Source organism: Lissotriton helveticus, chromosome 11 (genome assembly GCF_964261635.1).
Source record: "Lissotriton helveticus chromosome 11, aLisHel1.1, whole genome shotgun sequence".
Lineage (NCBI taxonomy): Eukaryota > Metazoa > Chordata > Amphibia > Caudata > Salamandridae > Lissotriton > Lissotriton helveticus.
The window spans coordinates 524,774,539-524,846,627 of record NC_136072.1 but is presented as its reverse complement, the minus strand read 5'-3'; positions in this window follow the sequence as shown (position 1 = coordinate 524,846,627).

Below are 72,089 nucleotides of genomic sequence, written 5' to 3'. Positions count from 1 at the left end.
TGTATTTCTTCACACTGGTGGCCCTTTCTAAAAGCCAGTCAGTCAGTCAAGTAATCTTTATTTCGGTCAAAGACCTTAAAAGATGCAAAATACATGAAAAACGCAATAAAAAAAGCATCATGGCAAGTATAAATAACTCCATTAATTAGAAAAAATACACAGATTACATTTCATAAGGTCTAAAAAAAAGTTAAAAAGATAAAAAAAGATATATACAAGTTAAAATTATTCCATGATCAGGACGGAGATATTGCAGAACAGACAGGACTAGGCAAAATATTGACGACAGGACTAGCTCTTAATAAATAACCAGCGCCTTCTCCACATGGCATGTAAATAACAAGAAACAGAAAATACAACTGGTTGGGAAGTGTCACATTTTAGGATCCTGAGTGCCTGATGGTATTGCTTAAGCCCCAAATTTCTACATAATTGAATAAGCCATCGATGTCTGATATTCTTATAAGATGGACAAAAAAAGAAAACATGGGGCACAGACTCCTCCTTTGCTCCACACGCTGGACATTCTAGTGACTTTTATTATCGGACCATTTATGCGAGAAAACCCTGACGGGTAGTGTGCCATGCCTGAATTGGACGTAGAGTTTACTTGCTTGGCTGGGGACAATCTCATCCAAAAAAGGCTCAAGTTTATACTCATCTTTGTGACTCAGGAACTCTAAAGTTAGGGATCCCAGCGCAGAGTTGGTGATAACATCCTCCAGTTGTTGGTTACGATGGAGTTTCACCAAGTCTGTTCGGGACACCTTCATACATGCTACCTCAGGCTCACTCCAGAGATCCGGGATCCCCAGCCTCTTGCTCTCCTTTCTTATGTGAGCGAACCATTGGATTTTGTCTGTTCCAGGGAGTCTCATAAGTTCCCTTACTTCCTCTCTGAAGTATCTTAATTCAGGGGTTGCCCATAGTCTACGCCAGCATGCTAAAGGGCGAAGACCAATTACCTCGTCTATGGGTCTGATATCTAGGTCCATTCTTAAAGGGATGAGGGGAGGGACAGCAGAGATCTCAAAAAACAGTTTTCCGCCTTCAGAATATCTTCTGTTCGGCAGTGACCTCACAGTTCTGCCCCGTACAAAATGGCTCCTCGGGCTTGAGCTTTATAAATTTCCAGGACAGAAGCAACCGGTTTAGCTGTTGATTCCCGGTGCAATTTTAAAACACCCCCTGCCAACTGCACCAGCCTAAGTTCAGCCTTGGCTATCTGAGGGCCCCACTCCATAGTATCGCTGAGGTCAATGCCCAAATACTCGAATACAGTGACCCTATCCAGGGCAGTGCCATTTAAGGAGGGATTGGAGCGAGTGATCTTAGGTAGATTACAGATCATATACTTTTTTTTGGAGATGTTGATCTCCAGCCCCCTTTTCCGACAAAAACTGGAAAAACTATCTAGGGCACGCTGTATTCCCATCGGGGATTTGGACAAAAGGAGGGTGTCATTGGCGAACATAAGTGCCGCTACCTGCTCACCACGTATCTTAGGTGCATCAATATCTTTGACCCCTTTAAGACGGATATTAAGGCATTGACAAAGAGACAAAAAAGGGTGGGCACCAGGACGCATCCCTGCCTCACTTCTCTGTTGACCACAAACCTAGGAGTCAAGGTACCCCTCTTGCCACTTCTAACCGGCGCAAAATTGTTAAAGTGGAGTCTCCTAAGAATATTAAGGAGGTAAGTTGGAATCCCCATGTCTGCCAAGACCTCCCACAAAATATCCCGGGGTACCCGATCGAATGCCGTCTTGAGGTTGACAAAAATTAAGTAGAGGCTGCCACCCTCTACTTTAACCGTTTTCCAGTATAGTAGTTACAATCTTAAAAGTTGGTCAACGGTAGATGTTTTTTCCCTGAATCCGCCTTGGTAGGGGCTAAGTATCTCCGATTCCTCCATCCATGTCTGGAGGCGATCGAGAATAATCTGTGCAAACAGTTTTTGGCTCACGTCGATCAAGCTGACGGTGCGGTAGTTTGCAGGGATTAGTGGACAGCCCTTTTTAAATACTGGGACAATTTCCGCCCCAGCCACGTTTCAGGTATGGGGGAACCCTGCAGTATGGCATTAAACACCAGACAGAAGTAAGCAGTCCAGATCTCAGGTTGGTCTTTGTGTAGAGGTCCCTGGGGATTTTATCAATGCCAGGGGCTTTTCCTGAGGAGAGTCTTCTTATTGCACCCTCCACCTCGAGCAGTGTGATCTTTGTATCAAGGGCTGGTTTAAAGGTATTCAATGCGGAGTCATCTTCGAAACTTCGTTGAAGATCCTTGTGAGTATTCTGGGGGGTCCCCTGGCTCAAACAAGAGCCTACTTCCATCGAATATAGAGCCCCAAAATGCTCCATCCATCTCTCGGGTGCAATACTCGGCTCGTCTGCAACATATCCACACTGCTGCCCGTTCTCACAATTGCCCAAAGCTCCCGCATATTACCCAGGGCACTTTTTATACTATCCCACTTATTGTTTTCCTGTTGCTGCTTAGCCTCTGCAATAGCCTGCTTGTATTCCTGCCTCCTCAGTTTAACTAAACTCCTTTAATTGACTCAATCAAAAGAGACTTTGCCATTTTACAGTTATCGTTATACCATGACTGAGTCTTCTGGTTTGTCCTATGCCTAGTCACTACTGGGTTAAGTAAGTCAGCCAATGCTGCCACCAACCCTGGGTGTAATTTAGCAATTTTATTTGCCACCTCTTCTTGGTCAAGCTCGATACAGTCCCTAATCTCCATAGAGGTCTTACAGACAAGTGAATATAAGGCACTAATTTTATCTAAAGATTGTTTCACCACCGACCATTTAAGCCTTCTCCTATTATTTGAGAGATTCAATTCACTATTCTGGCTTGGTTTACTCCCGTCGGAGATACCAGTGTCAGGTAGTCTCAAATTTAGAACCAAAGCGTTATGGTCACTGTCATATCGAGATAAAATCTCGAAATCGGTGACCATAGGTCATGATCTTGTCTCAACCAGGATGTAATCTATCCGAGATGTTTGGCCAATACAGTTAAACGTGGCCTTTCCTTCACGGTCGGACTGGGTACTGCCATTGCAGGCTCTCAAAGAATGGGCCATAGTTATCGAATTCATTTGGACAGCCACTGGTGTCCAGGCCTTAATTGGAGTAATTTGGAGCTCAGGTATAGACCATTGCTCGTCTTCTTCTATATTAATAGAGTTACCAATAGCAGGTAAGGGCTCGTATTGACAATTAAAATCACCAGCAATAATCAATTGGCTATTTCAGGAAACGGTAAGAATAAAAGTATCAAGCAAGGCCAGTGTTACAGATTCTTTCCCTAGGCTAACAGGACGGGAATACACATTGATAAAGGTCACCCTGAGATTGGTCGGAAATTTAAGTGTGACACATTGCAGATCTATAGTTGGTGTGGGTACTTGTGTCACCGTGCAGCCCAGGTATGATGCTATCAATATAGATAGCCCCCATCAGGTCTACCCCTTTCCCGCATTGATGCCAGATGGTTAAATGAAGCAAAACCCAGTCTTACTGTCTCCTCCCTAGCCCACGTCTCCTGAAGCAGGCATATATCATATTGATCTATAAACGACCCCCAATCAGGGCAAGTTAGGCCTGCCACGTTCTAAGACAGTATTTTAATATTATCCATCTGCGAAATTTCCCCTCCCGGTGAATCCAAGGGGACAGGGGCTAAGGGGGGACAGGTAGACATGTGGGAACAACCAGATTCAAGTGTCCTCTTAGAAAGGGAGGGATCCTGTTTTTGTTGCTCCATACCCTCCCCCATATAGGCTATGGTCTGTCTCTGAGCCTGGGTTGAATCAAACAAAGACACAGACGCCCACATTCCAGAATTATAATTATTAAAAACTTCTGGGCCTCTCACTCAGTCTACGTCTTCTAAAGGGGCCAACCTATTGGCCACCGGAATATTGAATAGAGATGGGATGTTTGTGGGCATCATATAGGGATCCACACACCAGCTACTACAGTCCCGGGGGGAATAGACTTCACCAACACTTCGGAGGAAGGGGTAAAAAGAGTCCAAGGAGAGGGCTCTGATGGCAGTTTGTTGGCCCAGAGGGTAGCGGGGATGGGTTAACAATCTACGAACAGCTTCAGGGTACTTAAAATTGATAATCACACAATCCCCCGGGATTGTTTTTTTTGTGGGACCTACCCAAGCCACCCTACGCTCCATCAGGATCTCACCAGCCCTATTACATGGGAATTGTTTGTGCCTGGCCAGCCAGAACAATATCTTATTTCTAAGGTCTCATTGAGACTCATTTTGGCCGTCTATAAGTTTGGGAATGCCAGCCAAAATAACTGCATAAGGTGCTGCAGCTGGAGGTAGATTGATAATTGGGAGGGACAATTTTAGTGTTGGCCTGTGTGAGGGAGCCCCCTCTCGATTACCCTCCATGGTTATGTTACCCAGTTCCCCATTGTAAGTTGAGTTTGCCCCTATTCGCTGGATTTGTTTTGGGTCCTCCCTCCTTACTTTGGGATGGGTCTCTATCGAGGCTTGCCTAGCCAATTGGGGGGTAATCTTATCTACCTTTTCAGTGATAGAGGCTACATCTTTGAGGTGAACTGGGGCCAGGGCCGGGGTAATTTCTGGGCAGAGTTGGATTTGTTGGGTCTCAGTAGGATTCTGGTGGATCTCAGCCCTTACTCGATGTCTGGATAGTGGGTTTGTATTAACACTCTGTTGCTTGGTAGCCTGAATTTTACCCACACCAGCCACTTTGTTTAGGACATGAGCATAAAGTGGGGCAATTTCTTCCTTCACAATGGTCCTGCATTGAATAAGAAGATCCAATAATAATGCTTGGGCCCAAGATGGATATAGTTGGGATGCCAAAGACACGTCATTACTGCCCAAGGAATTCTCTGAACTAGGACCTTTTGAAGTACCTTCTGCATTGCCCTCTCCTACCTTTTTCCCCTTAGGCCCCCTGGCGTTACCCTGTTTTCTCTTCCTATCTCTCTTAGATGTTTTAAATGTTTTGACAGTGACAGATTCTGCCTTAGATGAGGACGTTAGCACAGAGTCACACAAAGGGAGACATTCAAATACAGATCACAGGGATTTACAGAATTAGTTGAAGTTGGCGTTACCAAGGGGGGGAAGTCAGGGGTAATATTTAGACGTCTTTCCGTGAGTTCAATTTCCGTAGTAACTACCCCAATCGCTTTTATTAATATTAGGTCAATTGCTGTAGGCATGGTTACCGAGGAAGTATCTGGGTATGTGCGAGGCTTTTTAGCAGTACATGCACGCTTTCTTTGGGTGCGAGCAGGAGCATTGATTGTAGGCATCGTAAAAAAATGTTTTACCTTTGTCCCAATAGCATGAGCCAAGAGGGGTGGCCCAGCCACCTCCCGCCAGTGACGGGCAAGGACTGGCCCGCCCTTGGCCGGCGCCCGTCCCGCTCTGCGGGAGGGGCGGGATGGTTATGAGGGCCTCAGTCGCCCTCCGGCAGCGTCGCTTTCCCTGGGCCTCGCAGGGGCTTCTGGGGCTTGTGGTCTCACTGGACCTGCTGCACGCCGCGCCGTTCCCCTCATGGCTGGAAATGGCATCTCCGGGCTCCTGGCATGGTGCAAGGTCCTCACGGTGAGTACGGCAGAGATTGTGTCCCGCGCTGCGGGAGGGCGGGCCGGTTATGAGGGCCTCAGTCGCCCTCCGGCAGCGTCGCTTTCCCTGCGCCTCGCAGGGGCTTCTGGGGCTTGTGGTCTCGCTGGTCCCGTTGCACGCCACGCCGTTCCCCTCACGGCTGGAAATAGTGTCTCCGGGCTCCTGGCAGGATGCAAGGTCCTCGCGGTGAGTAGGGCAGAGATTGTGTTCCTAAAAGCATTGCAGAGCAAAACGGCTTTACCTCTTACGAAATGCAGATACGCCCAGAAACGTCCCAACATGTTTTCGGACCTCCTTCTGCATACAAAGTGCAGTCCGCACTTGCCCTGAACCCTGGGGTGCTTCTATCATCTTGCTTTGAATCTGCTGTACTTTAATTATACTGCGCCCCACGAGCACTCGACCTAAAAGACACGGTGCTTGCTCGCTCTACCCTGCATTCTTCAAACCCTGGCATTCCTTACCTCGAGCTTGTCATGTCTACTGGGGTCGCGTGTGCCTATCCTTCTATGCTTCCTCGTTCTGTTGCTACTCATGCTGCTTACTCTGTAAAGTCCGTTCACGCCGCACGTCAGCCACGAGTTTTCATCACCCTAGAAACATCTAACGCAAGCTGCTTCCACATCTCCCTAGCAACCAGAGATGTGTTGACTATCTCTTGCCGTACGTCTTCCCTCTTCCCTGTTGGGGAAACATTCGGGTGCGAGAGTCACGCACCGTGGTAGCCTACAATCAGCAGGGAGAGATCAGGTGCAAGGTAAAGATTGGGTTAGAGTTTCGCACACCGGAGAGGACGCGTGAGTTGTTTCTTGGCCATTGCCTTCAGGTGCAGGAATCGCACACCAGTTTGCCTTTCTCATTCATCTCTCAGAAGTTATCGGATGCGAGTAGTGCGCACCGGAGAGGACACATGAGCTATTTCAGCTCACAACCTGCAGGAGGAGGTCAGGTGCGAAATTCGCCCACCAAAGAGCCTTCAATTTGAACTTGACTGTCCTACACAGTGTTTGGGCTTAGAAAGTTGTATTGCTCAGTGGTTTCTCATTTCCCTCCTGCCCGTGCGTTTGATAATTTTTTTTCTCTTCGTTTTTCCTCGCTGGTGGGGGTTGTGAATCATTATGCAGAATGTCACTTCTACTTCCTTTTTTCTTATGAACCCAAGGGAGCCAAGCATACGCTGGTCCAAGTGGAGGAAAGTCTTCCTTAACTACTGCTCTTAGTGAGAGTGAGTCAGAAGGCCTGATTGAATTTGATTCATGTTTAAAAAACTAGACAAATATTATCTGTCAAAGGTGAGTACTATATTAGAAAGGTATCACTTTGGGAGGCATTTTCAAAAGCCTCAGGAGACAGTCGAAGCGTTTGTGACTGATCTCCGTAAGTTAGTGTCCACGTGCAAGTTCGAAGGCTCCCAGGAAGAACAAATTCATGACCAATTCAGGTTGGCTTGCAACATAGAGAAAATAAAGGATGAGTTGTGGCCCAAGAATGACTCCAAATTAGATGAGGTTGTGCTAATTGCCAAAAGAATCGAACATTTCCTTGCTTGCCTGGAAGTCATAAAAAAGGAGAATGGTTGCGTGAATGAGAAACTGAATAATACCTCCCTGAAACGCTCGGAGCCTGTATACACCAGTCCTCCTGCCCACAACCCTAAGAAATGCTTTCAGGGCAGATATTTTTGTTGCGATATGTTTCTTCATTTTGAAGGACTGGACTTTTAACAGAACCAGCGGTGCCAGGGAACAACACCTATAACCTTCATGGGATACCTGTTCGGCGCACAAGTGACAGAGACACGGGACACTTCCTTCGGCGTCAAAGATCAGCGTTTATTACTGCAGGGAGGCAAAAGTCACAAGAAGTACAACGGATTGTAGGTTCTGAGAGTCTGCTTCAAATTGCATATGTGGATCGCTCCTTTTATACTAGTTTTCGACATTACGAACAAAAGGTTATGACTCAGTTCCCATAGTAAAACTTCAAAGGCTTTGTTCATGGCATCGGAAACCCGGAACACACTGATAATAACATTTGCCGGTTCCCAACTGTAAATGCACATCTTCCCACCATTAGGCGCATTCCACTCTAGTTGTAAAAGGATGAGGGTAGAGACAAGAACAGCTGCAAGGAAGTCAGACAACAGTAGAGGAAAAAGTGTGAGGGTAATATCGGAAAGCATAATCACGGGATCAAAGGATTCAAGCCGAGCGCATGCAAGGCTGAAACAATAGGCCACCGTGGGAAGATTACCCTCAAGCGGAGCCATCTGCCTTTGCAGTGTCATTCCTCCAGTCATAGAAGATGCATGAAAGGAATATGCATCTTCCGTAAGGCTTGGGACCTAAAAGGTCACGAGGCGGACAGTTTCCTGTTCGCTGACTACGTGAGGGCAAGAAACAAAATGGATGCCGTATCTAAAATGGAACCCAAAGGTTCAGATGAAGAAACACGTAAATAAGGCGAACCCCGCCAAGTAGTGTAGCGAAAACGCGTACACTTACTGAACTCGTTATTTACGGTTCTTAGATACCGAACTTGCCCATATTGGTTCATGCTCGAAACATCGTAATGATTCTCACGGAACCTCAGACGCTCCTTTTGCCCTCATGTAGGCAAGAACTAATCGAAGTCAGAGTCGATCTCGATATTCATCAGGTCATTCAGATGTTGTTGGAACATTATTTTATCCATCAATGCCTCTTTGGTAACAGATGGCCGTCTTATACACGTAGTAGCACAGAGGCCACATAAGGCAGGACCACACTGCACACAAAGACAACATGTGAATAGGAACGCCACAACAACCCCTATGACCATTAGAATTTTCCAACCCCACGTCGACATTAGACCCCAAAACCATCCTAGTAGCGTCCAATCTCCCTCGTCCACGTGTATGGACTCTGAGATCTTATGCAACTTCGTGATGGCTTGATAGACAGTAGGAGCATTATCTGGTATAAATATGCAACAACTCGAATGGATGACCTGCTAGTACAACGTCTAGAACCATACGGTTCTGCAACGTCATAAGCCTATCCGCTTGAAGCTCTGCTGTCAGGTTACCAAGGGCACTTGCAGTTATGTTGGCAGTCGACTCTACCACGCGAGTTAACTGTCTCAGATTCATGCTATTAACCATAGGGCCCAAAAACGGAAGGAAACCCTTAAAGAAGTCTCCTGCTTCTTGACCGGAAGTATCTTCTTTACTAATGACGCCTCTCACAATTCTCTTGTGGTAATCTGAGGCAACAGTAAAAGTCGGTGGCAAAAGGTTCGCGATATAACACGTACCCGAGAAGTCATGGGGCAACCACGTATATGCGCGATCATATCATACAAAATAGGTACCCTTGGCAGTCAGGAAGACAGGGGAAGAGAGCATTGGTAAAACGTAAGTATCTACACAAGCACTCTTCCCAAGCTGAGCTCTCGGATTTCGGCCCTGACCCTGCAGACAGAAACGGCCCAGGTGAGGCACAATCCAGATCGGAGACGAGCTTTTGATATACTGTACTCAGCTTCGCTAAGGTATTTATAGGCCTGTACTTCCTCCTCTGGGATAAGTGATACGTCAAAAATGTCTCTATCTAGATCAGCGATCGCTGTCGCCAGAGGCTTGTGGTACGGACCAGGACCAAAACTTGCTGAGCGTGGCTCTCGATGGGGGTAGGAATCTAGTGCACTACGGAACATAATTTGAAATGCTCGTGCTGACCCTTGGGAACTATATGGAAGAACCAAATACGGAATACCCCTATCCATGGTATGTGGCATTAACCCACACACCCAACAATTAGTAGTATTAACCACCAACTGATGCTGGTGCAGGAGTTGAACGAAGGAATTGTTCCTAAATTCAGCACGTCTGACTTGTTCATGTTGGGGCAGAAGATGAAAGGAATGTGGAGAGACAGTGGAAGCGAAATTCAGATTATAGGAAGGAGGAGTAGGTGAAATGGAAGGCAATAATAATTGAATCCCAAAATATACTCCACCCACCAGGAGCATTGAAATAGTTAGGAATAACATACAGATCTGAAATAGAAAACATTTTGTGCAAAACACTTTTGATCTTTGCGCCAACATTTTTTCTCTTTCCGACAGCTTCGAGAAGTCCATCCTCTAAAAACCGTCCGTGACGTTCTTGACGCACTTCGTTCTGAGTAGCGATTGCCAATTCCCAGGAGTTCCCAGAAATCGACAAAAGAAACCGACCTAGTGTCGATAGCTGCTAAACAGAAGGAAGTACCCGCACGGCCCTACGGCCAACCCAGATGATAGGTTAAAATGAATTATTTTAATTCAATAATAGTCTCTTAGCTGCATGGAGAGAAAAGATAAACACAATATAAAATGTCCACAATGTTCATAGCAACAGTAAGGGGTACTGTAAAATCAAAAAGGGGAGTAAAAATAGAACTCTTTTATTTGTCCTTATCGCGCGGTCGAAGAAAGTATCGACTTCTCCCAGGTTGAGTCTGCTCTTCAAACAATTGTTCTGATGACGAAACAGTATTCGAGTGTTCAGGTAACGGTTCAGAGCTTGAATTCTCCAATGCTGATGACGAAGTCAAAGTTTCTGACGATTTAACATGATTGTCTGATTGCACTGATTTGTTCTTTATTGACTGAGCATCACCAAATGGCACAAATTGCAGCGGAACATCAGTCTGAGACGATGAAATGCCCTTTTTCACCCATGTATCGACTGGTAAAGGAAGCGGTATCTTCTTGGTGTGGGTTGCATGAACCCAATTCTTCCTCCCCTCTAGCCGGACTGCTGTCCTCGTTGCAAGTAGCACTTGATGGGGGCCCACGAATCTCGGCTCTAGATTCCGTTTTCGGCCGAAATTCCTGGTGAGTACCCAGTCACCGGGTTGGAGCCGATGACCAGGACCCTCTGTCTGTGCCGGTAGTGCCTCAAAGACCTGTTGATGAATCAAACTCAATTTAGCAGTCAGATCATAAAGATAGTCAATCAACATTGGATATTCAATCCTATCAAACTCTTTAGGCCTCGGAACCCCCCAAACATTAGCAGGACGACCGAACACAATTTCATATGGGCTAAGCCCTACTCGAGAGTGCACGGTCGCCCTTGCCGATAACAGAGCTAGGGGCAGAGCGTCAGGCCATGATAAACCAGTAGTTGCCTGAATTTTTGCAAGTTTTAGTTTCAGGGTACAGTTGTATCCTTCTACCAAACCCGCTGATTGTGGATGATTGGCACTGTGGAATTTTTGATTGATCCCAAGGCCACGACGCACACTCTTCATCACACTTCCCACAAGCTCACTTCCGTTGTCCGACCATACAACCCGAGACATTCCATACCTAATAAAATACTCTTTGAGCAGAACTTTTGCTGTGGACAGGGCAGTATTATCCTTAAGAGGGTAAGCTTCAATCCATCTGGAGAATGCACAAACCACAACTAAGACATATTTCAAATTGTTGCATCTCTCCATGTGGATGAAATCTAACTGAATAACCTCAAAAGGATACGTAGGGGGAGCGAAATGACCAGGTGGAGTGGGAGTGCCCTTACCAGGGTTATACATCAGACACACCATACAATTCTTGACCACTCTCTCCGCACACTTACTGATCCCATCATTCTTCCATACAGGAGACAACAACTTACATATGCCTTTCGAGCTAATATGTGCTGTGCCATGAGCCATCGTAACAACGGCAAGTACATACGCATCCGGTAACATCCATCTCTGTTTTTCTGACAAATCAACCCAACATCCATTCTCGTCTAACTTCCCAGTGCTTTCTTTCCATCGAGTCTTTTCCATTTCAGTAGCCTCATTCTGTATCTCCTTCACACTCTCAACTGTGTCCTCACGAATACTAGATTCTGCCGGCCATCTCACTGGACTTGCAACATACATTCGGTTTGTCAAATCTCTAGCAGTCATCTTGGCAGTCTCATCCGCAAACGCATTACCACGGCCAACATCATCCGTCACTTTCCGATGCGCACTACATTTAACTATTGCCACTTCTGTTGGCAACGTAAGCGCTTCCAAAAGATCATTCACAAGTTGTCCATGCTGGATCTTCGTGCCATGCGACGTAAAGAATCCACGTTCTCTCCACAAACGCCCAAAACTATGCGCCACACCAAATGCATACTGGCTGTCGGTAAACACATTCACCCGTTTTTCCCTAGACAGCACACACGCTCTCGTCAATGCAATTAACTCGGCCGCTTGGGCCGAATTCTGACTCAATCTCGCAGTTTCCACAACCGTACTCAACGTCACTACAGCATACGCAGTTGTTACATCACCATTTGGCAACTTAAAACACGAACCATCCACATACAAAGTACCATCGGGATCTACCAACGGAGTGTTTTTCAGGTCGACACGACCTTTTGTCTCCTCCTCGGTTCTTAAATAACAGTCATGCGGTGCTACATCATCTGATTCCATGCCAATCGGTAACAAAGTTGCTGGATTCAACACATTACAACGTTTTATCTGTATATGACTTGCCAAGAGCGTCAGCTCGTAGCCAGACAACCTTGCACTCGTCAAGTGCTGGGTTTTTGTCCGGTTCAAGAGAGTATCGACTGCGTGTGGAACCATTACCGTAAGCATGTTATTCATGACCAAACCAGCAGACTGTCGAATGGATACCGCAGCTGCCGCTGTGGCTCTTAAACAATTCGGCAATGCTCTAGCCACTGGGTCTAAGGTCGAGGAAAAATATGCACATGGTCGTTGCTTATCGCCAAAGTGTTGTGTCAAAACACTCAACGCGCAACCATCCCTTTTGTGAACGTATAGTGTAAACGGCTTACTGTAGTCAGGAGTCCCTAACACAGGAGCCGAACACAACATATCACGTAATTCAGAAAAACCTTTCTGACACTCTTCAGTCCAAGGCAAAGGAGTCGGGACATCCTTGCACGTGAGAGCTAACAATGGTTTCGCCAATAATGAAAAATTTGGAATCCATTGTCTGCAGTATGACGTAATACCTAAAAAGGCACGTACATCTCTCTGAGTTCTTGGCACAGTCATTCGAGCAATCGCTGCAATTCTCTCTGGGGTCAACCTTCTCCCTTCTTTTGACAATAAGTGACCTAAGTAGGTTACTTCTTGACAACAATATTGTAGCTTAGAAGGTGACACCTTATGATGTAAGTCACACAAATGGTGTAACAACGAAACGGTAGCAGTTCTGCAAATAATCTCAGTATCTGCAGCTACTAATAGGTCATCCACATACTGAATCAAAGCCGCACCTGCCGGTAACACAAAGGCATCAAGCTGACTTTTAAGGGCTTGACTGTAGATTGACGGACTCTCACAGTAGCCCTGTGGAGCGCGTTTCAGCCTAAAACTGCGACCACCTAATGTGAATCCGAATAGGTCTCTGCTTTCCTCAGCGATTGGGATGCTAAAGAAAGCATTTTTTAGATCGATCACCGTGAACCAGGAGGCAGAGGCTGGAATCAGGGTCAACAAAGCCGTGATATCAGGGACCACGGGAAACTGTGGAATCACAATTTTATTCACTTCTCTTAGATCGATTATGAAGCGATACACAGGAGATTTAGATGGATCAGTTCGTTTTAAAATTGGTAGCACAGGACTGTTACACACATTTCCCCGAGTCTCTTCAATGACATCCTTTTGGATCAAGTCATGAACAATCGCCAATAGCGCTCGCTCACCATCAAGAGAGATACGATATTGAGGTATACGTGGCAGTCGTACATTCGGTTTCAATTGGATCACATAAGGAGGGATGTCCAGTAGGCCCACATCATTGGGACCCGTGGCCCATAGAGACGCAGGAAGGGAGCTCAATTCCGGTGGGAATTTATCGATCGATAAGTACATAGGAGAAATTATTCTCCGACCTAATGTAAGCTCCACTCCCTCAGGAGAGCAATACAAAGTCGCATATAACCGTTTTAACAAATCCAGACCCAAGAGATTCTCACCACAACCAGTAGATAGAATCAATGGAGCCTCCAGCTCACGAGGACCAATAGTAAGGGGCAAAGGGCTGGAGACAGGATTGCTAACCGGGGCGCCAGAGAATCCAATGGAAACATTTGTTAAGCCGGACAAAGGTGCGCCAGGGAGTTTTGAATGCATGATGGAACTTTTCGCCGCACCAGTGTCTAACAGAAAAGGCTCAACGACGCCAGATGTGGCAACTGCGACGTAAGGCCCTCTCTGATCAACCGGAACTGACACTACTCCCTCTCTTTGTCGATGGCTGTCCTAGTAACGGTCGTCTGTCACAATCTCATGTTCCGTGTAATAATCGTCCACATGGTACTGTGCCGATCTATCGGACTTCACATTGCGCTGATCAAAACAATTATTTGCGTCCGATGAAGTAAGAGGGCGCTCGTTCTGACTTTGAGCGTTACCACGACCCCCTCTAGTCGACACACCATTAAGGCGGTCACGTAGAGCAGGACAATCGTACTTGATATGGCCCTCCCGCCTACAATATGCGCACTGATTATACCCAAGTGAAGATCTATAGTCAAAGTTGTCAGAGCGTGGCTGCATCCTATTGGGCTGTGCTCGTGGTCGATACTGCTGTTGCGAATCATTTTGATTTGATCGCGGAGGATACGCTTGCTGCAACAAAACCTTCGGTTTGAGCTCCTTTGTTTTCTTATCTGCACGATGGAGAAGTGTGGCTCACTGGTTAGAGGAGGCAGACCTGGAAGCAGAGGTCAGCCCAGGACCAGGGTTCAATTCCCGGCTTCGCGGGGTCTTGAGTCCTAAAAAAAAAAAATGTCCATGGACTCGACAATTCTCGCTCCGGTGCCTACTCGATTCACGGGTTCACACTCTGCGACTCTGGGCAATAGCTTGCTTAATCTCCACAACGGCCCCTCGCGGCGGGATGCCTGGCTTTCACCTTGTGGATACCCTGCTGGGGTTATCTCACAGGGGAATACCAGGACGGGTTCCCTAAGCAAGCGCTTAGAGACCGCTTGGTGATTTGCGCTATATAAATTCCTGTACATTTACATTTACATTTACATTTACATTTACGATCACTGTCTTCCTTTTCCCTATTCTCGTAGTATTGAGCCGTCGCTAATATCTGTGCGGTGGTTGAAACAGCCCATGCACTTTCTGAATTCTTCAATTTGTTGCATAGCTCAGGCAACAAATTCGACACAAACTTGTCGACGAATAACCGCTGACCTCCCTCGGAGCCCATGTCCTGACCGCTGTGGTCGCCAAACGCTTCCTCAAACCTTGTAAAGAAATCCGAGACACTCTCGTCTTTCTTTTGCTTACAGGCTGATAATTTATCCCAGTTCACCCTCATCGCCGGCATGAGAGTTTTCATAAGTGTAATGATTTTCTGAGGTAAATCTAAAATTAACTGATCAGGCTTAGCCCCACCAACTTGTAATCCATCAGCCGCTATTAGTGCAGCCCAATCACCACCTAACTCATTTGCGTGATTTGCTTGGCGAATTTTCGCCCAAACTGGTTGCGGTACGACATTACCAAACAACATATCGAGGTCGGCAAGGTTCATAACAGAAGCTTCCACCAATTGGGATAATTCCTTATAATAACCAGCCGGATTCTTACGTGGATCAGGTAAAGATTGCTTCACTTGCAAAACTTCTGATCGTTTCCATGGGAGGTGTATCCAAACTCTTCGAAAGTGCGGTAAGACCGGAGGGTGAGCTTGTAGATCACCTGGCACCCAAAGTGGCGGAACCTCTCTCATAGGATACTGACCAGTGTTCGTTTTCGTTTTGTCGGCGTCATCATGAAATGATACGCGAAAAGGCACTGAGGATCTACAGGCCAACAATCGCTCTAGGGCACGTCGTACATCTCCACCTACAACCATACCGTTCGAGAATGTACTCTAAAGCTCAGTTATATCGGGCGGTACATTATCTAAATCATCATTATACCATTCTTCCCTCAAAAAGTTACACATTTCTTCGAACACGAATCTCTGCGTAGGCTCATTAAACTGAGAAAACGTGTCGAAAACCATGCGTGGAGTGTAGTTAGCAGGGTGTCTTATCCATCTATGTGCCATAGTCACTAACGTCTCTTTTTCCCTTCCACTAGGGATCTGACTCCGTCTCTGGGGAGTTTCAGAAAGATCAGGTGGTAATAACTGTCCAGTAAGCGGTGAATAAAGGGTAGCAACAGCGTTAGGGATTCGATTACGAACAGAAGGAGAAGAAGAAAGAAGAACAGGAGCAACAATATTAGAAGTGAAGGTAGGCATAGTAGGAGCAGGCAAGGTAGTCGGGGTGGCAGTGATAAGAGGCTGAGGAGGTAAAGGCACGGGAGCTGTAGGAGGAACGAATGCAGGACTGACAACAGGCTGGCCAATAGCCGTCGGAACAACAGGAGGAACTACAAGAGGAACTACAGGAGCCGTAGCACCCTGTGCATATGGAGCTGGCGAGTTCATGAAATACGTTAACAGGGGATCCTCCTTAGGGTCCTCCTCTTTCTTATCAGGACTAGCTGGTAAAACCGGATAACATTTGTCTATCCTCATGTGATGTAATCTAGTAGAAACTTCTTTTTCTGTTTCTTCTCTATCTCGCTGACATTGTTGTACAAGTTGCATTATCGGGGCCATACCATCTCTTCGATTCTTTTTAGACTGTTTGATTTCTTTCTGCTTGGCCTCTTTACGCCACAACCGGAAGGAATCAAACATAGCTGGCCTAGCTTTCTTTTTAAACAATTTAGCTTCAAGATTATCTAAGATCGTGGGATCAAAACTTCCATGTGGTGGCCAACTAAGGACACCATCTTTTTTCGTGTAACGGACCCAGTATTCATTATATATAATAGGGCCCACACCGTGTCGACTATAGAGCTCATATATCGGAGTTCCAACTGGAGGTATCGGACACGAGTCCTCCAACCGGGAATCCATTGCGCAACATTTGAAGAAACCAAGAAAACCACTATGGCTAGGCATCGTGCACACTAACCTAGTATCAAACTTCAAGGGTTACCGATGTGCTAAATCTTCGTGAAACACAAAACCCTCGGTTTTTGGCAATTGCAACTGTCAAATAACCACTAAGAACCACAACTAAGAACCACAAATGCAATGGAACCATGCATACAACAAAGCTTCAGTAAGCTCAACAACAACTAAGGACACTGGGAGCGACCCACCAAAATACTTAACTGAGAGCACAATGGCGTCACCAGGAAGGCCCGTCTATTGTCCCGCTTGTACGAAAGGTCTACGCCAGGCACCGAAAACAGGTCGACAGTCAGGGCATCGGTCCTTCGCAGCCGTCAGGAGGCGGGAATCTTCGCGGGAAAAATCTTCGGACCACTTATTTCGACAACAGGATCGATGAAGCGGGGTGCACCTTCCCTCGGAGATTTCACACGAAGTTCCTCACGATCGTCAGGCTTTGGACCGGTACCGCTGATGTCGCCCTACGTTGGGCGCCAACTGAAGGACTGGACTTTTAACAGAACCAGCGGTGCCAGGGAACAACACCTATAACCTTCATGGGATACCTGTTCGGCGCACAAGTGAAAGAGACACGGGACACTTCCTTCGGCGTCAAAGATCAGCGTTTATTACTGCAGGGAGGCAAAAGTCACAAGAAGTACAACGGATTGTAGGTTCTGAGAGTCTGCTTCAAATTGCATATGTGGATCGCTCCTTTTATACTAGTTTTCGACATTACGAACAAAAGGTTATGACTCAGTTCCCATAGTAAAACTTCAAAGGCTTCGTTCATGGCATCGGAAACCCGGAACACACTGATAATAACATTTGCCGGTTCCCAACTGTAAATGCACATCTTCCCACCATTAGGCGCATTCCACTCTAGTTGTAAAAGGATGAGGGTAGAGACAAGAACAGCTGCAAGGAAGTCAGACAACAGTAGAGGAAAAAGTGTGAGGGTAATATCGGAAAGCATAATCACGGGATCAAAGGATTCAAGCCGAGCGCATGCAAGGCTGAAACAATAGGCCACCGTGGGAAGATTACCCTCAAGCGGAGCCATCTGCCTTTGCAGTGTCATTCCCCCGGTCATAGAAGATGCATGAAAGGAATATGCATCTTCCGTAAGGCTTGGGACCTAAAAGGTCACGAGGCGGACAGTTTCCTGTTCGCTGACTACGTGAGGGCAAGAAACAAAATGGATGCCGTATCTAAAATGGAACCCAAAGGTTCAGATGAAGAAACACGTAAATAAGGCGAACCCCGCCAAGTAGTGTAGCGAAAACGCGTACACTTACTGAACTCGTTATTTACGGTTCTTAGATACCGAACTTGCCCATATTGGTTCATGCTCGAAACATCGTAATGATTCTCACGGAACCTCAATTTGGCCAATGATAAGACTTGCTCTGCTCTAACTTCTAAATGTCATATTTGTGGGACGATAGGTCATTTAGCCAAGGCTTGCAGAGCTCAGAAAAGTAAAAAAAGCAAACGTGTACTAGAAATTATCCTGGAAGGTGAGAGTGATTGTGAGTATGATGATTTACATTATGGGGAGGTAGTACCACAGATTGGAAAGAACAAATACAAGAGCCCTATTGACAAAGTCAAGGTAAATGGTAGTGGCATCAATATGCTTTTTAATTCGGGTACGAAGATTTAGCTGATTCCCAAACATTTCTTTGACAAGACGTTGAAGGGGAAGGTGAACGTTTTCAAACCAGACATCAAGCCTCTGGCCTATGGTGGCAAGCCCATAAAGTTGTTTGGTTACTTTGTGGGTGACATTGAGTACAAAGCAAGTCTGACAGCGGGGAAAGTTTACATTTCATCCAGAGGTGATAGTATTATCAGCTGGATACATCAAGGTGATCTAGGTGTGTACTTGGTTTGTGGTGGTGAACACTGCATGGTCCTCAGAGAAATGTCCTAACATAAGGCAGCTGTGGATTTTGTCTCTGTAGATCTCAATAAATCTGGCTGGGAGATTGACTTGTGCAGTGAATTTAAACAGGTATCAGTGAAAGGTTAGGGTGTCTTTCAGAGTATACGCATAAAATCACACTTAAAGGCGATGCCACTCCAGTAATTTTTAAGGTACACGGCGTGCCTTTAGCTTTGAGGGAGTCCATGGGTGCCAAACTCAAGAAGTTGAAGGACGAGGGCACTATTGTGGAGACTGAAGCGAACGATTGGCTAGCTCCGGTAGTCTTTGCACACAAGGCTTCTGGAGGGGTGAGACTGTGTGTGGATCTCCGAGCTCTCAACCGGGCAGTTGTCACTGACAGGTATCCCCTCCCAAACATGACTGAAATGCAAACACAGTTAGAAGGTGCAGTTGTTTTCTCCACATTAGATCTTAAGACTGCGTATCATTAGATCAAGATTGATAACACTTCCACAAACTTTGATGGCCTTCATAACATAGTTCGGGACTTACAAATTTACCAGGTTGCCCTTCGGTTTAAATTTGGCGGCCTCCGTGTTCCTGCGGCCTTTTGAACATGTGTTGAGCGGCCTGTCGGAGGTTAAGATCTATCAAGATGACGTTTTGGTCTGTGGCTCATCCTGGCAGGAACATGATGATAGGTTGAGGTCTGTCCTCAAGAGGTTTAAGGCTCAAGGCCTGACGCTGCGGGAGAGTAAATGCAGGTTTAATCTTTCTGAAATTAAGTGTTTAGGTCACAGGTTAACTGAAGAGGGAGTTAAGCCCAAGGACCAACTTGTAAAAACCATTGAAGATCTGCCGGTGCCAGAGTCAAGGGATGACTTGGTCACCTTTTTGGGGAAGGCTGAATATTACAACAAGTTTGTACCTCAGTTTGCCTGACACACCTTTGTGTTGAGGACACTGTTGAAGAAAGGGGTGAAGTTTTAGTGGACCCCTCAGTGTCAAGCTGAATTTGTAGACATTAAGAAAGCTCTTAGTTGCGCACCCTCTCTATAGAGTTTTGATACCACTGCCCACTTTGTTTTGCCTACTGATGCTAGTTCGAATGGGTTGGGAGCAGTACTTAAACAGGTGAAAGGCAACAAGAAGGTGACATCATCTTTTTTGTCTAGGGCGCTCGTAGGCCCAAGATACAATACTCTGTAATTGAAAAAGATGATTGTGCATTTTTTGTTCCATCAGGAAATTAAAGAGAATGCTCTGGGGAAATTTGTCTGTGGTTAGGTCTGATCACAAGCCTTTGGTGGATGCTGTATCGTCCAGAATTTATAGGTGGGTTGTTGCTCTGCAAGACTATAATTTTATTGTGGACTACATACCAGGTGCTGAAAAGAAAGTTGCTGACTGCCTTTCTCGTCTGGTTACCGGTCAGACTGGTTGCAATTCGACGACCCTGAGGAGATGTGGGAGATAATGACTTTAAAGTGTGTATGTGAGGTTGCAGAGGAGGGTGTCAGCAAAGAAGAATGGAGGGATGTAATGAAAACCGATGAAGTGATTTGCGAAGTATGCAAAATGGTGACCGAGGGATGGACTGGTGTATAACATTTAGGTGAAGAAGTCCGCACATTCTGAAATGTACCAGTCAGAATGAAAATAATCCAATTAGGTCATCAAGGTCACCAAGGTATATTAAAAACTAAGGAAAGGATCAGATTACACTTTTGGTGGCCGGGTATTGATGTCCAAGTAGAACACTTGGTGAGGGATTGCATGGAGTGTAATGCGTGTGACAAGGTGTGCAAGACAAGAGTCCAACCTATGGTTATACGCGATACTCCCACACAGAGCTCTGCTTTCAAAAATCCTTGAATACGTGGCTTTTCAGGACAGCAGCACTATAGACTCGAAAACATGCAGAATTCATAACATGCACTCTTGCCTTTGACGCCTCAGCCACCTAATGTTTCGAGCTCTGGGACACCCCTGTGTTGGGGGTAGCTGTCGCGCTTAATAAATCACAGTATTATTATTAGTATTATAGTTGGAAGGAGGTGGCTTTAGACATCTTGGGTCCGGTGACCAGCAGATCAGGCCAATCGTATGTTCCTGTTCTGATGGACATGTACTCATGATGGCCGGAAGTGCACGTCACACAAAGTATGGAGACGAAAGTTGTTTTAAGCTCTTTAGATGGCATCTTCAGCATAGAGGGGCTACCTGAATGTCTTCTAACAGACAATGGCTTTCAATTAGTCTTAAAGGAAATGGAAGGATTTTAGTTTAAGCGTGGTATTAGACACAAACGTTGTGCCCTCTACCATCCTGTGTGCATTGGTGGTAGTTGTGAGAGTGCGTTATGCGCAGAAGTCTGGTTCCTCTACATACTCACCACCATTTAAGGTGGTAGAGTTGTTTCAGAATGCTGTCAAGCCTAATGATGGTCACATATGGAATCTTGGCAGAATTGCGGTGCTTTGTCCTGGTGTTCAAACCAGACGAGACGCTCCTGAGGTGCACCCAGAGGTTCGGCCATCATTGTGTAGGAACTCGCGAGTGTGTAAAGTCCCTGAAGCCTAGCATGACTTTGTTATGGTCTAAATTCCCTTTGTTTTTTTTCTTTCAATTTGTGCAGGAGTGTGTTCGGGGGAAGGTGTGTGGTATCTAATCTTTAACCTGCAGTGCAGGACTTTAGAGTTAATTATATTCTACTTTAGAGCCAAGTGTGTTCTAATAATGTTTGTGTGGTTGTAGTGCCTTAGCATAAGAACTCCACTGTTACTTCTTGGATGTCTGGTGGATGGGACGTTTCTGTATACTGGAAGCTGTTTCTGTAAAGAACCCTTTACCCACCTAGAGCTCATTGCACCTTTGCACTCTGTAGCTAACACACCTTCAGCTGCTATATTTTAATATTTTTTGCATTTTACTGTATTTCTTTACTGTGTTTTGAAAAAAACTTGTGCTTTTTAACAACATTGAATTTAGTTGTTTTGTTTTTGGCGGCTGTACGCTCCGCTTGACTCCATTTCTTCCCTGGGGCTCCCACTTCCTGGTTGTGCCAGACTAGAGACTCCATTTTGTTCAGTGCGTGCTCTAGTGTTTTTTAGAGGATGGGGGTTTAAAAATGCGCTCTGCACGAGCACTCAGCGGACGCGCGCAGCGGGCGTGCCTAAGGCAAGCCCGTCTGCGCCCATCAGTGTCAGGCACCAGTCGCTATGCTAGTGTACTGGTACATACCAGTGTTGAAACTCTGATGTGTGATGGTTCTGAGCTGCTGTCCCTCAACCTTAATAATTGTGGGGAATATAGGAAATGGGATGCTGCAGTGGACAATAATTACACCTGTGATAAGTGTAAGCTTGAATTTCCCCTGCTCTCCCTCGCCTCTATTGGTAAGTTGGAGGGTAGGAATGTGTTACGTGATATTAAGGCTGTGCTTATCAATGACCGCTCCATTCCTACGCATTATCAGGATATTTTTGACCTGCTTATTGATGAGTCTTTGGACCTGCTTTTTGTAACTGAAACCTGGTTTATCCGGTCCTCTAATCCAGTTTTGGAAATGGCTATCCCTAATGGGTTTAAGATATTTAGAGCCGCCCGCAAAGTGGGGCGGGTGGGGGTGTTGCATTGATTGTGAGGGAAGAATGGGAATGTTAATGCAGTGAACTGACTGATTCCTCTGACATTGAAACCCTCAGTTTTTGCATCAAAATTTCCCCTCACCACTGCTAGGGGGGGATACTGCTTTATCGTCCCCCTGGACCTGCTGGTCCATTTCCCAAGTTGCCTGCCAACTGGATCATGCGTAGGGCTTTGCGATATTCGCTGTAGGAGGATGGATATCTGACTATGGTTACCCCAGATTTTGTGCCTTGTGTTTAGTTGGCCTGGGACCCTGCTAATCAGGGCCCCAGGTTATCTGGCCTCTCTGTAAAATGGACTCCATGTACCCTAGGTACTTAACTAATTGGATTTTGGGTCACTCTTGTGAGCCCCTGTACAGTGTGCCATAGGCACCCAGGGCATAGAGACACCCCAGGCCTACCAGGGGCTGCAGCATATCTTTTGCCACCCCTAGCTGGCCTTCCAATTTGACACAACTGGCTGATCACTCAGCTGGGGCAAGGTGGTGTAATCACCCCTTGCTTAGATATAGTATTCCAATATCTACCTTGACATATAGACACATATGCCCCTATAAGTCACTCCTATGGCAGGCCTTAACAATCCTGGAGGCAGAGTGCTTGGTTTTATGTGATATGGTGCTCTAGCATGAGCTGAGCCTGTCTGCAGCTTTCGGAACCATGTCCTTATAGCTGTTCTATGATTTTGCCATACAATATACTCTTAAGTGCATTATGAACCTCGCGGTTAAATGCTATCTTGGGTTTGGCTTTATCGAAACATGTCGTGTAAGGTGTCATACGCTTTGGAATACTACCCCCTCGCCAGTCCTGGCGACGGGGGTAGCATTCCACACTTCTAGAGGGAGAAGACATGTTACTTTCCTTAAACGCGGTTAAAAATAACCAGAGCCTCAGCATCAAAAAATGGATGCTGCTGCCACAGACACAAGTCTGGCCTCCTGCTGCTGACCGAAACTCCGGCAGGGGAGGCCTGGACAAAAGGTTTCCTGTCACAGGGAGGTGCTAGAACCACCCCAGACAGGAGATAGTGGATTGGGGCAGGGAGGGCTGAATGAAACTAGACACTGCCTGGGGCACACAAGGTGTCCCATGCATAGCCCAGTTCAAACCAGTGCTGGGGCACTCCAGCCCCAGCTCTGGCGTGAAACTGGACAAAGGGAAAGGGGTGTAACCACCCCCTTCCTGGGTCCCACCCATAGGAGTGACCTAGCAGGTAGTCCAGCCCCTTGATTTGGAATAAAGGTAGGAGCTGCGTCTAAAGACATCAGATAATCCTGAATGAAACTTTGATACATAACTCTGGACCCTTTGACATCCTACTCGATGTAGAAGACTGAAGAATCTCCCTTGTGGTCAAGGAGTGACCGCCCCGTGCAAGCAGGCACTATCAAGCGCTCAAAGATTTGCTTTGTCGTTGCTCCCGCCGGAGCTCAATCAACAGAAATCAACAAGAACCAGACTTCCAGACATCCGACAGCCCGATCCACAGTCCCAGCAAAGCTGAGACCCGTGGAGGCGACGTTAAACGTGGGACCGGCCATCTTGGAAAGCCAGCAAAGTGCTTCCCGTTCAGCTCCCGAGGCACCCTCTAAGCTGTGCATTGGGAATTGAGAAGCTTTAACCCCGAGCAGCTTTTGCACCAAAGATCACCTCTCCACACTCACCGAGTGCTGCGTGGGGCCCTTTTGCATTTTCCTGCTTGACGCGTCTGTCCAGTCACTTGCCCGTTGGCTAGTGGCCTCTGTGACGACAAACCTTCAAATTTACAATGCTGGTCTGGTTGCTCCAGACTAGCCTTTGCTCCCCTGAAAAGGAGCAGCCCATCAGACCTTGCTGGTCTGATACAGAAGCCATCTTTGATTCCTGCGAGGGTTGCATTTGCCAAGGCCTGTTGACTCTGATCCGGAAGCCGACACCGCCGAAAGCGAGAGCCTTTGTAGGACAGTCCGTGTCCGACTCCTGGTTATCGTCGATGCCCCCGGGTTCACGTGGCAGCGGAGACAAGCTTCATGACAACTACCTGATTGCGCCCGACTTCGCCTGGTTCCTTCCTGGTTCCTTCCTGGTCACTGGCTAGTGACCCAGACTCTGTCCCCTCTGCTTTCAGGTACTCTATATCTTCGATCCACCCTTGGATCCAACCGGACTCTTCTCTCCTGGTCGCCTGCAGCATCTTTTCTCCAAGGCTCCATAGAACTCCACGACAAAACCCGACACACTTTGACACCTATGCACCCGCTTCCTGTGGGTGAGGTAACGCCAGCACTACGGTGCTCCTGTAGACATTTACATCCCTAGTGTCTAAGTTTTAAGTGGTTAAGTTCTAGTCCAGTCGGAAGACTTTCAAAACAGTAACTTTGTAACTTTTACGCACCATTGACTTCTATTGGTGCACGCTTGAGCAATTAGACACTGCACCCGCATCGTGTGGGCCTCCCACGTCCTAGCTGCTGTTAGTCCAGTGTAGCCCCAGCGATTTCCAAGGCCCTAGGCCTTACCAGTGTTCGTGACGTGGTTCTTATACCACTATTTTAGTATATGGTTTTAAGGGCCACCAGGGCCTATCCATATTTGTGCAACTTTTGTATGTTATATGTAGTTCTTTGTTTAACGCTTGTGCTTCTGTCCTCATAAAGAGTACAGGGGATTATTCTAGTAACAAATACATATATTTTATAATATATAACTTGAGTGGTGTCCTTTCATTTGGTATTAAAAGGACTGCATATGGTAAAACAGCTGGCTTCACATGCCCTCTTGAGTTTAGCCTAAGACTGCTTTTTTCCATGCTACCCCTAGGATAGCTGGTCCATAAGGTTGACTTACAACCAATCACCATAAGGGTCGTTTGGACTGGTGCACGGTGCTCACTAGAATAGTGAACATCACATACCAGGCCAACTTCTCACATTGGTGTGCAGCGGTTGGGATTTGAGCTTGCTGTTGTTTTACTAATTGTAATCTTTGACAATATCATTTGAAAGATCACATCAAGTACCATAGGTACATATAAACAAAGCTTTAAATACTTACGTTTTACTGAACTTAGTAGTTGTAGATCAAACGGCTTAGCACACCCTGACTACAACTCACTAGAAAGGTTCTAATAGGTAAACGCTTAGTGTAGGTAGGTGCACACACCCACACCTCACTAGTCATGTCTGGCAAAGGTGAACAGTCCAGTTCTCTACCTGTGGAAAGTGACCCTCCCAGGGCGCCCTCCAGCTATGAAAAACTCAGCTTCAGAGAATTGAGTGCCTTGTGTACCTCAAGGAGGCTGAAAAAGGGTCATAACCCTACCATCCCAATCCTGATACAAGTCCTAGAGACAGCAGATCTTGAGAAGGCTAGAGCAGGCCCCCCGGGTAATACAGGACAAGGAATAACCCCCCTAGATGATGATACCATCACCCCAGAAGTTGTAGAGGTAGATGAGGATGAGTCAGATGATGGAGGGGAGGGCCAGGTTCAGGTCAGAAGGCTTAGCCAGGCTAACCTAAGCTTGCATGGGAATGGAGAGGAGTTTCACCTCTCCAGACCTAATAGTAGGCTTATCCCAGGCAATAGAAGGGGAAGATCTCCTTCCAGGGAGTCTCTCCTCTCTAATGCCTCAAGGGGTTCTCAAAGGGGAATGACTTCCCCTCAGAGAAAAGAGCATGAGGCTAGGATGAGAGCTGTCCAACTTCAGATAGAGAAAGAGGAAACAGCTCTGGCCCAGGCTAAACTTGCTTTAGCAAGGGAACAAAAATTAAGTGGATTAGATTCCACTGGTGGCAGCTATATCCCTAAGGATACAGACAGGTCCTATGATCATAGAAACCTGAGTACGATTGTGCCCCCTACAAAGATGGGGATGACATCCACAAGTGGATAACTGCTTTGGAGAGGGCCTGCATGGTACAGCAGGCTCCCCAGAGTCAGTGGGCAGCAATCTTGTGGCTCTCCTTTTCAGAAAAAGGAAGAGACAAACTCCTCACTGTTAGACATGAGGATGCTAAAAACTACACTGTCCTGAAGAGTGCTCTTATTGATGGGTTTGGCTTAACCACTGAGCAATACAGGTTGTTGTTCAGAGATACCCAAAAAGCTCAGACTCAGAACTGGACTGATTTTGTAGATTGTGCTATTAAGGCTCTGGAAGGTTGGTTACTGGGCAGCAAAGTACATGACTATACAGGATTGTATAATTTGATTATGAGGGAGCAGATCCTTAGTAATGGTCAAAACCAGCTTTTACACCAGCACCTGATGGACTCAGATCTGACCTTTCCACAAGAATTGGGTAAGAGGGCAGACAAATGGGTCAGAACCAGGATTAGGCCTAAGAATCAGGGTGGTGACCAAAAGAAAGATACTTCCAAGACTCAAGAGAAGGGTGGGGATAAATCAAAAAACAAGTCATCCACAGGGCCCCGAAACTCCAATGGTGGGGTGGGTCCCAAAACACCTCCTCTGTCAAGAAACCTTATTGCCATGCCTGTAAACAGCCTGGCCACTGGAAGACTGATAGCAGTTACCCAAAGAATAACAATAAGGAAAATATTCCTCCAAGTAAGACTCCAACACCTCCTGTTATTATTAGTAGTAATCCCCCAGGTGGTGGGAGTGCCCCCAAGAATTTGGCTGGGTTTACTTTTGGAACTCATGTGGACTCTGGCCTAACCAGGTCCCCTACTACAGCTACTCTTTTCTGTGAAAATGGCATGGGGTTTGCCAACTTCACTGCTTGTCCAAACACTTTGAGCAAGTACAGACAGGAGCCCCTCATCAATGGTCAGAAAGTTGAGGCCTATAGAGACACAGGGGCTAGCATCACTATGGTGACTGAGAGTCTAGTCCCCTCAAGGTAACCTTTCCCTGGAGCCACATACCAGGTGACTAATATTGATGGAGTGCAGACAAATCATCCCATTGCAGTAGTAAATCTCAGCTGGGGAGGTGTCACTGGCCCAAAGAGAGTGGCAGTGTCTACAAACGTGCCTGTATATTGTCTACTGGGAAATGATTTAGAGATCTCAGCCTGGGCTGAGGTAGAGCAAGTAACCCATTCCAAAATGGTAGGTCTCCATGAAAAGGTTATGGGGCTGTGATGGCCACAGCCCCAATCCAAGATGTCCTCCCTGAACAGGTTAGGAGGAATGTGCCAGTCTCAGCCCAATCTCAAGCAGATTCCTTCCCTGAACCGGTTGGCAGGGCTGTGATGGTAACAGCCCATACCCAGACTGAGTCCCTTCCTGAAAAGGTTGGTGGGGCTGTGATGGCCACAGCCCAAACTCAAACAGATTCATGTGTTGTGAAGCCTGAAACTATGGATCACTCCACACAAACAGAGAGCATTGAGGAGGAAGAGAAATCTCCCTCCCACTTGACTTTAGGAAAAGATCAGCCTCCTCAGGGAACTGATCTTACCCCTTGTGAAGAAACTGCGCCAGAGGTAGTCAGGCCTAGCCTGGCAGAGCCCCTGATGTCAGTGGACCATTCCAAGGTGGGACCCAGTCTGGAGCAGGTAACCTGCTCCTCTCTACCCTGCCTCAGTCAGCCCAGGGCTGCAGAGGTTAAGGAGGCCAGTGGACCCCAAAGGGCCCCCTGTCCAATAAAACACCCCCATCAGCAGATTAGGGGCACCAAAGCTAGCAGCCCTAGCAAGGTAAAAACTTTAAAAACTCCCGAGGGATCTACCTTACACCTAGTTAGGAACCTCCCCCAGATGGACACTGTTGGGCACAGCCAAACCTGGGACCCAAAGGCCCCAAACCTGACCTGTCCCTCCAGTAAGCCAAAAAAAGGGACCCAGCCTCCAGCTGTAGGCAGCCAGAGGTTGACCCTGAGAGCACAGTGCAACTCAGTCATGGAAAGAAAGGTACCCATGGTGGATAGTGATTGGAGGAAGTTGAGCCCTACATTAGTGGAGCCTCACTTAAATACTCCCTCTCAACACCAGCCTTTTACTTTGCCAAACAGACTACAGGTAGTAATTCCCTATGGTGGAGACCCTCTGATACCCCTAGGGTGAGGGATTGCTTAGTGGACCATGAGAAAGGGGTTAACCATGACAGTGCAGGTTCCTCCTTATATGGCCACTCAGGCAATATAGGCTTACCTGGTCAAGGATAGCATTATCTACTTTCGTTTGGGGGGGGGGTTATGTAGGAGGATGGATATCTGACTATGGTTACCCCAGATTTGTTGCCTTGTGTTTAGCTGGTTTTCGACTTAGTTGGCCTGGGACCCTAATAATCAGGGCCCCAGGCTATCTGCTCTCTCTGTAAAATGGACTCCATGGACCCTAGGTACATAACTAATTGTATATTGGGTCACTCTTGTGAGACACTGTACAGTGTGCCATAGGCACCCAGGGCATAGAGACACCCCAGGCCTACCAGGGGCTGCAGCATATCTTTTGCCACCCCTAGCTGGCCTTACAATTTGACACAACTGGCTGATCACTCAGCTGGGGCAAGGTGGTGTAATCACCCCTTGCTTAGATATAGTATTCCAATATCTACCTTTACATATAGACACATATGCACCCATAAGTCACTCCTATGGCAGGCCTTAACAATCCTGGAGGCAGAGTGCTTGGTTTTATGTGAGATGGTGCTCTAGCATGAGCTGAGCCTGTCTGCAGCTTTCGGAACCATGTCCTTATAGCTGTTCTATGATATTGCCATACCATATACTCTTAAGTGCATTATGAACCTCGCGGTTAAATGCTATCTTGGGTTTCGCTTTATCGAAATATGTCGTGTAAGGTGTCACACGCTTTGGAATACTACCCCCTCGCCAATCCTGGCGACGGGGGTAGCATTCCACCCTTCTAGAGGGAGAAGACATGTTACTTTCCTTAAACGTGGTTAAAACTAACCAGAGCCTCAGCATCACAAAATGGATGCTGCTGCCACAGACACAAGTCTGGCCTCCTGCTGCTGACCGAAACTCCAGCAGGGGAGGCCTGGACAAAAGGTTTCCTGTCACAGGGAGGTGCTAGCACCACCCCAGACAGGATATAGTGGATTGGGGCAGGGAGGGCTGAATGAATCTAGACACTGCCTGGGGCACACAAGGTGTTCCATGCATAGCCCAGTTCAAACCGGTGCTGGGGCACTCCAGCCCCAGCTCTGGCGCGAAACTGGACAAACGGAAAGGGGTGTAACCACCCCCTTCCTGGGTCCCACCCATAGGTGGGACCTAGCAGGTAATCCAGCCCCTTGATTTGGAATAAAGGTAGGAGCTGCGTCCTATGACATCAGATAATCCTGACTGAAACTTTGATACATAACTCTGGACCCTTCGACATCCTACTCGACGTAGAAGACTGAAGAATCTCCCTTGTGGTCAAGGAGTGACCACCCTGTGCAAGCAGGCACCATCAAGCGCTCAAAGGTTTGCTTTGTCTTTGCTCCCGCCGGAGCTCGAGCCACAGAGATTGACAAGAATCAAACTTCCCAACATCCGACAGCCCGATCCACTGTCCCAGCAAAGCTGAGACCCGTGAAGGCGACGTGAGACGTGGGACCAGCCATCTTGGAAAGCCAGCGAAGTGCTTCCCGTGCAGCTCCCGAGGCACTCTCGAAGCTGTGCATTGGGGATTGAGAAGCCCCATCCCCATGCAGGTTCTGCACCAAAGATCACCTCTCCACACTCACCGAGTGCTGTGTGGGGCCCTTTTGCATTTTCCTGCTCGACGCGTCTGTCCGGTCACTTGCCCGTTGGCTAGTGGCCTCTGTGATGACGAACCTTCGAATTTACAATACTGGTCTGGTTGCTCCAGACTGGCCCTTGCTCCCCTGAATAGGAGCAGCCCATCAGACCTTGCTGGTCTGATCCAGAAGCCATCTTTGATTCCTGCGTGGGTTGCATTTGCCAAGGCCTGTTGACTCCGATCCGGAAGCCGACACTGCCGACAGCGAAAGCTTTTGTGGGACAGTCCGTGTCCGACTCCTGGTCATCGTCGATGCCCCTGGGTCCACGTGGCAGACGAGGCAAGCTTCATGACAACTAACTGATTGCGCCCGACTTCGCCTGGTTCCTTCCTGGTTACTTCCTGGTCACTGGCTAGTGACCCAGACTCTGTCCCCTCTGCTTTCAGGTACTCTACATCTTCGATCCACCCTTGGATCCAACGGACTCTTCTCTCCTGGTCGCCTGCAGCATCTTTTCTCCAAGGCTCCATAGAACTCCACGACGAAACCCGACACACTTTGACACCTATGCACCCGCTTCCTGTGGGTGAGGTAACGCCAGCACTACGGTGCTCCTGTAGAGATTTACATCCCTAGTGTCTAAGTTTTAAGTGGTTAAGTTCTAGTCCAGTTGGAAGACTTTCAAAACAGTAACTTTGTAACTTTTACGCACCATTGACTTCTATTGGTGCATGTGTGCGCAATTAGACACTGCACCCGCATCCTGTGGGCCTCCCACGTCCTAACTGCTGTTAGTCCAGTGTAGCCCCAGCGATTTCCAAGGCCCTAGGCCTTACCAGTGTTCGTGACGTGGTTCTTATACCACTATTTTAGTATATGGTTTTAAGGGCCACCTGGGCCTATCCATATTTGTGCAACTTTTGTATATTATATGAAGTTCTTTGTTTAACGCTTGTGCTTCTGTCCTCATAAAGAGTACAGGGGATTATTCTAGTAATAAATACATATATTTTATAATATATAACTTGTGTGGTGTCCTTTCATTTGGTATTAAAAGGATTGCATATGGTAAAACAGCTGGCTTCACATGCCCTCTTGAGTTTAGCCTAAGACTGCTTTTGTCCATGCTACCCCTAGGATAGCTGGTCTATAAGGTTGACTTACAACCAATCACCATAAGGGTCGTTTGGACTGGTGCACGGTGCTCACTAGAATAGTGAACATCACATACAGGGCCAACTTCTCACATTCGCATTTTCTGCTTCTTGGTGACTGTAACATTCACATCGATAACACCGATGGGAGTGACACACATGATTTTCTAGCTGTGATACAATCGTCTTCACTCCAACAATATGTGTCTGACCCGACTCATTGTGGTGGTCACATGCTAGATGTAAATTGCTCTAGTTTGCCTTTGCTACTGTCTCCCCCTCTACCTGTCACTTGGTCTGGCCATTATCTCATTCCTTTCTCCTGGCAGATTTCCAAAGGTCATCCTTCTCCCAGGTCTGACTTCAATGGCCTGGGAAGGGAGCCCCCTAAAATAGAGCCTGCTGCATTCTGTCTAGCTTCAGCAGAATGTCTGCCTTCGCTCCCTGCTGATTTTGTTCCTGCCCTTGCCAATTTTAATAGCTGGATTGAGAAGGTGGTGATTGATCTAACTCCACAAGCCAAACCTAGACACCATAATGCCCCCTGTCCAAACCATGGTTCTCGCCCCAGCTCAAAATTCTGAAGCAGTATTGTAAAAGGCTGGAAAGAAAATGGAGACAAGATTATGGTTCTGAGGCCAAGACCAAATTGAAAATGGGCCATAAGGCCTACTATGCGGCCATTAGATTGGCCAAGCGGACCTTTTACGCTGATCGTATTGCCCAGTCTAGTAATCATGTTAAAGAGTTGTTTAGCATTGTTAAAAGCTTTACTTCTCCCAATGCAATGAACGTGACCCACACCCCTTCTCTCAAATGGTGTGAAGAACTCTTCTGGCTAAATTCTGCCTATCGTCGCATGGTGGAGATTTTCCAATGGAGGCTTCAGAAGTGCAATCTGGTGAGCACCAGCAGGATTTTGGCGTTTCTAAGAGTGATTTTTTAATACAGGCAGTTGCTGGTGGTCGCGAGATGTCACACTCAGAGGGCTGATTCTCAAGTAGATTTGCTGTCTCTCAAGTAGATTTTTTACTCAAGCAACAGCAAAATAAACTCAAATGGCTGGTCATGGTGTCGTTTCCTATGATTTTTCAGTGTAGCTCATACTACTGGTGCTAAATTGCAGTGCAAGCAGCGCAAAATGCATACTTTCTGTCGATTGGCAGAACTCTGCAGAATCTCACAGAGTAAAATTCTGCAAATTCTTCCCACTTCTAGTATGGATAATGAATTAGGTGGAGGATGTAGGGTGGTTTGGGAGAGAGTCAGGTTGAAGAATGGGCAAGCTGTTGAAATTATGATTATGTGCCTCAAAATAGTGTTAAAAAATCATACAGGTAAATTAGTCAAATTTGATATATTACATGAAAGTCCGGGGCATTGTGCTACATAAACAAAGCATCACTTTTTTCTGCAGTATTACTTTGCAGTTAAGAAAGTTTTCTAAACAAACATTAATGGTGCCTGGAAAAAGTGTCACCCCGTGAATACATTTCTTGAAGTTTTTTCATCTGTTTGAGCAAAAACACAATATTTAAATATAAAGGTGTTAGTGGACTAATTAAAGGCAAGTACTACAAATAGTAATTATGCACAAAACTCGTAGGGCCACAGAGTTATACGATTCCAGTAGCTGTGGCGAACTTGCAACATTGTTTGACTGACAATATAAATGTAATTGCATAAGGGTCTACTAATTATGTCTGTTCCTTCTGTCCTTAGATGAGTTTGCTCCTCCCACCAGAGGCCAGGAGGACGACCCACAGCAAAAGGCCCAACACGAGTTACCAAATTAGTTGTGCCTTGAAAAAACTCAAGGCTATTCTGGCAACCATCCTGCCATGTGGTGGACCGGTAGGTGGAACAAACAGTGGTGTAAGCAGCTCCAATCGCTACCCAGCCATCTAGTGACCATCACAACCGATGCAGGCAGTTGAGCCTCACTACCCACCATCTCAAAAACAGCCAGCTACTACTTTCTGACTGTGACAATTGCCCAAAATGCATTGAAAACCCAGAGGTTCCACTGGTTATAGGATGTGGTAGATATTTAATTTTCAGACTGCTGGGTTCAGACCACTGTTCCCTCGTCCATGCCAATAGAGGAATGGGTCTTTTATCGCCTGGGAATATTGTTTGTTCATATAAATACTCCCATAAAATCTTGTCTATTGTAATAGTTGACATTTGCTGCTCCTGAGCTTCTTTTCATTTGTGCACTTGATGTACGTCCTGAACCTTCCAAAAACCAAACCAGCTCAGAGGATATTTCTACAGATGCTGCAGGTGACGGTTTTGTAGCAGAAGACTTAATTTGTAATGGCAATGATTTTACCAGCGATGGCTACTGTAATTGTGACATGCTGCAGGAGACACTAACCTGAATTCCATAGGTTCAGTTCTTTGCCCTCAAAGTTGCAGTTTTTCATCTTCAAGTTCAGTCAATATCTTGCCTATCCAATTCTTAAAAATAGAGACACCCAGCTCTGAAAAGGGAACCAACATTGACTGCCTGTGCTTTATGTGGATTCAGCATAGTGGCAATGACGCACCATTCATAAGCTACAATCCCTCATTGCAGTCTGGTTTTTGTATCCAAAAGAAATAAGTGGTGGGCTAAACCAGCTGTTTCTTCATTAACATTGGTAAATATTTCTTCCACTTTACAAAAATGGCCTTGCAGCAAGTGCAATAACGTAATGGATTGCCTCATGAAACAATCTTCATTACTTACTTCCTACATCAAAAATCCCAAAAGATGTTAGCAATTTGATAAGGAACTCTATTAGCTCCTATTTACTCTATTAGCTCCTATTTGCAAACATCAATTTACACAGCTTTGGCAATACCATGTTGTTAGACTTGGCCTTTTTTGTAGGGTCATCCCTAAACTTTTTGCCTTCCTCCAAGTCTTTTTCTGACCTGGTGTTGGTGTTAGCACTGCTGTCCAGTGTAAAGTGTGTGTGCTCTCTGTGGTAAACATGGTAAGATGGGTCTACACCTGTTTGGCGTATTTAATTTACCTGTCAGTCACCAGTAATGTGGTATCTCATGTTCCCAGGGCCAGTAAATTAAATGCTACTCATGTGCTTGCAGCTCTGCTTGCGCAAACCACCAAAGTAGCCTTTAAAACCTGCCATTGCAGGGCTTGTGCGTGCAGTTTACTGCAGCTGTGATGTGGCAAGCAAAGTGATTGCCACATCTATGACCCCCCTTTTACTGCATGTCAGTCACCCCTAAGGAGGGCCCTAGCTAGCCCTATGGACAGGGTGCATTTTAGGTAGAAGGTGGGACATGTACCTTAAGTGTGTGACATGTCCTGGTAGTGACAAACAGCCATTTCGGTTTCTCACTGCTGCGAGGCTGCCCTCTCATAGGAATGCAATGTGGATTCCCTTTTAATTGTTTTAGTGGCAATTCCTAATAACAGGGGAGCAGCGCGGTCAAGTTTGGTATGTTTGGAATAATAATAATAAATGCTCCGTAATGGTGTGCACAGATTTATTATCACTATTTTAGGAATGCCACTTTTAGAAGTTGCCATTCCTGTGTGCTATTTGTCTTTGCCTGACTGATGTGTATTGCATGTCTGGCTCTGGAGTTACAGGGGCTGGTGAGGTGTGTGGCTCCAGAGGGGCTGGGTGAGTTAGTGCTAGGCTGAATGGGCAGATCTACATTTGGAGTAGTGGGAGGAGTAGCCCCTGACTCTGAATAGGTCTGGGCCTGCTTTGTTTAATGCTGGATCCGCCCCCCTGTGGGTTCATATGAGGACAGAGCCCAACCTGACAAAGGAGGGTGTGAGCACTGTACACAAAGTGCTTCAGTACCCCCTCAGAACCAGTTGGGACTGGTTCCCCAAGCGCTGTGCTAGGACAGAACATAGACAAACACAGTATAAATATTGGGGCTGTGACCCCATGTCAGTGTGCTGCTTGGTGCTACTTGGGGCCGGCAGGCTGCCGGTCTGCCAGGAGATCCCACCACTGGGGATTGACCTGCTGCCCTGTTTGGCAGCTGAGGGTCTGCTGTCTGTCTTGGAGCCCCAGTGAGCTGGCCTGCCTGTGCACTCCTTGAAGGGGAGTGCTAATTGCTCCCTGCTGATGTCTGCAGGTGGGAGCCTCTTAGCATATTTCCCAGACTTCCAGGTGGGGATTGGGCAGCAGGCACGTGGTGAGTGCTTTTTCTTGAGCCCAAGAAGGGGAGCTCCTGCTGGCCAGAGCCTCGTGTGCGCTCGATCTTCATTGCCCCTGCAAGCCAGTGTCGAGGAACGGAAAAGGCTACCTGGTTGTGGACGGGGCATAACACGCAGTAACAGAATGCCCAGTGGATTTCCAGGAAGAACAAAGAGCTGAGAGAGAGCGCGGTACTCCTCTCAACTATTTACAAAGTCCGCGTTGGGGGCTGGTTTAATGGCGTGGACAGCTCGCCTCCTGAGTGGGCACAGGAATCTCTGTGTCCTGAGCCTGACATAGGAGGAGAGGCCGCCTACGCAGAAGCCAGGCAGAGGCGAAGCCTGGTTGTGGGGGAGGCAGTGCTCAGCAAGGGAGCCGGAGACATCGGAGCGGAGGAAAACTCTGCTCCACTTCCTGCCTCCTTTGTCTCCCCCATTGGAGCAGCATCGCATGGTCGCGGGCCACAGCCGCTCTAGTAGTCAGGCAGATGGCTGTGACCTGCAGGAGACTTGCGGATTGAAAGAGGATCAGGTGGCCCAGTAGAATCGATGCCTAGCGGGAAACTGAGTTCCCCGGGAAAGAGCCGGTTGGAGGGAAATCACCGTCCCTCGCTTTTGTGATACAGAAGCTGCCGCGCCGTAGGGTAGCGGGTGGCTGCTTTGGGGCCATAAGCCACACCTCACTCAGATGCGGAGGCAGCGCCGGAGTTATTCCCGTAGAGGGAGAGATACTGCAACAAAGGCCCTTGACCGGCCTTATTGATTCTGGCAATGGTGATGTTCAGGTGACATTGCGGGGCGAGCCCAGGAGAGGGCCCCTGCTTGGGGACACTGACTGGTGGAAACAAGCCTGAGGGAGGTCTTGCCGCCTCCATGGGCATTCTTGTTCTTGGAACCTGATAGAAGGGTAACCTCGACGGAGGCCCTGAGCCTTGAGGGAAGGAACATCCTCAAAACCACCATGCAGTCAAAGTGGTGAGCACTGAGGTGCTGTGACTGCCAATTGAGAATTGAGAGCCAGTGGGCTCCCAGAGATATGGTTGCCTAGGGTGCAGTCATGGTTAGGCCTAAGGTAATGATTATGGTGTATGCCTAAAAAAGACAAATTGCAAGGAATAAGAGGAATAAATCCCCAGGCCTCCTCCATCACAAAAATCTCTATAGACCATCCTTTAATCAATGCACAGGCTTGCCCTGTATCAATTAGTTCAAACTGCGCCATCGAGCAGCAAACAAAATTAAAAGCAGAAAAATGGTGGTGTCTGACTCCCCTCAAACATCAAATATTTCTTAAAGTACTAAACTGAACCTACTTGATTTTCTTCAAAATTACAAAAATTACCTCAACTGTGAATGAAGCAACAAAGAGTGCAGACAAAGAATGAGAGTTGCTATCCCTCCAGATTCCAAATCCAAAATGCTTGAATCAATAAAGAGTTGGGAGGAGTCTTCAAGACAGGAAGAGAAAGTTGCTCCTGTATGTACAATAGCCTCACTCTCTGCCGCAATTCCCCTGTTAAAAATAGATTTTGTGATAAAACAATTGCCTGAATTGCCTGCTTTGGTAAGAAACTCCCCTCAAAATGATTTCTGACGTGAAAGACAACAGCCACTTGCTTTCTGTAAAGCCTTCTAGCGTTGTTCTGGTGTTTCCTAAATAAGTCTTTGATATGAATTAAATCTTGTTCACATGACATTGCATATTTGTGTAATCTTGGGCATTACCCACATATCTTTAAGGTGAAATACTGGTAGTTATTCAAAGTTAAAGGATTTTTCACCCAGGCTTACTCAATAGTTTATCAGCAGTTGAATAAATTTGCAAAGCTGACATCAAGATATTTTGAGACTTTAAGAAAGAACTACCTGTGTGTCATCAGCATACATAAAAATGAGCAAAAATATTGACCTATGAATGCAAGAGGATTGATGTACAAGTTAAACAGCAAAAGGGACACAATAGAGCCCTGAGGTACTCAAGACAACAGCGGGAGCAGATTTAAAGCAAGTAGCAACATTCTCGGCATCCTGGAACTCCAAGTAGTCTCAGAACCATTTGAGCAATATGCTCTAGATATTAAGATTCCTCAATCTAGTTATTAAGATCTGGTGATCAGCAGTCTCAAATGCCTCCCAAGAGGTCCAATAGGATTAGTGACACCAGAGAACACCCATCAGATTCTCGTTGTAGTTCACCCAGGGCTGAAATCACTTAAGACTCACAACTGCAGTCTGGCTGGAAGCCCATCTCTATTTAACGAAGAGCAGCATTTTCTCAGCATGGTCTTGCTGCTGCTCATGCTGGACCAGGGAAAGTTAACAAGGTCCGACTGACTGCGATGTAGTGTGTGTCAGATACAAGGACCATGTTAGTCATTCTGAAGAGTTACCTTCTCAAGAGTCCCATACGTTTTGGAAGTGAGGAGCAGGCTATTGAACTTAGGAGGAGTCTTTCAGCGTGAGAAGCAGGTTAAGCATGGCAGACAGTTTTTGCTGCAACTGAAGAGTCATCTCCACATTGGCTGTTTGTCACGGATGTTCACTGTCGGCACAAAGTGTAGGTCTTGCGTTGCTTGTCCTCTCAGACAGTTGCTGTTGGCACAAAGAGCAAGTTCAGCTGGAGCTGCATTGCCTACAAATGGTTGTATATCGGCACAAAGAGGTCACTTAGTGGCAGTGAGGAGCCCAAAACTTCTGTTTCTTCACCTTTTCTTCAGGAGGAGCTCTCATGGATGTCAGCCAAGGGTCTTGGACCTGGGGGCACATTTTGGGGATCAGGACGCACTGCGTCAGAGACCAGCAGCAGTGCTCAGGCAGGTCCAGTTGGTGACGGTCAGCTGGGCAGGTGAAGGGAGGCCTCTGGAGGCTTGTTGTGTCCCTGTAGCTCACACAGGTCAGTCAACTGACCCTTGGAGTCACTCTGGATAGCTTGGGATCAAAGCAAGCAGGTCCAATCTTTCTTCTTCAAGCTCCAAGACAGTCATACCAGCACCCAGCAGGGCAATCTTTCTAGCACCAGGGCATTCCCTCTCAACCTTCCACAGGTCTTGAAGTATTCTGATGAGTGGTTCTGAAGGTCCCATTTTTATATATGTGCTACCCATTGTGCAGGGGAATTTTCTGACCTACCTCCAAAACTGGTACTGGTCAGTTCTTCTCCTTCCCTTGGCCCAGCCACCCAACCGTTTAGGCTGACAAAAGGTTCCTTTGTGTTTGCTGCATGCAGGGCCCTTTGAAATGTTATTAGGGCAGGGGACAGCTTTCCGGGCAAAATTTTTGTTTAGCCAGGTTGAAATGCAGTTTGAAACTACACTACAGGCTGCAGTGGATTGTTTTAAAATGTTATTTTAGTGGGTAGAGCAATGACATTGCAGCCCACTGGTAGTAGTATTTAAGTTACAGGAACTGGGCATATGTTGTACCATTTACTGTGAGGACTTACAAGTAAATTAAGTGTGCCAATTAGGTATAGTGCAATTTTACCATGTTTTAAGCGATGGCACAAGCATGTTAGCATTGGTTTGTAGGGGTAAAGTGCACAGAGTCATTATGCCAACAAAGAAGAATTCCACAAAACAAAGAAGTGAAGGCAAAAGGTTTGTGGCAATAACACACCAAGGATGTCAGGTCTATCAGTCGTATTATGAGAATTAGTATTTTCTGAAAAGTGTGACAAAGTATACATCTAACATAAATAGGATTGCAGAAAAAACATGTTGCTACTGTAAATTCCGCATCATGTTTAACAGAAACCAATTGGTGAAATTTTACATTTTAAAGTGCACGTATGATTGAATACATTCTGTCAACATTCATTTAGTGAGGGCTGTTAGTGCTTCAGCTTGTGGCATACCCAAGTCAGTGAAAAACCATGCAATCATACATTGTGGATATACACTTACTGCTTGCAGTTCGTTTCCCATTCTCAAAATACAGAAACCTGCTCCTTCCAACTATACAAATAAGTGATTTGCAGAGTGAAAAGGGGGAGAGAACTTGATAACGTTAAATGGTGATGCAAGGGAAGTGGTTCTTATGAGTTGAAAAATATCTACTCAGGAACAGAAGAAATCTCTATCTCCTTAAATTATATTACCTTTTGGTAAAGCACACATTTTATCATCAGCAGTTCTTCTTTGCACTGAGCAACCGAGTAAAAACAATGGATTCTGATTACCAGAATTGCAGAGTGTTAAATAAATCAAACTCATCCGCTTTTGCTCTTAACACACACGCAGAAAGACTAAGGGGCATATTATCAAGGGGGTTTATCTCCGCTTTTTTGGCTTTAAAAGCCAAGAAAGCGGAGATAAAATGATCTCCCTATTACCTAGCTGTCGCTAACACCAGTTAGCGACAGCTAGTAGGAGATAGCGACCATCTTGGGCCCCACTTTGCATGTCAATGATATGTATCACTAATGACATGCAAAGTGGGCGTGCCAGGATGTTAGCGACTGGAAACAGTCGCTAACATCGCTATCTCCTATTACCAACTTTTGGAGATATTCGGGCTAAGCGCGAATATCTCCAAAAGCTAACACCTGCCCTGAGCAGTTCTTAGCCATGTTATCCAATGGGAGGTGGATAACATGGCTAAGAGCATTAGCTCGGTAATGCATGAATATCACTGACTTTTCAGCGATATTCATGCATTGCGGCCGTTCTTTATCGCATTTGCGATAAACCTTGGTAATACCAAGGTTTATCTGCGATAAAAATCGCTGCAGCTCAGCGGTAAAATGTTGTCTCTTACCAAGCAATAGCGATAATTATCGCTATTGCTTGGTAATATGCCCCTAAGTTTTACTAACTATTTAACTTTTTTTGTGTCCACTGCACAATCTGCTCCAGCTGTTGTTATACATAATCTCCCATTCTATCCTATGGGACAGATAATCTTTCCACAGTGAAAAATGAATGACACTGTATAAATGTCAAACATACCAGTACCTGTCCTACCTTCACATACACTGCACCCTGCCCATGGGGGTACGTTGGGCCTACCTTAGAGGTGACTAACATGTAAGGAAAGGGAAGGTTAGGGACTGGCAAGTGGGCGCACTTGCCAGGTTCACAGGGCAGTAAAAACTGCGCACGGACACTGCAGTGGCAGGTCTGAGACCCCTTTGTAAGGCTGCTTGTGTTGGTGGCACAATCAGTGCTGCAGGCCCACTAGCAGCATTTGACTTACAGGCCCTGGGCACATACAGTGCACTGTACTTGGGACTTAGTAGTAAGTCAAATAAGCCAATCATGCAAACACCAATCCATAAACACAATTTACATGGAGAGCATATGCACTTTAGCACTGAATAGCAGTAGTAAAGTGCCCAGAGTCCTAAAACCAACAAAAACAGGGTCTAACATAGGAGACCACTCAGCAAAAAGTCTGCGGATAAACCCACTTAAAAATTCCAGGTCTAACACAGATACATTAAATAGTAAGGTCAGTGGCCTGATGTACAAAGCATTTTACTGGTCGCAAACAACCCATAAAGCCATTAGCGACAGGTAAAATGCATGTACCCAAGTAAAGCAGGCGTTCTGCAACCCCATAACTTGTTACTGAATCACATTTTGCTTGTGCGATTTGGTATTAAGAAGGGGCATGTTTAGGGTTATGCCTTCCTAAAACCGAGCAGCACTGGTATGTATGAATGTTTCGCAATTAGGATTTCAGTCACAAAGCATTTGTAGTTACCACGACTAAATTGTGAGTCCAGAGACATCAAACTCCAATTTTCATTCTGCTCCCATTTGGACGATACACACGTAGACAGTTACAAGGAAGTTCCACTGCTAACCTTTGGATGAGATAGGTCTTGCTGTGGTGAAAAATGAATTTAACAGTTTTTCACTTCCAGAACATGCAAAAAGTAAAAATGCATGTCATACCTTTAAAATACACTACACCCTGTCCATGGGGCTGCCTTAGGAGTGCCTCACTTGTAATAAAAAGGCAGTATTTGAGCCTGGCAAGTGGACGTACTTGCCAGAACGCCATGGCAGTTTAAAACTGCGCACAGCGGCTCTGCAATGGCAGGCCTGTGGACATGTTTTCAGAGCTACTCATGTGGGTGACAAAATCAGTGCTGCAGGACCACTAGTTGGTTAACAGGCCCTGAGCACACACAGTGCTCTGTACTAGGAACTTATTAGTAGATCAAATATGCCAATCAGGGAGAAACCAATCATGCTATATTTTAGGAAAGAGAGCATAAGTACTTCAGCACTGATTAGCAGTGGTAAAGTGCTCAGAGTACTAAAGCCAACAAAAAGAAGGTCAGAAAAATAGAAGGAAGAAGGGAAAAAGGGTCCAGGTCCAGCAACCAAAAACAAATTGGAGCTAATTGGCTACTTGAAAGCTAGATGTGAGTCTGCTGTGTCAGTTACCAGAGTCACAAGTCTCTCTGAAACTGCTGAAGTTCCTAAACTTTCAAGAAGTACTAACAATCCTGTTTGTCTGCAGTGAGGGCAGTGCCCAGAACAGTGTGTGGGATAAAAAAGGAGGGGGCTACAAAATGGTTGTAGTTTCTGAAGCTTAACTAGGAACTTTTGGTAGGAGATTTGGCCTCTGTAATTAAGAGCATGACCTAATATGTGTGGCCTAGACAATTTTCTGTTTTTTTCTAGTTCTGGGACTCCTGGGGTCTCTCCTACTTATGGCACTACTCCTATACCTGGCCTAACTTGGTCCTGCTTTTCCTGGTGATAATGGTTCTGGTCATTCTGGACCTGGTCTCCCTGACCCGTCTAGTGGTCATAGTCTTCCTGGTGGTCTGTGCCCTACTTAATGCTATATTAGTGGTCTTGGGCCTCCTCATCTTCCTGGTTGTGCCGGACCTGGCAGTTCTCCCACTCCTCCTCATACTCCTCCTCCTCCTCTTCCCATACTATGATGCCTCTTGGTCATGGACCCATGTCCTCCTAGTCCTAATATTCCTAGTCTTTCGGGTGTTCCTGGTGTTTTTTCTCCTCCTGGACTTCATCCACCCCCTGACCCTCCAGCTGATCCGTATCGTTTTGTCCTGGCCTTTCTTTGCCTCTTCTTAGAACAGACCATGGTCCTTCTGGCCCTTCTGGTCCGGCAGTTAGTTTATCTGTTCATGAATATTCTGTTGCTGATCCTCATACTGTTCTTCCTAGTTCACATCAAGGTCCTCCCCTCCTTCTTCTAGTCCACCACTACTTTTTCCTGATCCTCCTCATTTTAGCCATCCTGTTGGTCATCTTGCATCTCTTCCTCCTCCTGGCCTCCCACTCTGTCCTCCTTTTACTGCTCCTCCTGGTTATGTTCCATAGTTAATCTGGGCTCCCTAGATCCTCTATTGGTTTTGTTGGTCACTGTCATCCAGGTCACCCTGGACTTTGACCACCTAGTCCTGGACCTTTCAGTGCCACTCCTTTTTCTGACGTCCCTCTATCTCTTGGCCATCCTCCATCCTTGTCCTCCTGTCCTGGTGCTTTTCCTCGCACTTCTGGTCGATCATCATCTTACTCTGTGGTACTTCCCCTTGCTACTCCTAGTTCTACTCCAGGTCTTTCTGTTCATCTAGTTTCTGTACCACCAGGCCCTGGTTTTCATGATCCTCCCATGGTCCTATTTAGATATTTCTGGTCGTCCTGCTCCTCTTGGTGGTGATTGTCTTCCTTCTCACAGAGGTCCCATAGTGGTATGTGTCCTGGTTCTTCTCTTCCTCCTGTTCCTGTGAGCCCACCTGCTCTTGATCATCCTGTATTTCCTAATAGTCCAGCTGTTCCTGGTCCCCTTCGTCCTGTAACTCATCCTCACCCTGCTCTTCCGAATTTTCCTCCTCATATTTTTGCTTCTCCTCCTCTACCAGGTCTTTCTAAACCTCATGATTTTGGGGCTTTCTGGACCCATTCTTCCTAATTCCCTTCCCTATTCCTCCTTATCTAGATCTTCCCATAGTCCTGTTCTTCCTGGCCCAAGTGGCCTGGCATCGTCATACTTCCAATGGTGGTCTCTGTCCTGAGGGTTCCTCTTGGTCTCCTTCCACTTTCTGATCTTCTGATTCTTCTCTGAGTTCTCCTACTCCTGCTGGTCCTTGTGATCCTGATTGTCTGTATCCTCCTGCTGGCCTGAGTGTTTCTAGTCTTCTTGGCAGTCTAGTTGTGATCTTTCTGATCTTCATATGCTTCCTGCTGGTGTTAGTGTTCCTATAGTCCCAGGTCCTGGCAGTACAGGTCCTCATCTTGGTGTCCTCTTCCCTCCTGAAGGCCCCAGCGGATTTGTGTTTCCTCTTGGTCTTCCACTTTCTGATCTTCTGATTCTTCTCTGAGTTCTCCTACTCCTGCTGGTCCTTGTGATCCTGATTGTCTGTATCCTCCTGCTGGCCTGAGTGTTTCTAGTCTTCTTGGCAGTCTAGTTGTGATCTTTCTGATCTTCATATGCTTCCTGCTGGTGTTAGTGTTCCTATAGTCCCAGGTCCTGGCAGTACAGGTCCTCATCTTGGTGTCCTCTTCCCTCCTGAAGGCCCCAGCGGATTTGTGTTTCCTCTTGGTCTTCTTGGTTTCCTCCTGTGTCTCATCTTCATCCTTACAGTTCTTCCACTCCTCTCCATGGTCCTACACTTCTACATTCCTGTTTGTCCTCTATCTGATACTTCTACCATCTCCAACTGAAGTTAGCTAAGTACTATTCTATTTTATACAACATGTATATAGCGCTTAGCTACCCATAGGGATCCCTGCGCTGATAGTTTGGCAAAGAATTGTTAAGGTGATTTAGAGGGGCATGTCTTGGCAAAGCCAAGTTTTCAATGATTTCCAAAATTCAAGTTCTTTTTTTTAATCAATATTAGGGAGGGAGGCTGTTCCACAATTTGGCCACATTGTAGGCGAAAAATCGCCCTCCATAGCTTACCCTTTTGATGATGGGAATCTTGGCCAAGTGGGCATTCAAGGAGCGCGGGGATCTCCCAGGAGAGTAGGGAGATAGCAGGGAATGGGAGATCAGAGGACCTTCACCGAGAAGTGCCCTATGGACAATGCAATGTGATTTTAATTTGATTCTCTCGGTCACAGGGAGCCAGTAAAGAAAGAGCAGTGGAATTCAGTACTAACTGCAGTTTTCTTAGTGTAGCCTTCCAAGTAAGGTGAGTTATCATAGTTCAGGCGAACAAGAATGACCGCATGGACTACCAGCCTTTTCAACGTAGAAGGAAGAAGAGGGAGAATTTTTTGAAGCATTCTCAACATGCCATGGCAGGTGGCTGTGAGCTTTATTGTCTGGGAGTCCAATCTGAAAGATTTATCCAGCACTTTCCAAGGCTCTTCACAGATGGTTTTGGAGAAGAAGGGTTCCCCAACAAGCTTGGCCAACCCAAGTCCAAGGCTGAGTTAAATTTGTTTCCCAGGATCATGAGCTCCATCTTGTTTCCATTTAATTTGAGACAGGAGCTATTCCTCCACTTGGCCACCTTCTCTAAGCAGGGTACCAGTGAGGGAGAGGGGGAGTCTTGACTCGGATTGATAGAGAAGACCAGTTGTGTATCTTCAGAGTAAGAGACTAATGAGACACCATAGGGAAGGAAAATATCAGCAAGTGGCCTCATGTACAAATTAAAAGAGTGAGGCTCAACGAGGAGTCCTGTGGAACCACACTTTAGGAGAAGGTTTTCTGTAATACAACTTGCATCAAAGACCTGAAAGGTCCTGTTCTTAAAAAAAAGGCTTCGGGCAAGCTAGGGCAGTTCCAGAGATTCCAGTGCTCTGTAATCTGTCAGCAGGAATGCCATGGCTATCGGTATGAAAAGCTGAGCTTAGATCAACAAGGGTGATTGCTGCCAATCCTCCCTGATTTAGCAGCCTTTTATCTCTTTTATCTACTTCTACCACAGCCACAAGTGCTGTCTCTGTGCCGTAATAAGGGCAACATTCCATTTAGGTGGGATACAAAATATAATGATTTTACCCAAAACCCTGACAGTATTAGACTCACTTGTTTTCTAGAGTTTTGCTTATCCTCAGAAGGAGAGACATCAGGCGATAATTTCCCAGGTAGAGAGGGTGTAGATTGGGCTTTTTTATAAGGGCTTTGACCATGGCATGTTTCCATGCCTTCAGGGCACAGCCCATAGTTAAGGAGAGATTCACCATGTCAAACATAGTGGGGAGTATCTCATCTGCAACTCTGGCTATGATACGTTGGGGTACTGGGTGCTTTGGAGGGCCAGATTTAATTGTATTCATGATGTTTGTGAGATTTTCTAGTGTCATGGAAGGAATCACATTCAGTGAGCATGGATTTGTGCCAGCCAGGACATCCTTAGATCTCGTATTGCCACTTTTGTAGGACTTATGGAATGTATTCTAGATGTTGTCATTTTTTTTCAAGAAAAAGTTTGCCAAGTCATTACACTGTGAGGATGAAGGTTCCCAAGTGGGGCCAGTTGAAGAAGGTTCAAGGAGGGACAGACTGTATCCTTTCAATATTGCTCCCTCAGCCCTGTACTGAGCTGTGCAGAGGCATATCTGAGGTGCCTGAGTTTCATCACAGGTTGCCTAGGACGGTATGGCTGCAGCACAGAACATGCTATTCTAACCTCTGCTTTAGAAACTAAGTTAACCTTCGGAAATGCTATTAATGAGGAATGAAAAAACTGGAGCAAAGAGATTCTCTACTAGAAGGGAGGGACAGAAGTCAGTTGAAGGTTAAGAGGGACGAGTCGCAACACACGTTTTTTTTCCTTTGTCAGGGCTCAGCTGAGATCGCCAGCACGGCACTCACTGGAAAAGTGGTGCTAAATTACCATACTGCATCATCTCCAACTCTTGTCTAAGACTGGTTCTACCTTTTGCTTATTTGAAGCTGAAGATGTGGAGATTGTCCCTGAATGCACAGGAGATGCAGCCCCTCCTCTTTCCTGTTGGACGGTGATATTCTGTGCACAATGCATCCATACGGCTATTATCTGACGCACTGCCATGTGATGTAAAGGATCCTGGGTAAACATGTAAATGTATTATGTTTTTATTCAACCAATAGCCGGGAGATTTTATACATCTGAGCTCTCAGACTATTTCAGGATCACCTAGCTGTCCCCCTCAAAGCGTCACTGCCAGCTGTCTCAGGTTCTCATCACAAACTTGTACCCCTTCTACTAGCTCTCAGACCCATTCAGACTGCCTACCTTCCTCACATTTGCTCCTCTATCCTCATGTTTGTTCACTTTTCCCTCAGCCTGCACACTTTACTCAGCCTGCCCATTTGCCCTTCAATCTATCTGTTTTTCCCCCAGCCTGCCCGCTTTTCCCTAGTCTGTCAATTTTCTCTGAAATCTCTCTTTTTTTCCCTTCGCCCTGCCTGCTTTCCTCAGTATGCTAATGTTCCCATTGTCCACCTGCTCTCCACAACTCTACTTGTCTTCCAATTCTAGTCTGTCTGCTATCCTCTCAGCCTGATTGCTTTTTCACCATTTTTCCGTCCTCCCTCAAGTTTGCTTACGTTCTCATCAGCCAGATTCATCCCGTCTGTCCTTTCTCCCTCAAGAATAGCTACGTTCCTACAGTCTACCCTTTTTACCACGAGTCTGCCCACTTCCCTCCAACCTGCCCTTTCTCCTCCCTGATTTTAACCACTTTCCTTTAAAGTAAACTTAGTGTAATTCACAAAATGTGCTCAACTGTATTTTAAACCTAAAACCAAAAGGGACAGTTAAGTGAAAGGTACTAGGACTTACAAGCAATCAGAGAGATTAGAAATGTCATATTTCCACAATCTTATTACATATTCTTGAAAATATGTCGGTGGCCTCCGGACTTTTGAGGGTCTCTGAAAACTGGGATGTCCCATTGCATCATCCATTCTTGGCCCATGGGTATGCAAAGTGTCACTTGATCTCACACCACCCACCATCTGGCAATCTTGCACCAACAAGTACCCACTGCACTCACCATCACATCAATACCTTCCTCTTCCCTTTTTTTTACTAACCTTACTTTCAACCGGACCATACTTTGCCAATCGACGGAGACTCCACTTCTTCCCTTTGACTAGGACTACAAGCCATTGATGCCCCTTTTTAAACTGGAAGGGCCCTTGTAACTAACTCGAGCCCCTCTTAATGCGACCAGAATGCACTTTGACCCAGTCACCAGGAATGATCTTCCCCTTACTCTTCTCTCCCACATCAATATAACCATGCACTGTCACACATTTTACTTCAACCACATCCCTTATGCATGATGGAATAAGTTTAGTTATATGTCTTCTTCCTCTCATATTGTAAAAAGGAATATATTTGGTGGCCACAATCTGTCTGGTGCAATACGCCCCCACCAAATCAGAGACTACCTACTTAGTGATTAGATTCTTTGCTATAGCTCATTCCACAGCACCTTTGATGATGTGATTTGCCCTCTCAACCATCCAGTTGGCCTGGGGGTTGCACAAGGCCGTACAAGAATGGTGTATTCCACATAAAACTCAAAAACGTTCTCATCTCTTGAGAAGTCAATTGAGCTCCATAGTTTGTAATGAGAACAACAGGAAAACTTTCCTCCTCACAAATATCACATAGTGCACTTATTGAAATGTTAGCTGATGTTCCTGGAAGGAACCTTGCAATCAACCACCTTTAGTGTACGTCTAACACCATTGCAAATCTCTTCTTGGATCGGTTGACACCAGAGACAGGTCCAATATATTCAAGAGATTCGGTGCCACACCTGGCCATGGTCCTAAATGCTTCCTAGTGTGGCTAGGAGACCAACTTTCAACTCTTCCTCACACTCCCTGCACTCAACACACCACTCTACCCATGCCAATATATATCATTGTCCATCCCATGCCAACAAAACTCCCTCCTCACCTTTTTCTTCGTAACCATTTGCCCCAGATTTCCCTCATGAGCTGTATCAAATAACCATTTCTGAACATCAGTAGGTGATACAATCTTGTTCCCACGCATTTCCACATTATCAGCAACTAGTGACAACTCATCCAACACTTTTCTGAAGGGCCTAAGAGCATTAGGTAGGGCACTTACGCTTTCCCCCCTTTCCTGATCATTTCCAGTACTGCCCTCAAAATGTATCATTATCCATGGCACATGACCATTCTGAGCTACAAACTGCTTCACGACTCCTCTGAACGGAATCCACCATGCTGGCTCTGCTCCTTCGTTCAAACTTCTGCCCACACCTTAAACAGTAGCCTTGACAGACAGTCGGCTTGAACATTCCTCCAACCTGGTATATATTCAACTGTAAAATTGTACTCTTGGAACCTTGAGGCCAACCTCGCAGTTCCTTTACCTGCCCCACCCGAGGATAGAATTTTCATTAGTGGCGTGTGTTCAGAGAGCTCTCTGATGTCCCCAGACATATGTTCTAAAATACTCCATTCCCCATGCTGTTGCCAATGTCTCCCTCTCATTCACTGAGTGGTGATGTTCAACACCAGAAAGGGAACATGAGGCAAATGTTACAGTTTCCTCCATTGAGCCATGCTTTAGGGAAATGCCAGCACCGATGCCAGTGGAACTAGCGTCCACCGTGAGAACTGGCCTTTTCTTATTGTCAAAGGGGACAAGAATACCCTCATTGCAGATCTCTAGTTTAATGTTTTCCAAACATTTTTGTTGTTCTACGTCCCATAAGTAACTGACACCTTTCATCGTTAACACCTTTAAGCATTCAAACTTGCTGGCAAAATTCTGGACAAACTTCAAATATTCAATCAGTCCTAGTAATGACCACACTTGTTCTCTGTCCTTAGGTACAGGTGCTAATTTTATTGCTGCTAGTAAATCTTTCTTTGGTTTAACCCCATGCATAGATAAGGTGTGTCCCAGATATTCAATCTCCATTGGCAGGAATGCACATTTCTCTTTGGGTAATGTCAGACCTGAGTCCAAGAGTCTGCAAAAACCCTTCTTCAAAACTTTGTTGTAGCTTTCCACTCTATCGCCATACACTAATATGTTATCTTGAAAACAAATGACCTTTTTCAAACCCTCAAACATCACACTTACTAATCTCTGAAAAAACGCTAGTGGCTATGGACAGCCTGAATGGCATTCTTGTGACCTTCCATTGTTATGAAGGCCGTCAAGGGTTGAATGACTTATGTAGATGATTCTGATGATATGCATGCTTCAGGTCCAATTCAGCAAAATACTTCTCTCCTTGTAGCAATAAAATAAGATCATTGATATTCGGCAGAGAACAATTGTCTGTAACTATATTCTGATTCAGACTCCTAAGTTCCACACAAAAAAGCAGTTTGCCATCTGCCTTCTCTGTGATGACTACCAGAGACATTCAGGTAGACGTTGCTACTGGTGCGATAATATCATTTCTTAACATTTCTTCTAACATTTTCTTCACTTTTTCCCTCACCATGATCGTAACCCTCCTGACCTTATGCTGCACCGACGGGTATAGCTCCTTCTTTAAGTTTTATTTCATGCACATACTCCTTAACCTGTCCCATTTCTTCTCTGAACACCTATTTTGCACCTTCGATTAAATCACTCCCTGTTGAGTCTTCAACTAGCATCACTTGGATAGGTGCATGCGGGTCTATCCTTAAATGAAACTTAAATTGGCGATACCACCCTAAAATATGCGGTCGTGACTCTGCTATGTAAACCTTGCCTTTGATGTGCCTATTCTAAAACTCAATGTCCGTATACATATACCCTATGATATTTATCTGTTCACCCTGATACCCTCCAGGATTATTGTCCTTTGGCAACAACTGCACATCAGGCCACTCTGAAAGGAACATACATTTTGGAATAATAATATACAATGAGCAGTGATCCACCATCAGTTCCACCTTTCTTTCCCTGATGGTAAATTCTGGGAACCTTTACCCCCCTATTCGCAAAACTCTATCAGGTCTAGCATTATTTTTGGGAGAAGGTATATCTTCCGCCAACACTGCCACCTTGCTTTTATTGTTCTCCTTACACATCCTCATGAAAGCCTTTGCATCCACACCACCGACATTCTTTCCCAATAGGGAAACAGCCCTTTGAGTCAGAAATGTGGTAGCTACTCCCACACCTTTTGCACATTCAGTGAGCACTTTTATTACTAGGAGCAGTATCTTCTCCCTTGGTCACCCCACTTGGGCCTTTCCACCACCTCCTCATCCACCCTGTACATGGCCAACACCTCAGACACCCCCCTTGTTATCTCTGCGCTCCCTCTCCTTTATACAATACTCAGATTCTTCCACAATTTTAGAGATCTCTATAGCCTCTTTCAGAGATGTATTCTTGGCAGCCCATTGTTGCTCCTCCATTTTTCTGCTTCGGCACTGTACAATAAGCTGGTCCCTAATCATCTTATCTGTCATCTTTCCAAATTTGAACTTGACTAAGAGCTCTCGTAGTCTTGTGATGAAATCATTCACCGATTCGCCTTCCCTCTGTGGCTGAGTATAAAATCTATTTCTTCTCATCACAACATTGGCTCCCTTTGCAAATCCTAACTTCAATCTTTTTCTGGCTCACACTACACATCCTCTATGCGATATCCATCATTAATCAGCACCGTTGGAAAGTGCTTAAAAACATGCCGCCCCTCTTTCCCCAGAGTAATTAATAGGAAAACTTTTTCTGGCTTGCCCTGAAGTCTCCAGCATCTACTGCTTCCAAATAAGTTTCAAAGATGTCCACCCATTCCTCCCATTCTATAGATTGGACTCCATGGCATGCTAAGGAAGGTGATGGAGGTGTGATTGAGGTCAGATTAATTTGTCCTTAATGTTTTGCTTAGAATTACTTAGATTAAGTCAGTAGGTTCTGACTTGGTAACAATTGCCTTGCCACAAAGCGCATTTAACTGTGACTTTTGTAGATTGTGCCTTTAATCTGGGCATAGTTTGAGGTCTAACCATGTCTAAGGTTATTTCCTCTAATCCTCAGTGCATTGGAGATCATCAACACACAGTTGTAAAGAGTGTAGCTGGAAATATGCTCTTCAAGTGACTTGTTGTGCCCCCCTGAATCAGTGAGTACACTGACTTGTTCAATCCAAGCTGATCTAGTCCACTCTGAACTCTCATCTTATTCTGAGCCTCACTAGTAGCGATTGTAAATCGCTGCTTATGCACACCCCAGTACATGCTAGTTATGGCTATGGCTGCCCCTTGTCTTGTGCTTTGGGAGAGCGGCCTTAACCCTTTGGTCATGGGTTAACATTGAAGACGGCTCTCACAGGTTGCACACACAGCGACTGTCAATAAGTAGTCCTGGGTCACGCCCAAAGCGGTTGTCTGAGTCTTTTCCTAATAGGGCTGGTAGCGCGTACACACAAGGTGGCTGCTTCTGCCCGCCCCTCGGCTGATACTACCCTTCTCCAAGAGGTTGCTTCTACAATCGGCTTTCACTCCGTAGCGCTGCTCACCGCCTGCTCTAATACCACACTACAAAGAGCTTAGTGACTGCTTTGAAAGGCCAAAGAACAAAGCACTGCACCTTATCTGTGTGAATAACGCTGCTACACAGACATCAGTCCAGAGGTACACATGGAGAGGTACAGCCCACTTGGCTGGCCACTTGGCCAAATTATGCTGTAATCACAGGGAGAGTCCTCTGTCTCAAGGCTGAAGTAAACTTCTTTATTTGAAGATACATTTCTCCATACGTAGTGCTCCTACTTCTAGCCAGCGACAACTGCCACTCCCTGGGACTTACAAGGACCTCCATGACAACGGAACCAGTGCTTAACTAACGTTCCGCACTGATGTCAGAATGAAAGGTCTGCAATTTGTGATTAAAAGAAGCAAGATCACAACACTGTCCATCCTCCTCTAGAGTTAACCTGATTTACCCCATTTGCCAAGCTTCTCACAAGTGTGTTTGTTCCCTAATATCATGTTCACTTTCCCTCGATTTGCTCTCTTTCTTCCATCCTGTCTGTCCTCTTTTACCCTGGTCTTCCTGTTCTCCTCCTGAGTCTGTCTGTTTTCCCTTAGTCTTCCGCTTTCCCCCCTCTTCCTTTTAATCCCCTGAGTCTGCTTGCCTTCCCCTTAGCCTGATCTGCTTTCTCATGTCCATCCAGTTTCCCTCCAGTTTGCGCGTTGCCTTCCTAGTCTATCAGTTTTTTCCAGTCTGTTCAGTCTCCTCATATGTTGTCTTCTTTGCCGTAATCATGCCCATCTTCCACAGTCTGTCCTTTCTCCATAGATCTCTGGCAATCTTAACTCAGCATGCCCACTGACCCTCAGTCTGCCCATTCTCCCACTACGTTTTCTCTTCCCTGAGCCAGCTTGCTTTAAACCTGCCTGACCTTTTTGCCCTTGTATCCCTACTTTCCTCTCAGTCTACCTACTTTCCCCAGTCTGCAGTTCTCTCAAGTCATTTTGTTTTTCACTCAGTCAGTCCATTCTTTATCAGATTCTGCCTTCTTTCCCCCTAGCCAGCCCACTTATACCAGTCTGCCACCTTTTCTGAGTTTGCTTGTTCTCCCCAGTCTGCCCCCTCTGCCCTTGAGTTTATAAGCTCTCCCCCTACCAGTTGCAGAGGGAAAGAGGTGAGAAATGCTCAGGCTGTTATGTATTCCCAACTAGGTACTTAGGGGCTCATTAGGATGTAGGGCGGATCGCCGACGCCCTTATGGCGGTGGCGATCTGCCCTACATCCTAGCCCGCCCACCACCCATTTCCCCCCGCCATATTAGTATGGTGGGGGACCGCGGCGGACGGGAAGACCGTCCGCCGCTTTTCCGCCCGGTCATCGAGTTGATCGGGGGGAAAAGGATTTCATATGGTGGCAGTGTCTGCTAGACACCGCCATCCATATTAGGATGCAGGAGGGAGGGAGCATTTCCGTGGCGGAGTTGCCGCCACGTAAAGGCATGCAGATTTTGTGTTTGGGGGCCTGTTGCGGTCCCCCAGGATGTTGAGGGGTTGGGGGGCAGATGGGGGGTACCTATGGTACCCCCCAGCAGTTCCATGCACAACATGGCAGGCACCGTGCGGTGCCTGCCATGTTGTGCATGGAAGTGCACATCATGCCTTCCTGGCATTGTGGCAGGCGGTGCTGAGTGCACCGCCCACCACAATGCCAGGAATGCAGGATGCGCCTGCCACTGTGGCGGGTGGATCCTAATTGCCCCCACGGGACCCCCGTCCTTATGGCGGGCGGTCCCTTGTCCGCCCGCCATCCTAATGATGCCCATAATGTCCAAAGTGTGTTATTCAGCCTGCAGCCACCTGAATATACATTTGCTTCTGTAGAATCCACGCATCCCACACTCACTTGACTACTAGTTTTATTCCATATCCTTTGTTGGAGCCCAGCCTAGTTTCATGCTCACTCTTGAACTGAAGTTGTGTCTTGCTAAAAAGATGACCTATAGGTCCCATACTGCTTGTTCCCTTGCTCACTGCCCCACCTGTCACTCTCCTTGTAAATTAATCAGTGGTTTTACGTACCTGTCCACCTGCTCGTACACCCTCTAAACCCAAAAACCACACCTCCTGCACCACAGAACATTTGCCTTTACAAATGTTCCCTATGCCCATACAGCCCCTGTCTCTGTTCTCAATGTGTGTGGTGCTTATCTTTTGCTGATGTTTTGCAAGTTCTGAAATCCAAAAGCAGCACACCCAACCCCCCTCCGCCTGATAGAGAGCTACATACAAACCATACATTGCAAAGTGCAACCAAGGGGTACGAGGTTGCACAGCCTGATACCTCACAAAAGTCTACAAAAAATTTATATAGAGGAAGTTGCCCTCCTCAATGGCCCAGTGCTCATAGACCATACATTATAAAGAGTACATTCATGATAGAAAAGCAACACACATGTGAGAGTAATAAAAAAGATGTTCTTGAATCTTCAGTGTAGAAGCTGCTTTTTTTCTTTAATATATGTTAAATACTGGTAAAATGCAAACATTTAGTTCAAAAACTTACTTTTATTTTCATCCCGTCCAATGCAACTAGTTGCATTTGACAGGATTTTTTTATTAAAAAAAGGTAAAATGTTAATAATATAAGTTTTTGAACTACAAGTTTGTATTTTACTAGTATGTACTCTTTTCTAATTGTGAGAAATGTGATTGTGTCATATGTGCGACCCTGATGGAGCCTTTTTGGAGGTGAAACGCATTTGCTGCGCTTGTATGAAAACATATATAACATGACTTCCACACTGAAGACTCAATAACGTCTTTTTTATTACTCTCCAATGTTTGTTTCCTCCCTATCATTAATGTATTGTGAAGCTACATACAAGCACACATCATACCATATGATGATCAAATGAGCCCAGCCCTCAAAAAATAATAAACAGGTTTTTTTAAGCAAAAATCATAAACATTAAAAACAATATACTTTCACTAGTTAAGAACACGTTTATTTAATACACATTAAAAACATGATAATTTCTCTTGCTATTCTGTAGAATGTACTATGCCGACAGACAAAAATTCTTAGAATGTAAAACAAAAAATAAGAACGCTTTAGACTGAGACTCATTAAAGTAGCAGTTTGCAGCCTCTGATTTCTGCATTTCTCCGGACGCAGTAGTTGGCATATCTTATTTTATTTTTACACTGATATAAATGTATTTATTCCAAATTGATTTTAAGTTTTTTTTTTAAATCAACATTTTAGGGGGCGATTTAGATATCGGTTGGAGGCCTATTTCTTTGCTAGGGCAACACAGTAAATAACTCCGTCGCCCTGACCGTGATGCTGCCTGCTGAATAAAGAAATGGCCACCAAGCTTAAGGTTATTTCTAAAATATTGGCAGGAACCACTGTCACAGCAGTTCCTGCGAATGCTTTTCGCAGTTTAGTGCAGGCATCCATCAAAATGATGGAGACTTCCACCAAACTGGTTTCTTTCTATTTTCAAAATGTAAATCCCAAAGTGGCATTTTCTACCTAAACATTAAAAGGACAATGTCCCCCTCACCATGAGAGTCATCTCCCATGGTGAGGGGGCAGTTTTTGTATTTTCACAGTTTTTTTACCTATAGAGTTTGCCTGGCAGTGACAGATAGCAAAACAAATGATATATGTCTACCCATCCTAAATCGGTGTACGGACATATAGCCAATTCTCCCACAGTCCAGTGGAGTAAGGGCCATTGGTGAAGATTGGCTGTTGCGGTGACGGAGTAGTCACCTCCATAGCTAAACCTATTGTGCACCCATATTTAAATCGGGCAGGTGGACCACTGTGTTGGTGGAAAGGGAACTCTTTCGCTATTGTGACAGAGTTGTTTTTCCGCCAAGATCTAAATCGGACTTTTAGTTTCATTCATGTACTTACATTTGTACTTTTGTACGTGCACATACATTCAGATATTTCACACTCTTCCTGTACTCCTCTCCCAAGATGGATTCCACCGTGTCATTGCTAGGTGTCCCTTTTTTGTTTTCATGATGTTTATGTGAAAGTCTGTCCAGCTAAATAAGGGGCGCTTTCGAAATGTTTAACTAGTTGCCAGACTAACAGTACATAATTTCTACTATTTAGCCATCCACTGATAAAAAGTGAAGTTTCAAACTATTGATCTACCATTGGTTAACCCCTTCACTGCGGCGGCTTTTCCGCCGCAGTGCTAAGGGGGCGGGGCGGAAGAGCGGCGGGCGCATGCTGGTGACGGAACCGCTCCGTCACCAGCGTCGGTTGCGCTGTGCTTTTGACGGAGCGGTTCCATCATGGCCCGCCCCGCTCAATCGAACGCTCAGCGCAGGCGCGGAATCCGTGCCGCGCCGGCGTGCCGGGCGGGCCATGACGGAACCGCTCCGTCATCAGCACAGCGCGACCGCGGCTGATGACGGAGCGGTTCCGTCATCAGTAGGGGAGGGGTTAAATAGCAAAAATGATGTACTATTTAGAGGGGATGGATAAATAACCATTTCCAATTAAGAGATAGCTGAGAAATAGGCCTGAAACTGGCCAACATGCTACGACACAGCCAGTGCTATTTTGTATGATAGGCACTACCAATGTCAACTTTATTTAAGTAGATACCTTTAGCACAGCTAGCTTGGCATGTATATTCTTTTTCAGTAGGTCTCTATTTTCGTATGAAGATTGGCTGACCACACATTCTTTGGAGCACCAGCTGCTCTCCTAGCCAATACAAAGGAAATAGAATTATTCTCATGTAATTTGGTTAAACTTAAAATGTAAGTATCGTATATTTAAATCTTTATATGTCACATTTAAAATGTATTTGTGTAAGTGTTCTGGAGTTAATGAACCTTGATTCATTGATTGCTCTGCTGCTGTGGATGGTGGTCATGGGTCCTCTATTTCATATAGTTGGTTCTTTCTATATATTGATACAAGGTCGCTAAGATAGCGTGCAAAATTAATTTTTATATGTGTGGAGTTAACTAAAATAAAATAAGGCGGTGAAACAGAAATGCATCAAAGATGGATTTCTATTTCACCGCCTTATTTTATATAGAAAGAAGCAACTATATGAAATATTGTCTTTTCAGATATCATCGTTGTCTGACTGTGGCCTTTCCTGATGAAGGCACTCTTCCAGTGCCAAAACACACGTAGAATACAACAGTAAAACATTATTGTGCCACATTGTTTGTTCTTGAAAACGAACACTAAATATCAAAATCTGTGTACAATTGTTTGTCATTTAAATGTTGTTTTTAAATCTGAATGTGGACTATATGAGAGTGTGACTGTAGACATGACCGGAATAGTATGATTGCATTTCTTTATTACTGAAATGACTATTAATAAAATATATTTTGTACTTTTTGAAGATAAATAATTTAGTTGGTTCTTTCTTTCAATCAATTTTTTGTTCTTTGTTGACCAATTAATTTTCTTTTGCTCTACATCAGTTTTGTTGCCTTAATGATTTACACTGAAAGAGAGTCCTTTTACCTATTTCTCCATATAGTGTATGGGTGGGCGGTAAACTCTGCTCCACCGGTGGAGTTCGCAGAGTTTTGCCCACTCAGCCCTCTGCCTGAAGCATGGAGTTCCACAAAAGCTCTGTAAATCACGATGTAGTAGAGTTTTCCTGACACGCGGATCACCAATGTTAAGTTGCCGTGCGAGAAAATCAAGTGCTAGGACAAGTCTAGGCACAATTTCTCAATGTAGGAGGTCACAGAAGATCACTACCATTCACGTTGAAAAAGCTGCGTCTTGAGTAGATAATCTACTCGGGCAGCAGAAAGAGGCAGTGCCCTCTGGCATGTGGTGCTGTTTATGCTGATTTTACAGTGCAGAACAAGCTCCTGGCACTAAAAACAGTGCAACCGCCGCAATATGCCGAACTTTCGCTGCTTGGAATCTTTCTGAGTTTTTATGTAATTCCACGGAATTCCACAGAGTAAAACTCTACTAGTTCTGCTTACCCCTAATGTTGTGGTGGTTGTGGGGAAATACGGTCAATGATCAATGACAGTAAGGCCATCATTTATACTAAGGATTCCTGCTACTGTCCTGCCATTCTCCTTCTCTCAGTATTGTCATGGTGCTTGGCAGGAGAATAGTGGGCATTGGTGGCGGTCAGCACTGGAGGTTCAAGTATCAACCCACCGCTGTCCCTGTTCTGCCTCAGATCCCACAAATGGTGACACCACACTGGGCCACCGCCACCCCGGATGACATTTCCAGGATGCACCCCAGCCCTTCATGGCTGTGCCAACATGCATGTGAGGGTGGGCGTCTGAGAGAATCCCAACTCAGAGGGACCACAGTAATCATGAAATTGTGGATATTATGGTACACAACGGATCACTGACATAATATCGAGGGACATAATATCGACTATCAAAAATATCGGCGACAAAATATCGACAGACAGAATATCGACTTTGTATCTACAAACAGGTAAGTACAAAAATACGAGTAAAAAATATCGTTTACAAAAATATAGTTTATAAAAATATCGACTTTATTAAAAACTGTTAAATTAAATTATTATTAAAAATTAATTACTAAAATATACTTAAAAATACTTAAACTACCTTATAATATTTAACTAATTAATGAAAGTTATAAAAAAAAAATTACAATCATATTTGTTAAAACATATATATATAGTAACATAATATAATTAAATAATATGCAATATTATTACCGTAGGATAGCGGAAGTGTAAAAATGTACTATTCCCACTCCAGAGAGTGCAACAGTAGGGAAAGCGTTGGATAGCTTAGGGGTACAAATTACTATTCCCACTCCAGAGAGTGCAACAGTAGGGAAAGCGTTGGATAGCGTAGAGGTAAAAATTACTATTCCCACTCCACAGAGTGCAACAGTAGGGAAAGCGTTGGATAGCGTAGGGGTAAAAATTACTATTCCCACTCCAGTTAGTGCAACAGTAGGGAAAGCGTTGGATAGCGTAGGGGTAAAAATTACTATTCCCACTCCAGTGGGTGCAACAGTAGGGAAAGCGTTGGATAGCGTAGGGGTAAAAATTACTATTCCCACTCCAAAGAGTGCAACAGTAGGTAAAGCGTTGGATAGCTTAGGGGTACAAATTACTATTCCCACTCCAGAGAGTGCAACAGTAGGGAAAGCGTTGGATAGCGTAGAGGTAAAAATTACTATTCCCACTCCAGTGGGTGCAACAGTAGGGAAAGTGTTGGATAGCGTAGTTGTAAAAATTACTATTCCCACTCCAGTGAGTGCAACAGTAGGGAAAGCGTTGGATAGCGTAGGGGTAAAAATTACTATTCCCACTCCAGTGGGTGCAACTGTAGGGAAAGCGTTGGATAGCGTAGGGGTAAAATGACTATTCCCACTCCAAAGAGTGCAACAGTAGGGAAAGCGTTGGATAGCGTAGAGGTAAAAATTACTATTTCCACTCCAGTGGGTGCAACAGTAGGGAAAGCGTTGGATAGCGTAGGGGTAAAAATTACTATTCCCACTCCAGTGAGTGCAACAGTAGGGAAAGCGTTGGATAGCGTAGGGGTAAAAATTACTATTCACACTCCGATGAGTGCAACAGTAGGGAAAGCACGTGGGGTAAAAATTACTATTCCCACTCCAAAGAGTGCAACAGTAGGGAAAGCGTTGGATAGCGTAGGGGTTAGAATTACTATTCCCACTCCAAAAAGTGCAACAGTAGGGAAAGCATTGGATAGCGTAGGGGTTAAAATTACTATTCCCACTCCAAAGAGTGCAACAGTAGGGAAAGCGTTGGATAGCGTAGGGGTAAAAACGTACTATTCCCACTCCAGTGAGTGCAACAGTAGGGAAAGCGTTGGATAGCGTAGGAGTAAAAATTACTATTCCCACTCCAAAGAGTGCAACAGTAGGGAAAGCATTGGATAGCGTAGGGGTAAAAATTACTATTCCCACTCCAGAGAGTGCAACAGTAGGGAAAGTAAATACTTCTTATATTATTTAAAAACAGTATAAATTAATATCTATAAAAAATTAATTAAAAGTAATTACCAATTTAATATAATATACTAATTAATCAATGAAAATCACAAATTACAATTAATTTTTACTATTAGTTACCTATTCAAATTAATTACAAATTAACAATTAATTAATTAACAATTACTTATTAATTAACAATTAATTAAAATTAAAAACAATTACATAAATTGAATTATTTATTTAATCATGAAAATTATGAATAAATTACTTCCCACCCTATTCCCCTACAAACTCACAACCCACTACAGAAAATAAATTAGTAAAATTAACATAATTAGCAATTAATCAATTAAATAAAATGAATTGGCAATTAAAAATTAATTAATTACTCATAAAAAATTAATTAACAATTAATTCTAAAAAAATACCAATAAATATTTTTACATATTTCATTAATAATAAATAAATTACTTCCCACCCAATTCCCCTATAAACCCACAACCCGCTACAGAAAATAAATGAGTAAAATTAACATAATTAGCAATTAATTAATTAATTAATTAAAATTAATTTCCAATTAAAATGTAATTAATTACCAAATATAAATTAATTAATAATTAATTAAAAATGAATAACAATATATAAATTTACATATTTAATTAATTATAATTAAATTACGTCCCACCCTATTCCCCTATAAACCCACAACCCGCTACAGAATTAAATCACGCAAAAATTAAAAAAACAAAATTCATTAATTAAAATTAATTATAACATAAATACACACTTTTCACACATAAAATAACATTACAAACACTATAAAAAATTTGCTATTATTAAAAATTCGATAATTTTAATAACCTATATTATATACTTCGATATTTTAACTTTCTATATTTTTAACATTCGATATTACATTACTTACCTTCAAAACGATATTTTTGATGTCTATATTCTGTCCATTCGATATTTTGTCCAGCCTATATTTTGGACTCGATATTATGTTCATTCGATATTTTGTAGTCGATATTATGTCTGTTTACCGTACACAACTAGCCTCTTACAAAAGGAGAATTGCAGGATTTCCCATTAAGCAGGGAGTTTTTTCACACCTCAAACAAGGTAATCCTAAGAAATACTGTTGTGTCCCAGAGTGGTGGGCAAAAGAGTAATACAGGACAATTGGCTGAAACCTTCTCTCATCTCTGTCTTGCTATTGGCTGCGTGGGTATAGCAGGATGAAGTTAGGCATAATAATCCACTGCTTTCCTTCTACAAGATCTGGTTAAAAGTATTGTCCAAAGCCCAATTCCCTGTGGATCCTTCGAAATGATGCTCCAAAAGGGTCTTCATCTACCTAAAAACCTGCTCTGGCAACGAATGAGACCTTGGTTTCTGAAAGAGAGATAAAAAATAATTGGTTATTCCAAACATTCTCGTCAATAATGTATTATTTCCCCCAAGAAGGTGAGGCATGTGACCAACTCACTGAGTACAGAAAGGTGAGGCCAGCTTCCTATTTTCCAGTTAGTCAGATTCACTCTGATTGTGTGAAGGCTTGCAGCAGAGGGTAGACTACGAGAGTGGTGGTCAATGTAATGAGGCCAGGATCTGCTTCCATACTGGCACTTGGTGCGACCTGGGTAAATTATTCAACACATAATTTGAATAAAATGGTCAGCTAAGTTTTGAACTCACTTCAGAAATAGGATTATAAATATCTGCTTAAAAAGTATGATAATATATTAGGGTTTTGCAGAGGTGCTAACATGGCGCAAGGTAACGCTAAGCATTGTGCCAATTTAGGTACTATTATAAAAGCCAGCGGGCCAATTTAAAATGATGCAGTGCGCATGAGCACCTGCACCACTGTTACTAAAGTCCATAGCTATCAATATGTACAAACTGTGGGGCCTCTTTATTAAAAAGTAACGCAACACAGCAAGTGACCATGCCCTCTGCGGTGCGTTACAAGCTAAGGCCAGAAAGTTTGCTGTATTTAACACCTTGACTGCTTGAGATATTTGCCTGCTGTGCTGAAGGTCAATGGAAACGGGTGTGGTCATGACGAGCTGAGCTCGTCATCAGCACACGAGCAGTGTGCCTCATGACGAGCTGAGCTCATCATGAGCATAGAAGGGGTTAACACAATAGGTTGCATTTCTGCATTTCCCCCAGTTCTGGTGCACAATGGGCTGCTTAGCACCAATGTACCATGATGCAAGGGTGCCGGTATTGCATGCAGGATTGTTTAATCGCAGGAAGGTCCTTCCTGCACAAAAACAATTCCCTGAGGTGCATTCCTTTTTCTAGTGTGCTGCAAAATGCAGCACACATAGAAAAGGGGAAAAACAATAAGAAATATAGATATTTCTCAACACGTCTCACGTGGGTAGGGGCAGGATTTTGGAACATTCCCAGGTCTACTGGTAAAGTGAAATCTGGGAGTGTCTAAAATCCATGGGAGGTGCATGGGAACACCCACACTATCACCATGGAGGGCCTCCTTGGGGCAGAGTACCCCAGCACAGCAATTTGCTCTGCATTGCTTTACTCCTCAAGCCACTCAGGGTCAGGCCAAATGACTGTGTGTGACTTGATAAATCGCATGTTAGGGTTTGCATCACGCATGATTCAAGTTGCATGGTGCAAACGCAACGCAAACCCTTGATAAATGAATATGCTCCTAAATAATAACTGAGCAAAATCAAACCACACAGATATCTGTAGCAAGTACACCAACCTACTAATCTACGCCACAGGTATTGATATTAATTATTATATTTCAATTTAGAATCATACTCGTCAGTGGACAGCCTTTGTGATGATCTTCAGACTTCGGATGGATCCTTTAACCCATCTTGTTAATATTTGCAAAAGGAAATTCACTTTACTTCTCTCTGATAAACAAGTGCAACATATCACTGCCTTCATCTAAAAGGTCCCTGTATTTTGCTGCTTTTTCTTTCAAAGCTATTACCGACAAGGCGGAAGCACATCCACACTCCGGCCCAGGCCCTCCTCTGCACATCATGTTTATTAAGCCCTGTCTCACTGTGAAGAAAGAATCATTCTGGATAATTGTATGGTCTTGCTTGTCACTTTTTGAGCCGTGCTGTGATGGAGAATGTGCCAATTATATTGACAGATCGGCCATGCCCGGTCCTCGGGGGCCCATTTTCCGCATTCTCATTGCACCTGCTTAGCGGCTCGTTACGTTGCAGGTGAGGTAAACTGCAGGCTACAGGGGAAGTCGAGAGACTTAACTGAAGATTGCACACACACAAGCCATATTTCGGGAAAACTTGGAAAGGAGGCCGATAAACATGGACCCTGAATGGTATGACCTAACTGGCAAACTTTGGGGCATATGTACAAGCTCCTATTGCCACCAAATCGTCACTTTTGCCGACGTTGTGGTGGCGATAGTCGCATAACGCTGCCTTGTAAATAAGGCCCCCTTTCACACTATGGTTAGCGTGAAAGGGGTGGGCAGTGGGTGTTGCGGTGGGCGTTCTACTGCAACACCCATTGATTTTGATGCTGCCCACTATGTACAAGGGCAGCGTACATGAGGGAAAACCTGGTTTTAATTTTGCGAAACTAGTAGAAATGCATTATTTCGCCTGGTTTTTGCTTTGTCCATGTGTGCTGCCTTGTGCAGTACACTTGGAAAAAGCAAACTGCCATGGATTGTTTATGTACAGGAAGGCCCCGCTTGCGGGTGCTTGCACCATGCTCCGCGCAATTGTGCCCATAGCCATGTCCAGTTTGAGGTTGGCCAGATCGTGTTCTGATACTTTTGTTTCAGTTTTCTGGGTTCATGGTTCTTTAGCCACAGCCCCTTATCTTGTTTGATGTGAAATCCCTGTGGATGTGGACAAACGTACTTAATATACAATTATGCCTCTTTTGTGGGAAAAAATCAATCTGGTTGTGTGAAACTTTTGATACTGTGAATAAGCTTAGAGTAGGAGTCAATTGATTTTTGTTATGAATATTTGACCTATTCAATGCTTCTGCTATTTTCTATTTATTGGATGACTTTGCAATGGCTTTTTGTTGTTTTTACAACTTATTTATAAAATCAACAAAAAAATAACAAAATGTACACCATTTAAATTCATATTAGGTAAGTTGATGGGTGGCCCCAAATCAATAAACACAGGTGCAAGTGATATAAAAGGCAAGCTGTGCGATCAGGACTTGATCTGACTGGATACAATTTAAAACTTAATAGTGCATTTGATATTTTACCCCAGCAAGGTGTGGTTTTGTTATGCAACACAGTCATGCATGATGTTGTACCTTCTCTTTTATTCAGGGCACACCCAATACTGTACATTAGTTGCATATTAATGGTGCTGTGCGCCTCGACGCACTCTGTTTGGAGTACTTGGCTGCGTTGGCGTTGGTTTATAGTGCGGCCTATGTGTGCCATGATGTAGTGCCATGCATGATGGCTGGAGTTGTGCTCTTATCTTGGTGTATGTTGTTGTGGGATGAAAACTTGTGGCAACGCCTTTTGGCCTTCCTACAGATGTTTTAGTATTGTGTTATTTGAAGAGGCAGTAACTGTGTAGCTGTGGTTACGCATCCTTGTATGAAAAAATAATAGTGACAAAAATATCAGTGACAAAAATATCGTCAGAAAAATGCAGAGGAAACAAATATCAACTTTACATATAGTAAGGTCAACTAATCAAAATGCAACTTGTTCAGATTAGCAGTTAAAAATTTGCAATGATTAATGTAAAAGTTTAAAGCAGAAATGGCACGCATTTATAATGTGCAAACCGCAATAGGCAATCAGAGCTATATGCAAAGGCTGTAGAAATACTAAGACACTTGGGGGCATATTATCAAGAACGGCGTTAAAATTATCGCCGGTTTAGCGGCAGTTTTCTGCCGCTTAAGCGGCGATAATGGGCTTGATAATATGCCCTGGAGAATTCCAATAGAAGTCCATGTTTACATCAGAACATGGACTTCTATTGGAATTCTCAAGGGCATATTATCAAGCCCATTATCACCGCTTTAGCGGCAGAAATAAACCGGCGATAATTTTTGACGCCGTTCTTGATAATATGCCCCAAGCTTCCTTTAACTAGAAGTGAACCTAACATTGCTGAGCTGTGCACAATATAATTTAGAAGCCTGACCTTAATGTTACATGCTTAGAAAATGATCTGTCATAACTGCAGAATGTTCCCGTTTCAACCAAATGTATTATTTTGTTAAGGAACATATTGTTTGTAATGATTAACTTCCGATTCTCATTCGATTTCACATAATTTCTGTATATAATAGTTGCACATTCAAAACAACATTTCTTGTTCATATTAATGAACTGCATTACTAAACAGTATTTTGCAAAGTTAATGTTCCTTTTCTTTAGCATAGTTCATTGTGTACAGAGTGAAACATTTATTATTTAGAAGGCCATGGGACCATTGCCTGCTCCTAAAAAATGTTTCGGAACCATCAACGGAGGTGGCACTGGAATTTCTGGCAATACAGAATGTGCGGATTGAAGAGGTGGGAGAGGCTGGAGGTAGGAGGACATTCCAAATGCCCAGGGTCCAAACAGGTTTCAGTGTTTGGCATGGAAGAAGAAGGGGTGGCCACAGTGCTAAGGATGAGGGAGGATATTTTGGACAAAAACAACCTAATGACCAAGTCGCCACTTTGCCCGCAAGAGGGGCTTTCACAGATGGGAGAGGAAACACCCCTCAACTGCTGTTAAGTACCTGCTCACCCCCCTCAACCACTTTGGAAAGTTTATTGAAGTCTCTGTCTCTCTCTGAAGAGGTTAGAAATGGCTTTTCGACCTCCCAGGCAAATCAAAGGGACATACAGAGAGTATGTGAAGGGTTGATTAAAAACTAGACTCTTTGACACAAATGACCCAGCCACTGGAAGAATCTGTTTTGGAATTAAAAGCAAACTTGTTGAAAAAGAGGTATAAAGACAGCTAAGACAAATTGGAATCTTTGGAGAACAATGCCAGAAGAATTACCATAAGACTATTAAATGTGCCAGAGATGAGTGAGGGGGAGGATATTAAGGCTTTCATTGTGGCCCTGTTAAAGTCCAGCGGAGTTTGGGCATGGACAGAGGAAATGCTGGTCAAGGGTATCCAGAGGGCACATCAAGATCTATTTAAAAAAATCTCCATGTAAGAGTAAACTGCACAAATTATGGTGAACTTTCTAACCTACTCAGTCAACGATAGCATCTTAAACATGGTGCTTGAAATTGATCTCCCTGAAAAGGAATGACTTCTCTTTTAAAATCGGATCAGTTATCTCTCGCTTTACCCTGAACAGGCAATAAGAATCGAAGAATTCAGTAAAGTGGGGTCCAGGGCCCATCTGAGATTCCTGACCATTCTTAGAGTGATGTTTGGTAATAAAATGTACAGTTTCAAGGATCATGAAGAGGCAGATAATCTACTAGAACAGATTAGAGCAAACCAGGGAATTTGTCCTTGCTATGGGGTTGATACCGTGCCCTGTTAGATTTTGACATGCATCCTATGGACTTCTGTTTTGTTTGTTCTTGAGTAGCTACTTTCGCTGTTTCATTCTATTATTTTTGCTATTTTCTGTTTTAGTTATCACCCCTCTATATCCTGGTGTATACCAAACAAGGCTTAGTTAGCTATGAAGGTTCATCGAAGGGTTCTCCAGGGAGAGGATTTTGCAGAGTTTAGGGGTGGGGAGCATAGAGGAAAAAATAAACAAAAAACTGTTCTCCGTTATCACTTTATCTCCTGGATAGTGGCTTGGTCAGAATTATCACCTCAGGTAGAATCAGAAATAGGAGAAGAGGCTAATAGAGTGCAAGTGTTATGCTGGAAAGTAAACGGGCACTGGGAAAAGAATAGAAAAGCCAGAATACTTCAATATTTGATGGAGTCACCAGCTCAGATCGTAGTATTACACGAAACCCACCTACATAAAATAGAATGTTTGGACGTTTTAAGGTCACAGAAATGGGTTTAGCAGGTAGCATGTTCAGATCAATCATGCCATTCAAAAGAGGTGATCATTCTGATTAAAAAATAGCAGCAATCTTAATGAAGGAGTATAAATTGGACAAGAGGGGTAGAGGGGTCATCATAACTTTGAGGATTGTTGATAATAGCTAACACTGGTGGGATATTATGGTCCATATGTGAAACCCCTCCAAAATCTGTGCTTAGGACTTGTTGAGTCTTCCCATTTGATAATACTGACAGATGACTTTAACGCCACTCTAGAAAATACCCTGAACAAGTCGGGAAATAATAGGTCCAGAACTGCTCTAAAATGCAGACTTACAGTAAGTGTCTGGTGAGATAGTTGGGCCTATGTGACATCTGGAGAGCAAGGGCAGAAACAGAGTGATGCTATATCTATCATAATAAAAAATTAAAGCATTAATCTACAATGGATTACTTTGTGGTGAACCAGGCACTTAAGGAAAACATTTTGAGATTAAGACAATTAGCGGCGCACTTTTCTGACCATGCGACGGTGGTTTTACATCCTAAAATCAAGTCAGGTCAAACTATAACTATGAGGCGGTGGAATTTGTTTACAGCTCAAGGAGATATAGACAAACTAAGAGGGAAGGCTACGGAGATACGAACATTAATTCAGCACCTCAGCATCTAGTCTCGAACGCCTTAAAGGCTTTTATGAGAGGTATTTTGAACAGTATTTCTGCCCCTTAGAACAGAGAGTTTACTAAGGCAATTGTGAAGTTAGACCAGGAGATTACCTTTCTAGAAAGGAAACTCTGGGATCAACATCAGTCAGTGGAACCTAGTGAGGCACTATTTAAGGAGATTCAGGACAGAAAGCTTAGTCTGGCCTCAGTCTTGGAGTCTAGAGTAAGGGCTAGGTGGGAGGTTAGTAAGTTAGCTTATTCCCAATAAAGTGAAAATGCTGGGAAACTTTTAGCTTGGAAAAACAAGGTAGGTTTAGTTAGGAGTGAGGTGAGGGATGTCAAATGCAGGGTCACTCAGAAACTTCTATCAAATAGCGGGAAGGTTGAAGAAACATTTTGAAAGTTTTTGGGCTCCATATATACAAAGGACCTGAACACCCCAGTAGAGTAAGTTAATAAGTGGTTGGAGGAGGGTCCAACACTTAAGCGCTCAGAAGATGGGAAAGAAAGTCTAGGCTAGGTAATTACACAGGGAGAAGTCCAGTGGACGATAGATAAGGGCAAGAGAGGGAAGGCAGGGGACCCGGATGGGCTTCCAAATTAATTGTATGTGGCCCTAGGGGTTACAACCACCATGTTTATGATCCAGCTTTTCACGGGGATCCGAGAAGTAGGTGCCCCCCTCTCAAGGTCATTGTATGAGGCAATAGTTACCTTGATTTTATAATCTGACAACGATCCCACATCGTGTGAGTCTTATAGCCCATATCTCTTCTTAACTGAGCCTATAGCATCTTTGCAAACATTTTAGCTAACAGATTGAGCAAAGTGGTGGAGGGGATAATACTAGATGATCAAAAAGATATTTTTTTGTTTTTAGTTTTATATAGTGTGAACTAGACCCAGAGGTATCAGAGCACTTTACATGAGCACCAGTTATGTTACAAAGGGACACATTCATTTTTGTTAGGCACGGGGAGATTACGTGAATTGCCCAGAACCACAGAATGTTGAGCGTCCCTGCTGAGACTCGAACCAGGTTCCCCAGCTCCAAGGTCGACCGCCCTAGCAGTTAGGCCACATTCTCTCCAAATCTTATTTTTTCTTAAATTTTATGAAATGGAGACATATAGGCATGAGCTGACCCATGATCTGACTGGGTCAATAGATCTTGCTCTGGTGGGGAAGGCGCCACTTGCCATCATAATGCAGAAGTCACCAAAGTGTTTGATAAGGTGAACTGACAATATCTCAATGCGATTACAATTTGGGGAGGGACACATTTTGTGGGGTGTTATGTGAAGTCTTCAAAGCACTCTTGGCAAGAATTTTGTTAACCCCTTGGCTGCAGGGCACATTCCCCTGCTGTGCAGGGGGGAGGGGCGGCGCGCACAGCGCCTCGGTGCTCATGACGAGCTCAGCTCGTCATGAGCCACGGTTCTCGTGTGCTCATGACGAGCTGAGCTCGTCACGACCACGCCCGTTTAATGGAACGCTCAGCACAGCAGGGGAATTAGCCCCGCGTGTGAGCATTCCAATGGTCATGAGCTTCATGAGTACACTTGAACCGTGGCTCTTTTTAAAAAGAAAATCTCCTTATTTTCTGATGATGTGATGATCTACACTGTAGATTAAGCCCTCAGTCTAGCAAGCCTTGACCCGTTTATATCTGTCTTAGTGAAAATATCCTGATATGGTGCAAATGCAAAGAAGACAGAACTTTTGGCGTGAAATATGGAAGAAGGAAATAGGAAACTGTTTCATAAAAAGAGAATTTAACTATTTGGGCATTAGAATAAGGCAAAACCTGGATAAGATTGCTGAACTAAATATCAATAGAGCAACGGTGGAAATGAATAGACTATTACTAAGCTGGTTGCATCTACCACTAGCATTATTTGGTAGAGTAAATCTAGAAAAGATGTCTATTCTACCACATGTACCTTAATTTTTAATGCCATCCCCTACATTATAGTAGAATCTGGTTAGAAGAATTACACAGGAAAATAGATTCCTTTATATGGGCTTTCAAGGGAATAAGAATTTCAAGGAAGAAACTGCATAGGAAATGCGACAAAGTAGGTATTGCACTGCCAGATTGTCAACTCAATGCCTGGGCCTTCCAGCTTAAAAACTCCAGTTGCTTAATTACAGATTTAGGAAACTCAGGGGACAGTCACCTGTCCAAAGCAATGCTTAAAGAGGTGAAGGGGGGAGAGTCCTAGTTTTGTATAAGTTTGCCAATTAGAGATATTTAAAAAAGGTGAGGTTAAAAGTACTATAAATGGCAGTTCTGCTCTGGGCTAGATTAGACAAGTAACAGGACTGTCCTATTTCAACAGGTAAGAGTCCCATACTAGTCCCTAGTATGGGACTCCCCAGGCACCCCCCGACAGTCTAGGAGACAAGATGGCAACTGGGCCTAAGGAAGCCAGAATTTCAAAATGGGGTAAGCTGCTCCAGGTGGGAAAGTCTGTTCTTGGAAAGAGCTTCAGGTACCGTCTAGGGGATCTATCTCCAAATGTAAGTACTACCAGATGAATATTTAGGCATGGGTGTTAGGAGAAAAGAATAGTGGCACAAATGAGTTGGAAGAGTGCCTAGTGAATGGACCTCAGTGAAAGAAGGAGGTGTCATTATGGTATTGATTAAAACTCTACATCATTGATGCAGACCTCTGCCTATCTGACATGCTGTGGGGAGAATATTTGGCAAAGTTGTGGATAAAAGATATATAGCAAGTACCTATGTGCACTCTTTGAAGTGCCGTACAACCTGCCGTTCTGAGAAAAAGTCATCTGTTCTCCCCAGAAGAGCGTTTTGCGCACCAAGGAGAATGGGCAAGCTGTAAACATCGGATGGGGCTTTCTGCATGAAATGTGGGCTGCACGATACTGATGACATTCACATGTTTGTGACCTGTCCTAATGTACAGCAGTTTTGGGGAGAGATTGGTTAGGTCCTGAGTGACTTATTTCACATCAGCATTGATGTAAGCCCTGAGAAGATTATTGTTGGTTGTATGCCACGGCCGGGAATACTCCAGAGTGGCAACAGCAACCTATTTTTTAAATGTAATTTTATTGGGGGGCAACCAGTGGATATGTGAATAATGTACTTCAATGGCTGAATCACTGAGCTCAGTTATGTATTTATGTAAAATGGACACGGGCTGTGTGCACACAAAAAAGAATCAGAATTTGGGCCTCTTTGATAATGTGGAGGTGAGAAGAAACTGAGGTGAGCAACCTGGGAGCAAGATGGGTGTGGTAGAGAAATATATTATTATTCTCACTGCCCAATGATTATGCTGACTGCGTATTAGACTCAGTTTCAGGCAAAGCTAAGACCCTAAAAGCCAAAAAAATTTTACCCAACTGATAAACCTAGCTCTCTCTGGAGGCAGGACAGACAAGCAGACAGAAATCTTAGGTGGTCAGTCGGAATGACCATGGTAAATGAGGACTTAATAAAAAGAATAAAACAATGTATTCAAATTCTCATCATTGACTGAACTTGTATTTAAGCTTGGACGTAGTTCACGAGTTTTGCTACATGGAACACCTCGAATCACAAAAGCTCTGCGAAATTCTGTATGTGGCGGAGTTTAGTGCGAACTGCTGTTCGCACTGGTCTTCTTGCTACTCGGGTAGAAATTCTACCCGAGCGGCAGCTCGCACTCCCGAACTTACCACTGGCAAACGCGAGCTGGGAAAAACTCTGCTGCACTTCGCGAAGCAGAGTTTTCTGCACTCCGTGAGCTCCACGGAGCACGGAGTGCAGAAAACTACTCAAACTCCGCGAACGGAGCAGAGTTCACCGCCCAGGCCTACTTGTATTTGAAATTTGCTTGTGATGTCGAACCAGCTCTTTGAATTATGATACGGTGGCAAAGACCCGTCACCTAGAGGAGAAGAGACCAGCTCGGAACGGTGCTTATCCTTGTAAGTAAAATTTAAATGGTGAGCCATATTATTTACTTTTGGCCCCAATCCGCTTGTCAGTTTTCTGGTAGCAGATATATGGTTGCACCTTAATCAAAGAGCTATAAATAATTACCTAAAATATAATATAATATCATATTCCTGAAATCCAATGCCAGAATTTGAGTAGCTGACAAGGTGGGATTTTCGAAGGTGGTTGCTGTTTTGGAGATGTGAGTATTAATAGGGTGATGCAACATTTATTGTAATTGTACGTACGGTTGTATTATTGAGTTAAGAGTGAATGGTTTGATGAAGTAAGGTGTTTGTTGTTTCTTTGTAAAGAGATTAAAGAGTTTCAGACTTGGCATAGTCTAAGATCCCAGGATAGATGGATACTGAATTCAGTGTAGAGGACACTTGAGTAAGCCTAACTCGAATTGTATATTTTGTTTGCCGGTTTTGTGGTGTGGAGGGTGAGGTACCGTCACCCTCATCATTGGGAGAGAAATACGAATAATTTGTGGTGGTTGTTTAATATCGATTAATGTTAGCAGAACCTAATTGTGGAAAAGGGGGAAGCTGCGTCGATGAGGGTGATTTCATGCTCGTCAAGATTTAACTTGCGATTGTGGTATTCTTTTGTGTGGATGAATTTCTATCTTTTTCTTTGGAAGAGCAAACAAGAGTTGATTTGTGTGAGTATGAAGGAAATTGTAAAGGAGGGCGAGCTGCTGCGAGCAGAGAGATTATATGTCATAGTGTTTCTGCTGACATTGGTTGGTTTGTGTGCTTTCATGGTGGGATTGGTTGGTGACAACAGGATGCTGCGCTGTGATAGGTCAGTGTTTGTGTGAATATTGCGTTGGATTTGTTAACAGGACTTTGATAAAATAACAACTGTGATAGGATTGGAGTAGAAAAAATCTGACGTTTTTTAATAGAACCAAAATATTCAATTGAAATTGTTTGTTTTGCGATTTGGCCAGAATCATACAATGTTTTAAAGAATTTAGGAGCTTTGTGTGGGGTAATGTTACAATTCTGATATAGGA